The 72,089-nt window shown below is 45.7% G+C and overlaps 2 protein-coding genes and 1 long non-coding RNA gene across 3 annotated transcripts in view; 1 reads left to right on the top strand and 2 right to left on the bottom strand.

Moving 5' to 3' along the window:
• The window catches only part of LOC135392321 (uncharacterized), a 1,167-nt gene extending 780 nt beyond the window's left edge, over positions 1–387 (top strand). Inside the window, exon 1 of the mRNA XM_064623035.1 lies at positions 1–387. This exon is cut by the window's left edge and continues 780 nt beyond it. Coding sequence (XP_064479105.1) covers positions 1–387 — 387 coding nt within the window.
• A 5,895-nt stretch (positions 388–6,282) lies between these two features.
• LOC135392975 (uncharacterized) lies at positions 6,283–10,533 on the bottom strand. The gene is made up of 4 exons (XR_010422349.1): positions 10,379–10,533; positions 9,753–9,834; positions 6,720–6,861; positions 6,283–6,656 (listed from the first exon to the last, which is right to left on the bottom strand). It is a non-coding gene; the product is annotated as an uncharacterized LOC135392975 (long non-coding RNA).
• A 9,648-nt stretch (positions 10,534–20,181) lies between these two features.
• Positions 20,182–66,913, bottom strand: LOC135392974 (E3 ubiquitin-protein ligase MARCHF3-like). Its single transcript, XM_064623592.1, has 4 exons — positions 66,774–66,913; positions 57,929–58,038; positions 29,397–29,614; positions 20,182–20,431 (listed from the first exon to the last, which is right to left on the bottom strand). The coding sequence occupies exons 1-4, from the start codon at positions 66,880–66,882 to the stop codon at positions 20,323–20,325; spliced, it is 546 nt and encodes a 181-aa protein (XP_064479662.1). The 5' UTR covers positions 66,883–66,913; the 3' UTR covers positions 20,182–20,322.
• Positions 66,914–72,089: the final 5,176 nt, after the last annotated feature.

The following is a 72,089-nucleotide window of genomic DNA, read 5'->3' as shown; positions in this document are numbered from 1 at the left end:
AGGAAATCTGTAGAGACCCAGACTTCTGGGTGTCTACCTCAAACTCCCCAACAGAAAGGTGGAGACATGAGAGTGTCTCCGCCTGCTCCTATGTCTCCTGGGAGCACCCTGGCTTGCCAGGCACACACCAAGGAGATAGCCACAGCTTCCAGTGATGTTGATGGCACAGTCTCAGTCTGGGACGGAACCATACCGGAACCATCCCAGACCATATCACAAAGCATGGAATTGGATGACGATGACTGCTTATCCCAGAAATCGTCATCCAGTCTGCCAGGTGTTCTCTCTCAGGGCAAAGAAAAGAGAGAGAAAACATCTGGTCGAGGTAGGGGCAGCAGAACAAAAGACATGCAGAAATTACCTCCACGAAGAATAATCCCTCCTTGAATAAGACATTCATGTACACACAGTCCATAGGGATATGTACTTGCATCCAAGGCACGATGAAGATATTGCTCCTTCTCCTCTCTGTCTTCCTTCTCATGGGTCTAGGTAATATTGTACAATGGAATTGTCGAGGTCTCTTTTCCAACCTTGATGACATTAATAACCTCTTAGAGGAACAAAAGGCAGTTGGCTGTTGCTTACAGGAGACATATCTACATGAGAACAGTATAAATCCCTTCCGCCGACACAATTTGTTTAGAAAAGACCGCACAGACAGCACCCGCGAATCTGGAGGTGTCGCTGTCATTGTCCCCCAGTCCATACCTGCAACCCGCTTTCCTCTTGTCACAGACCTGGAAGCCGTGGCTGTACAAATATGCCTCGACAGAGTCATTACATTATGCTCACTGTACCTTCCACCTTCAATTTCAATCGAACAAAAGGACTTTGAGCATCTTTGTGACCAGCTTCCTCCGCCATTCATGATACTTGGTGACCTAAACGCTCACAATCATTTGTGGGGTAGCACAAGACTGGATGGTCGAGGGAAAATGCTAGAGAGGGTTATGATGTCAAGGCCTGTTTGCCTGCTCTATTCAGGACAGCCTACATACATCAACTCTGCAACACAAAGCTTCTCTTGTCTGGACATTTCACTATGCAGTCCCTCCCTCTTTGATTGTTTTGACTGGGCAGTCCAGCAGAACCCAAGGGGAAGTGACCACTTCCCCATTATCTTGCAACTAAGTGGTCAGACAGATACATTAACTGCGCGCTCACCCCGCTGGAAACTGCGTTTGGCGGACTGGAACTCCTTTGAAAAGAAAGCAGTACTGTCCGAGTCTTCCTTTCGTGGGTTAAGTATTGAAGAAGCCAACGAAACACTTACTACCACAATTATAGAGGCTGCCAGCCAGGCTATTCCGCAAACGTCTACACGTGTTCCTAAGCGCCCCAAGCCTTGGTGGACAGACGATTGTGAAAGGACAAGGAAGGAACAAAACCGCTTTTGGGGAATCTTCCGCAGATACCCAACTTCACAAAACCTCCTTGCTTTTAAGAGAGCCCGTGCAAAGGCTAGGTGGACACGGAAAAAAGCTAAACAGGAATCTTGGAGAAACTTTGTTTCATCACTCAACTATAATACCCCCTCGAAGAAAATCTGGGAAAGGCTCCGAAATATTAGGGGTGAATATTCCAGCCTATGTATTCCACTATTGCAGGTTAATGGAGCACCATGCGAGACCCTTGAAGAACAAGCAAATGTACTGGGCGTACACTTCCAAAACATTTCTAGCTCCGCTCATTACAGTAAAGATTTCCTTAAAGTCAAGACATCTGCCGAAAAGAAGAATATACCGAGTGGCCATGGTGAGAATTATGCATACAACATGCCTTTTCACATAACGGAGTTGTTGAGAGCATTGCCATCATCCAAGGACACGGCCCCGGGGCCAGATAGGATAACATACTCTATGCTAAGGCATCTTTCATCTGAATCACTCAAATGCCTGCTTGATTTCTTCAATCTCGTATGGAGAGAAGGACAGCTCCCTTCTGGTTGGAAAATAGCTACAGTCCTCCCTTTCCTCAAACCAGGGAAAGATGCCTCCATACCCACTAGTTACAGACCTATCGCGCTCACAAGTTGTCTTGGTAAAACTTTTGAGCGTACGGTGAATAACCGTCTTATTCACTACCTGGAGGAGAATGAATGCCTCACTCCATACCAGTGTGGCTTCCGTGTGGGACGTTCCACTGTAGATCACCTCATTCGACTAGAGACCACCATCCGTGAAGCCTTTGTTAGGAGACAGCACTGCCTATCCGTGTTTTTTGACCTTGAAAAGGCTTACGACACAGCATGGCGATACGGCATCCTCCGGGAGCTGCACGATTTTGGAATACGTGGGCGTCTGTTCCGCTGCATTTCTAATTTCCTCCAGGGAAGGACTTTCAGGGTACAGCTGGGTACATCACTCTCTCGTCTGTTCATACAGGAAAATGGTGTCCCACAAGGGTCAGTGCTCAGTGTTACACTTTTCATTATCAAAATCAACTCTATCGCCAATGTAATTCCACCCTCAATTATGTACTCTTTGTACGTAGATGATCTCCAGATAGCATATTCATCTACGAACTTGGCCATGTGTGAGAGACAAATCCAGCTCACAATTAATAAGCTTGTCAAATGGTCATCGCAGAACGGGTTTAAGTTTTCAGCTGAAAAGACAGTCTGTGTGCCTTTTTCTAGAGCAAGAGGTGTATTCCCAGATCGCAAGCTAAGCGTAAATGGACATGAACTGGCAGTACGATCGGAACACACATTCCTTGGTGTCATTTTTGATGCAAAGCTCACGTTTGCAGCTCACATAAAGAACCTGAAAGGGAAATGCTTGAAATCTTCAAATATTCTTAAAGTCCTGTCACACAGATCTTGGGGTGCAGATCGCGAAACACTATATCGCGTGTACACATGTATTGTCCGATCACGACTAGATTATGGATGCATTGTATACGGGTCTGCACGCCAATCTGTGCTGAAGGCTTTGAATCCTATCCACCACCAGGGACTGCGACTTGTACTGGGGGCATTCCGTACGACACCTGTTGAAAGTCTGTATGTGGAAGCAAATGAGTGGTCCTTAGCGAAACGTCGCTTCTATCTTGGGATTTTGTATGCACTGAGGATAAGAGGCCACCCTCAACACCTTTCTTTATCCTGCGTTAAGACCACACGTTTTAAGCAACTCTTCCTAAACAAGCCAACAATTACCTCACCCTTTAGCATGCGAATTTCAAATGATATTCAACTGTATGGCTTCACTGCTTACAGTTACATGATCGCCGAATGCAGTCCGAGGGTACCTCCATGGCAACCACCCCTGAAATATAACTGCTACCTTACAAAGTATAAGAAACATGTAACGCCTTCGTTAGTGCTACAACAGGAATTTGAGCACCTGAAGAGTGGTTTTCGGAACCACACTGAAATATATACAGATGGGTCCAAAACAAGCACAGGTGTTTCTTGTGCCATGGTATCAGGTTCATGTACAAGGTCGCACTGCTTAAAGCGCATCACGTCCATTTTCACTGCAGAGGTTTATGCCATCATTTTAGCACTGAACTTCATTTTAGAAAATAACATCGAATCATCTGTCATATACACAGATTCTTTTAGTGCTTTGCAATCGGTATGTAACATTAAACCACAGAAGAACCACCTCGTGCAGCGAGCACAGTATATAGCCAGCAGAGTAGTGAACAGAGGTCTTTCTCTTATCATCTCCTGGGTGCCTAGCCACAGAGGGATAGCAGGCAACGAGGTTGCCGACAAAGCTGCCGCTGCTGCGCTCTCTGCTGATGTGACGCCGTTTGATGTACCTTTTCAGGACTTGAAGCCCCATCTCAAGAGGACGATAAACAAAAGATGGCAGGAATATTGGGATACACAGATACGCAATAAACTCTACCTGGTTAAAAATAACATAGGACACCCTATACAGAGCTTGGAAAAGAGAGCACATGCAGTAACCCGGACACGGCTAAGACTTGGCCACACTCACCTCACCCATAGTTTCCTTCTTCACAGAGAGGAGCCACCCGAGTGCACACACTGTGGGGAACCCCTTTCTGTTCTGCACATCCTTATTTCTTGTGCGTCGCATGAATCTCTTCGCCATCGTCACTTCCAGGAGTTTTATAGGAATCACCTACCGCTCCACCCAGCCCTACTGCTGGGTGATGACGCTCTTTTACCGTTTAGTAGAGTCTATAATTTTATTAGAGACACTGGTTTTTTAAACGCCTTGTAATTTTAACGATATTTTTCTGAAAACACAGTACTTGAGCTAATTTGTATCATGTACTGGTTTTAACCTTATCATTCCATTTTTAACTAGTGACATTTTTAACAATGTTTTGGCGCATTATAGCCTCCGTTGCTGCTGCGCCATTAAAATACTAATCATCATCACCATCAGCTCTTTTAGGTTTGAGTACCAGGAGCAACCTAAGTCACAGCATTCTTCCCAAGTTCGTAAGACGTAAGCATGACTAATATGTCTGCGCTTAAATTTTCATGTGTACTGCTTTCTTGTCCTGAACAGCTTATTCTATAACATGCATGAGAAAATTTAGCAAGTGTTTTCAATTATCAATGTTTTCCCAGTATTTGAATAATGTTGTACAATACTTATTTCTGTTGCAACAAAATGCTGTTCCACACTGCATAAAGCCTTAGTTTTGTAAACCATTACTGACACTGTACATCCTTTGCACATCATGTTTAATCACTTCATGCTGAAAGTGCACTAGGTCTGCTGTGCATTTCATTTTGTGTTATGTGCATTGCATGTTATCTCATCAATGGCAATTAATATGGTGTACTGTGTTCTAAGTAAATATTTTTTTAAATAGCATGATTGTACTTTCTAGGTCTGCTACAGAACGGATGTTCATTGTAGCAGAGTCTTGCTTACGACAGCTGCTGTCATTCTGTCCGCAATGCCAGAGAAGTGATGTCACAGCAAACCTCACCCTCAAGGGCACATGCGTCAGAGCAACAATGACCTGCAGCTGCCAAAAAGAAAGACTGTGGCAGAGCCAGCCATGGGTGGGAAACAGGCCACTTGGAAATGTCTTGTTGTGCTGCGGAATCCTCTTTTTTGGGACCTTCAGGTAATGGGAGTCCCAGCACTTTCAAGGTCCCAGTACTACAAGGCACAGCAGTGCTACTTGTTTCCTGCAGTGAATGACGTGAGTACTTCTCATTTTTAGGATACGCTGACAGGGTGACTGACAAATGACATCAAGTAGCATTCATAGAATACAAATATTGCCACAAGTATGAAACCCTCATGCTTTATCGTACACTGTAAACTTTTTCACACCTTTAAAGGTGTGCGCTACGAACATTCAACCCGGTTGCGTAACATTCCATCTCAAGGATGATATTTTACGAAATTTGGAAAGCATTACTAAAGATCAAGTGTCGGTGCAAATCTTGCTTTCATTATGTCTTGGATATCGTAGGTACGAGCTAATGCATATATGCATCGCTATCGATAATCGAGCACGCGCAAGTGCCTACAATACTGTTGAACAAGGTTGAGATGTTGCAAGACTGAATTTTTGGAGGACAGACAACACTCGAGTAAAGAAAATTTGTGCGAAACCGTGCTCCATTGTGATGTTACCAAAATTGCACCTAAAAAGGCGTGCGCCATGCACGTTGTTACACCTTTAAAGGTGTGAAAAGATTTAGAGTGTAAGGAGTATGTACAACGAGCCCTCATTAAACGCTATATTTGTCAACCCTGGTCAAAATGTTGAACAACTGACGAGTACGATGAACTATGCAGAACAAAAGCCTGGTTATGAGGATTTATGTTGTGCATAAATCAATAAGCTGTTCAACACTGTCATTGCAGGTGTACGAGATGAAGCAGAACGAGTTATTGGAAAAGCTGCGCCCAGCCCCAATGACACTTGCCGGTGATGGGAGATGTGACTCTCCAGGTCACACAGCTCTCTACGGCACATACACACTGCTAGAAACCAGTGCCAATCGCATTGTGCGCTTTGAGTTAGTCAAGGTAAAAACTGGTTACACCTTTGGGCATTTATGTGAAACGTATTGAGTGCACTAGCTTTAAGGGCTCTTTTATTGCAAATTTTTGGCAAAGTTTTATCTCAAATGTTATTCAATTTATATAGAGCACTTGGTGATAGACTGTTTCCCTTTCACTACTTTTAACTTTACTAGATAACAGAGGTGGCAAGCAGCAATGCAATGGAAAAGCATGGGCTACAGAGGTGTCTGGCATTCCTCGAGGCGCATGATATGGTGGTCGAGACACTCGTCACAGATCGCCAAACGGGAATCAAAGCCATGATGCGAGATCTGTGCCCCCACATAAAGCATCGATTTGATGTCTGGCATGTTGTCAAAGGTGAAATCAGAGTGAACATAAAGCTTGCAGTTTGTTGTTACATTTTTGTTTATATCAGGCATCAAGAAGAAACTTCTTGCTCTCGGTCGCACAGCAAAGCACCAAGTGGTGCAGCTGTGGATCGAAAGTATTGTCCGACGTGCCTACTGGTGCCCCAAAACGAGCGCTGATGATGGGGATCTCTGCCTGGCAAAATGGGTGTCAGTAATGAACCACATTGTTGACATTCATGTACATGAAGACCCTCTTTACCCTGTCTGCTACCACGGTCCACTGTCCTCACCAAGGGAGTGGGTGAAGGAAGGTAAGGAACTGAAAATGTACCAAGAATGGTGTGAGCCTTCATGACAGATAATTCCAGACAGTGAGACCTACATGCGGTTACATGACATCTTGATGGCTCCTACACTGCTCAAGGATGTTCCTAAGCTGTCATCGACAGACCAGACATTCGGCTTGGAAGCGTTTCACAGCGTTCTTCTTCATTTTGTGCCAAAACTAAACAGCTTCTCAGATGCTGGAATGCGTGCAAGGTGATATACTTGAACACTTAGATGATACAGAGAAAGAAGCCCACAAGGTTAAATGACAAGCTATATGCATTCCTTTTTTTATCAGAACTCAACTAGCTGTCTTGCATTACAACGAAAATGCGGACCGCTTGCAGTTGACAGAGAATGGCACAAAGAAGTACCGACTGAAACCTTCCAAGATAAAGAAGACTTGGCTTGCTGTCCCACTGAAGGAAAATGCCACACACAGTAAGATATAGAAGCTCAAAGCATGTACTTATTGCAAAGAACACTGATGCATAGGAAGCATAACCACAAACCTTCTTGTGTTGCACAGACTACACATCGACACTGACTAACTCGGTTATGAGCCGCATACAGAGCTATCCGACGTTTGAACTGGCCAAAAGTTCAGTGCTCTCAGGGGCTCATCCAGCACGTTCAACAACGTATGGTGACAGGCCCTCTCTTGCTGATGCCATTAAGCAACACCGAGCCAGGTATTTATGATGCAAATGATACTCATATGTGAACTCAGAATTTGTGTAATTAGCTAAGTTTATAGCATAATGAAGTAAACCTGACGCAAAAGACAAAAGTACAGAGGAACAGACAGGACGAGCGTCCCTTCGAACTTCATTGACACAAAATGTAGGCCAAAAAGAAAGTAAATCACAAACAGCACCACAGATCTCACAGGTCCAAAGGCACGAGTAACAAAAAAAATTGTATTTCCCACTCATATAACGTAATCGAGGGCCTGCTGACGCAATTTCTCCGTTATCAAATATACAGTAATTTCCTGAGTAGCCTGTAATAAAGATTTTCCCCAAAATGGTGGTGCTTTGAAAGTCAGGTTTACATGCACATCTGCTACAGTGAACCGCTAAGTTTCCAGAAGGCATACCTTTTAAGGTATACTGTTGCTCTCATAATCTAATATTAACAAATATACATCTCTGTCAGAAATACACTTTTTTACATGAGAGTGTGACTGAATATACCGCACCTGTTATACAAGGAATAAACGTCTGAGTATGCTTGATATCACACGCACTAGCCCAATCATTTTTCTTCCTGTAGGCCACCTAGTTTATTTGGGGCTGAAAAGACTCTGGGGACAAAATATCTGTTAACAACCTTTTTAATATTGTGTGTTAAACGGTGAACATATGGCAGCACAGCTGGTCTCCCCAAGGGTCTACCTTCGTTTCTTTTTTCATTTGCAAAGATATATGGCAAGAGCCCCTCTACAATTCCCACAATAAGGTGGTCAGGGTATCCAGCATCAACTAACCGTCTACGTTGCTAGATGAATGAGGAGCAAACCCAATGCTGACATGACGCATCCAGGGCAATCCTCGATTACGTTATCTGAGTGGGAAATACAATTTCTTCGAGGTTGCACGGGTGAACCTTCATAGCTTTTCACATTTTGTTTCTTGTATAAGATTTACGGAAATTAGTTTTGATTACTCCTGCCCTTGAGCCTGTGAGATCTGTGACGCTGTTTGTGTTGTCCTTTCTTTTTGGCCTACTTTTTGTGTCAGTAAAGTCGCCCTGTCTGTTCCCCCGTCGCTTTGTCTTTTGCATCGTGTTCACTTCATAATGCATTCGCACCAACTAGCCCAACTGCTCGATGTGTTGTAAGTTTACAGCATTGTCTGCCAAGATATGACAACAAAATTACTTTTGTTTTTGTAAATTTATAGGTTCAACGTTTGATGTGCAAAGGACAAAGGAAGACAATCCTGAAGTCCGCCCCAGTCTTCATGAAAAGTTTGCCACCACATCTGAAAGAAGACTGGTAGAAGAAACAACTAAAAAACGGCCCTTCTCAGGGCCACCCAAATTTCTACAACAGAGGCCAGCAATGCGTCATGAAACCCTTTCATACAGATTTAGATTTGCAGATCTCATTTTCGTTACTGTGCATGGATTAATGGGATCTTCACTGTCCTTATAAAGTGGCAGCAGAGATCTCACTGTCCTAAAATGTGCCCTCTGGAGGGCGATTAGCAGATGGTGTGTCCAATGCCAGCACAGGCAGTGTGAATAGTTCTGATCATCTGAAGTAATTTTAGTCTCAGTAATGTGTTACTCCAGGCTAGGTGGTGCAAGCTACCGCCCATCCCAAAGGGAAATCCCACCATATCCATCCATCGTCAGGCCACTCCGAAACCTACATAGCTCTATTTTGGCCCCAGCACCAGTGCGTCTATATGTGGTACACAGCCATGCAGGTATTTTATCACTTCCACTTTTCGTCACAGTTGTCCCGTGAAGCGAAGCCACAAATTTCTTATACTTTGACAGCTCCCCCTCTCTCTCTCCTGTATTTTTCACTCAGGGATATGTGTGACTGCATTTAATAGAAGACTGGTATTTCACTACGTATAATTTACATCAACTACTCAAACCACAACAAGCTGCACTTTTCTGGATGCTTGTAAGTAATATAACCTGCAATTTATGGACGAAATGGTTTGAGCTTTACTGCAATCAAATGTGTCTCACACATATATATTGCATTGCAGCTGTCTACGTGCCAAGTACATATGTGGAACCTTGACTGTAGTTTCATCTTGCCTCACATATGCTTACTTTGCAGCAACATCTGGCAAACAATTTGCATTTTCTTCTTCTCATTCCAGCAAAGAACTTGCCGTAAATCAGAGATCTACCATGGCCAGCAACAGGATACCGACAGCAATCTTAGGTATACCACTCAGCATCATGATGAGTGGTAAACCTTTGCGACATTGCAAAATGCTACAGCAGCACAATCTACTTGCATGCCCACCCCATTCTAGGAGGAGCAATCCTTTGTGCCATCCTTTGTGCAATCCTTGACTGCAAAAGCTTCCAAATACTGTAAGGTCTGGAAACTTCATACCTGATTCCTGCAGCAGGTTCATTGAGTTGCATATGACAGTGCCATGCCAATGCATGCCAGTTGTATTTGTTGCATAGCTAACCTGCAAAAACAGTGCATGTGTAGTAGATAAAATGCTAAGAGCTTTAAAGGAGCATGGAAGGCACTTCAAAATTTTACTGTGTCACATGAGCTACCACTCTGAAACTGTCACACAAAATATTTCCTTTGGGAAGTGCTAATTTATTGGAAGAATTGCGATGCAAGAGAGTGTGCAGTGGTAGAGACGTCACCCAGTGGATCCTAATGACTCCTCGCAGAGCACATGTCTTTGGTCATAGAGAGTCATCTGCTAAAGCTAGCAACCAACCAAGACACGGGATGGGTGGCACAAAATCGGATTGCAAAAAGGAAGATGAGGGAAGAAAGCACTCGACTTAGTATTGGCACATAGCATTGCGGATTGGCAGCCGAGGGTAGCAGGTTTTCTGACCCACGAGATTAATAGCTCTCTTGCACTCCAAGATTATGTGCTGCTCTCTTAGTTTTGTGCAAATGTCTTTCCCAGGACTCATAAACCTTTTTTCTCTAACCCTGACATGTTCGTTCTCGAGTCCTTGCATGCTCCTTTCAAAAGAAATATGTACCAATACAGCTGCACAGTGTCCAACAAGGATGAAAACACAGTTGGATGATGAGGCATCTGTGTGCTGACCCAGCAGCTCCTGTCCTGCATTGAGAAAAGTTGAAGAAACGTAATGCCTTTGTCAGGCCTTTCAGGAATGCACGTAAATTAATGAATAATATTTAATATAATTAATAAATATCATCATCATGAATGACGATAAGGGCGTATTCTATGCAGAGGCATGGTCTTTGATGCAGACATGTGGGGTGGCCCTGAGAAGGGCCTTTTTGCCAAAGGCCAAGGATATTTGCAGACTTTGACGTAGATCAGCTTGTCCTTATGTTTGTCATTTGCTCCAGGTTCAATGACAAGGACACTGGGTGGCAGCTACGTTCAGAAGACCATTCAAGTCGTGATGCTTATGACGAAGTGCACAAGCCCTGTAATTTTGTGTAATGTACCATGAAGCACACGTTTTTATATGCAAATAAAAAGCTGTGAAACAAAAACAATACATCACCGTTCAGGGGAAGTAGCCTGTGTACGTGACTGATGGGAACAGGCTCCGGATTGTGCGGACAACACATCCTGGTATCTGGCGCCTATTCCTTGGACCAAGATATCCCCAGATCCAGTTTGTAAAACATGCATATGCTGCATATCTGATGCACCTGTCAAAAGAAATACAGTTGCATGTAAATCCCGCATTTGTTAACGTGACATTCTATAAACCATGGGATGTGCAGTAATTAACTACTTGTAATTAAACTACTGTCAGTATTTAAAAAGTAGTTCGAAACTACTTAAAAAAATTGTAGTTATAACTACTAGTTTACTACAGTAGCCAGGTTACAGTGGGCTACTACTACTTCACATTATTTCACTTCGCCTACCATGTGCTTGTTACCGACAACTATGAGAATTTTGTCGTCTTCTACATCAGACACACAGTGGATCTGACACAACCAGTAAAAGCTTATTCAGCATTGTCATTCAGTGAGAGAACTGCATAATGTGCACTGCAATGTGCAACACCGGTGCACAGAGGCGCATGCTTTGCCTGTCACAAGTGTGCAAAGCCCGTGGGCAAGAATGGGTTTCGACGGGGAGTCACGACAGTATCCAGCATGTTGTAACAGGAGTGTTGGTCAAATGGGTTGCGCTGGACTAGTTAGCTACAGAATGGAGACACTCGTTGTCACGATTGAGTACAGAAATGCTACGGCACTTGAGCAGAAAGTATGTTTCTTGTGTTAATCATGTACATAACAATCGACACACAGATTACATTACAGATTACACACAGAGTACATTCAAAGCACTTACGCCCCATTGTGGCAGGTTGGTGGCGATGACTATCATTGCATGGCATGTCACTACATCAGTATTGTATGGAAGGAGCTCATTGTCTTCTAACTACCCATGCACTTCCTATTTCTATGCCTCAGGGATTATGAATATAACAATGCGCACAAATACCACAAATGTAGTTACACAATTAACTACATCCTAGTAGTTGCATGTGATGCAGTTAAGCTAATAATTAAACTAAAATTGACACAGCAGAGTTAGTATAGTTATAGTTAAACTACTAAAAAAGTAGTTACAGCACATCTCTGTTATAAACAGTAGTGCAAGTTCAGAATCACAACACACCTGTTATCGTTAGGATCCAGCGGCCGTAGCTGACGGCTGTGTCGCCGATACGGAGCGCCGTTGACGATCAACAGTTCCCGACGTGTGCAGAAATCAGGGAACAGCACATGTTGGGTGATGCAACGTACACCGGAGTCAACAGCAACTGCTGCTACCCTGCCTACAGTCATGCAGCATATATACTCGTCAGCCTCCTGCGGCGAGCAGTAGCCGCACATACACCTGCAATGTTTATAAGGGTTTAGAATGGTGTCACAATCAGGCGGAATATATATACGGAAAACGCTGCGCATTATCCATAAGTCTTACCCAAAGTCAGTCGGTTCCGAATCATCCACTACTTCCACTGGCTGACCACGTTGTTGTGGTAAAGGGTCAGCAGCGAAAGGATCATCGACGTCCACGTAATTCAATCGGTCGGCGCCGATGAGCTCATCTTCACCGCTTAGTGACAGGGACCCGTCACTATCGCTAAATTCGCTGTCAGACATTACGACGTCGCGCGTGACAACTTCCAAGCGCAAAGAGCATACAGCTACCCGACTGTCTTGTGCATTGTGCTTCGGTCGCCCAATGGGCGACCTGCCACCATAAATACCATAACCACGTCACATTTGACGTTGCATGAGAGGGAGTTGAATCCAACTTCCGTCGTCTGCTATCACCTCATATTTCTTCGAATTTCTCGAAAACCACTTCGTTGTTCTGGTTGAAACTTCACGACCGTGTTTCTGTAGCACTCTTGAATATAATTTCAGCTAAGTTTCGGAATCGCTCGATCTGTACGAGACCGTCCCTTTAAGTACCTAGGATCCATAAACGACGGAGCCACAACTGTGTATCAGTGTTTGCACTGCAATGAAGAAAAACGTGGCAAGAGGCGAGAGACCTGCAACTTCACCAGACATCTGAACGTACGTCCACTTTCATTCGTAGCTTTTGCGCGCGATACTTACCCGTGATAAATTCCATGATAGGTGACTTCCAGCATTCTTTAAAACATTTCCTTTCCTGCAGCTCCATGACCCCGGATGGCGGAAATCGCTGAGAGGAAAGTGTCGTTGTGTAGTGTCTTGCGCACAAACACATTCAAGGCTAATTCATGGTGCCTTTTGTGAACCTTGCCGAAACAGCGTGACTGGCGCCGCTGTCCAATATGGTCTTCGGTTCGACATGCTGCGACCATGGGAAGGTCCTATAGTCCGATTAACTCTCGGAAGAGACCTTGCGCGAAGTTTCATCATCCTCGACTATAGAAGTGCCCGGAGTGCCCTTATACAGCGTATGTGAAGACATCTGCATTACTGTACTGTGTCGTCCTGGCATCACACCTACCGCAATGGCCTCTTCGTTCTACAGCGCTGACCGTGTGTATTGTGCTGACCACCGCCTCATACACAGGAAAAAAGTGTTTCGAATAAAGGACTTTCGCTTTGCATTGGAGATCGGCGTAGCTGCCGTAAAGAATGTGGTTCAAGCGGATCACACCGAAGGCGTAACAGAAATGGACTAGTTGTGCAGAAGCTGCTTCAAGTACTTCACAGCAAAAGTGGCTGAATCACAGCAAGCAGTTAACAATGTCGCCCACGTCTGAAGGAAGCTCACGGGGTGAGCCGTTTGTGCACCTGCCCGCCGTGGTCGAAGAAATCATTGAGTATATATCATCTGAAGCCATTAACACCACACCGCTGAAGTAAAGAAGGAAGTCGATGGAGGAATATGCACAGCGCAATTACTCCCAAATATGTGAAGGAATGGGCAGAAAGACAGGCCGTAAACTGCATGGGGACCGCTTTCGGTGTTGCCTTGCCAGGTACATCCAGGAGTAACTGCCAGGATTGCAGCGAGTTAGCATGTAACGTGAGAATAGCCTATCAAGAAAATCTGACAAGAACCTGCCATCAAAAGTAACGTTAAGGAAAGTGGCTCCTACAACAACCTAAAGTAGTTCATGACACGAGCACTCTCATCCACCCAGGATGCTCTGCATAACTTACGTTACCTTGTTACCTTGTCTTCTTCGCTGTCAGGTTGTTTTTATTTTGGGTACTGTAAATATGCTTCAATATGATTACCGTGAACAAATATACCTCTTATAAAGAAGCAAAATTATTCTAAAGTATTCTGTTCTTCACGAGCTCCCAGCAGTTGCAATGCATGTGTGACACCCCGCAAAAAATGCGAGCACATCTGGTTGCTCCACAATCTACAACACTGTTATGAACATAAACCCTCAGAATGGCTTCAAACTGTAGCAATTACTTTCATGTGAAGACAGAAGTTGAAAGTCCCTTTGGAAAATTCGATTTTGCAACACGCGGGACAGGGTGCCACCGCTTGAATGCGCTCCGCGTATAGGGGTGGCAAAAAATGCACAGTGCGCCTACCGATCAAGTCCGAATTTTGATTTTTCTTCTGTGCATAGTCTAAGGGACTACCTACCACATAAAATTTTCGAGGAAAGTTTTTGGTGGGGTTTTTTCGATAAAGGCTTCCGAAATTCGTCATTTTTCCGTGGTATGGTGGTATGGAGCATTAAAGTGGTATCTAACATGGCCCAAAACTGCTGTCATCTTGTAAAGCAGTATGTGAAAAGCATTCCCACAAAATATTTCTGTCCAAAGTTGTATCACCACGGTGCAATTAATTTGGAAAATCGCTGCCGCGGTGACAGGCCGGAGCGCTCCAACTGCAGACCACACCCACTCTAGTGTGACGTTCGTGGTAGAGAGCCCCTCATTCGTTCGTAGGAAAAACCGTCTGCTACGAACATTGCTAGCTGCTTCTTGTTGACTTCTATTATTTATATGATTTATATCACGTTTTCTTTAAAAGAAGAAGCATATACGCAGCCTGAGAAAATAAGATTACGGTCACAAGAGTAATATATCCGTGGCTTCTGTGCAATCTGAGAATTCACAGCAGCAGAAAGCTATTGCGAAGCGGTATTGTGGAAGCGGTATTGTGGCGCCATCTGTTAGCCACTGAACCAACTGCGCGGTGAAAACTGTCGGACAGGCTGCACACTGTCGAGAAGCACGGGGTTTTTGCTGTACAAACGCAGTTAATTTCGGGCTGCACCACTCGTTCTTCCCGTGGTGCCTGCGGTCCCAAAAAATCGTGGTTGTGACGTGGACAGCCTTCAAACCCTCCGTTTCGGACATTACGAAGCCGGAGAACGCATGGCGTCTCCGAAGCGGTAGCAGACGCTCCGGCCTGGGCGATGTTGCTCCCCTCGATCATGTGATCCCAAGTCCAATGAGGAGCGTCCTCACCACTTGCGTCACATAGTGACGTGTGTGGTGGCGCTCATCACGTGCCTATCGTGAAGGGGAAGGAGGGTGTTTCGCGCGCGAGAGGTTCGGGGAGCTATTGCAGGCGTCCCAATTTAGCTACGGTTGCACTAATTGTGGGAAAACTGTTTTCGGCCGCCTAACATTCCATACTGACCAAAAACAGAAAAAAAGTTGTGGGCCTCTAGACTGCTCCTTTAAAGAGGTATCGCTCACACTCTAAATCGTTTTCCACCTTAAAGGGTGTAAATCAAAATGTTAATGGCGCACACCTTTTAAGGTGTATTTTAACACCCTCATGGCAATTGGGGTGTAAAGGGTGCAACGCCGAATAAAACTGCTGGGTTTGTGGCAATATGCTGGTAACTGGGTATTCACAATTACCAGCATATTGCGTATAATCACATTGAGGTCCATATATGTATGCACATCAAGGTGATTAAATATGTGTGTAAACATGCACAGCCGATATACAGACAATCATGTATGGCGTGGCAGCTGTGCATGGCAATGAAGCATGGCAGCTGTATATAGCTTTTCGTGAAACTGTAGACCTTCCATGAGCAGGCACCTCCTTCATATGCATGTTCATTACTTAGAACGCTGCATTTATTCGTTTCTTCAAGACTTTGCAGTGCTGTACCCACAAATATCTAACCCCTGTAAAATGCATTACGTTGTTCATTATCCGCGACTCATCAGGATGTCTGGTCCTTTCCTATCTGTATGGTTGTACGCGTTTCGAAGGGAAACACCAGCATTTTAAAGATGTTGCTAGAAAAACTCGACATTTTAAGAACATAACCGTTTCATTAGCAAGAAGACATCAATTTTATCAAATGTATGTGTGGTCGCAGCCCTTCATCAGAAATGCCACATCTACTGATGGTTCCAAGGAGATACTACTTCGACATGCCCCAGAAGCAATTCAGAGTTACATTCATGACCGTGATATTCACTCAGAATCTATATTCTATGTGAAAAGTGCAGTTGATATGATAACACATTTGCTGTTGGCTACGTGTTGTTGTCGTGAATCTTCATTCCCATCTTCCCGTGTTCATTGAGATTGCAGGCATACATGTTATTAACTCTGATACCATTTTTCTCATACAAACATTAACTACAGTTGAGTATGATGAGCACTATCATGTATTTGTTCTGTCTTGCAATGAGGAGCAACGTGTTTTAAGAAATTTAAGCAATGTCTCAACAGATCTTCTAAATCTGCATGCATTACCAGATGGTAGACGTGTTGTAAATCCAGGCCATGCACTTTTGTAATGTAACTTCCTGTTTCCTGTTGTTGTATATATTTACTTTTGTTCATGTGAAGGAAAACAAACATACTCCCTTTCTACACCCAGGCGACACACTATCACCATATTTCACCTGAGGGTGTAGTACACCGTTGTTACACCCTCAGGAACTTCCAAAACAAAGTTGTAGGGTGTGAAAGGGGTGTGATCTTTGTTAATACACCTATTTTACACCTTTAAAGGTGTGAAACGATTTAGAGTGCACGTTCCTGACAGAGTAGAGTAACAAATTATATATAATTCGATAGCACCATGAATGACAAATTAAATGGCATCAAGCTCAATCTTATCCATTTTTTACGTCGCCCGCACAGTTGCAGTGAATATGGTGCTTTTCGGCGCTTTGAGTCAACTTCGATATTTTTTTGCAGACAAACAAAAACCGACACAGCACTGCCAATCCAGGAGCCTATTGTGCCCTAGGTGGTCTAAAGCCAGATCAAGAAATTATTACAATGCGACAATAAATAGCCTAGTAGGGAACGCTCAAACCTGCACGCGACGACATCGTCTTCTGAGAGGCAGTTTTTTGCTCCTCTCCTATTTCCCGAACCGCGCAGCGCAGAGAATTCCGAAAGCGTTTATTTCTCCTAACTCACCGACGGCTTCAACATATATTTTTTTCCCGTTCATTCGGGACATCAAGTGTACCGGATTGTTCGATTTGAGATGGAACTAGCCTATTGGAGTTCCATGTCCTAGTTATTACATATAATAGCTGTTTGAGGCTATTACATATTTATTATGCAAGTTTTGTGCCTGTGAGTTCCTGCAAATGTGCTCTGCGGTGATCATACTGGACAGAGAGCTATGCCTGCATAATAACAGTAACTAATGTTCTCCTGCCCATAAACCTAGGGTACATCCGCACCCTTGAAAGTCACTGGAGAGGCGTGTTAGCTTAGCTCAATTCGTAAGGGCCGTGGATCGGTAATACAGAAGATGTGGTTCAAATCCTACTACTGGCTAACCTTTCCAGTGACTGCTTTCTTTCATCATTCATTTCTTAGGCACTTGGTGCTTTGTATCTATTTGTCTTTCCTATGTGTTCCAGGCTCAGAACATGAACTGCCATGTCCAACAGAACTGGAATATGCCTCTGCAATCTGGAACCCATCCCAACATCTCTTAATCGACAAAGTACAATTTGTACAGAACCACACGGTGTGTTGCTAGTGATTATCATCCTTTTTCCAGCGTCTCAGTCATTAAAGCCCAACTATTTCTTACTCCTTTGACTACCAGATGAAAGGTATCAGGCCTGGCATTCTTTCATAAATTATATTACGGTCACCCTCCTCCCCGCCCCACTTACTGTCAATCCCCTAAAAAGTTACTGCCAAGACTTGATGACCCGCACAAAGTACTTGCTCCACCTACACAAACATATAAATTCCTCTACTCTCCGCACCAGCTGATGGTGCCCCCCCCCCCCCCCCCCCCCGCAGTCGGCGCCTATGGTCGAATCTCAATGCCGTTCACGTGAAGTTCAGCGACGTTCTGAGTCGATGGCTTGTGTTTCAGACATAAATTCCAAGTACAGTATGAATTGCGTGTACTGTGCTGACTGTGCGGTGCTATGGTAGCCATCTCAAGCCCAAAATATCGAAAGAACTACGCTTTTGTTATCAGAAACAAGTTGGGAATGCCGGGCAGAATGATGCCTTGAACCGTGATACCATCAAAGTGTAATAATCGCGCGCAATAAAACAGAACTGTACACTTTTTAAGCATCTAGTCGTCAAGATATGGTTTATTTATATAAAAAAACTCAGAAAAACGATTATACAGATCACGAAGCGTGTAAGGTATAACCTGGCTGGACGCCGCCGTTAATGTTTCTTTTCAGGAGGTTCTCTTGTTGTTCCTTGGAAACACTGGACATCTTGACAGTGGCGCGTCCATCTCCTTTCACATTTTTCGTCCACATGTGGAAAGAGTGAATTTCAACAGTGGTTCGGCGCTGCCTTCCATTCTTCCTTCTTTGAGGCCCGATGCGTCGTTCTTTTGATTTTTTTGTGTTTAAGATGGATACCATAGCACCGCACAGCCAGCACAGTTACACGCGATCCATACTGTACTTGGAGTTCATATCGAAAACACAAGCCAGAAGAACCTCAGAACGCCTCAGAACGTCGCTGAACTTCACTTGAATGGCATTGAGATCCGACTATGGGAAAGACGAGTCAGAATAGACTCAAAATATATTGCTAGGATGGGATTTGCGGTAGGTCTGCATCCTGAGCTCTGTCATTCAAAGCCGGAGACGTCGGCAGTAGCAGACGCCAATAATCCTGTTAACTATCTGGCGTGGTTCTCCCGGTCGCGGTGTACATCGTGTGCTCCGCACTCGACGTTTGTTGCGGGCCATTTCGAGGGAACCTTCCGTTTTGCGAACACATGTAGGTCGTAGCCTGGGTTATATAGCTACCAAATATGAAGGAAATCGGAGTTGGGGTTTTTGAGAAACGAGAGTCCAAAAAACCCCGTTTTTGAAAACATAGCTGTACTCTACACCGTCTTGACGAGAGTGGGCAAGGTACAGAGATGTAAATTTAACAAACAATAACAACAATAAACAACAACTAACAACAAACAGCAAACAAATAAACAACAATTTAAAGAGCATGCTTCGATCTACACAGCGGTACCTCATACATCTCGATGGCGCATATAGCAGGAGTACAGCGTAAATACCTTTACCGTAAATACCGTTGTACCTGACATATTGTGCAAAAAAAATCTATAGTTTGGGACCGTCCGATGGCGAGGAATAAAATGTCAAAGTCGTTCCGTCAGAAAGCTCCGTCGCCGAGTCAATTTCTTTGGGATTTTTTTTCGGGCGGACCACAAAACATAGGGACAAAATATTTGTTGCTCGTGTGTGTATGCGTGTTGTGGTACAACGTATATTTTTTCAAGGGAAATCGGTGATGGTGTCCGGACCACCCTGCCTGAGTTGAGGTGGAATCACCCACCTGTTTTAATGCAGGACACACGTTTTCGTTGAAGAAAATATGCGCCTTTGTTGATTCCCAAGATGGCTCGTTATTTGCTTTTTCCTACATTCATCCAATACAACAACAGCACGTATCTTCTTGCGTGATTGAACTGCATAATATCCATTTTATTGGGAAACTGCTATGCTGTAAGCGGCGTCATGTTGTTCCAACACCGGTTTGTCGAGTGCGTTGCCAGGTTTGGATGGCAAGGGCACCTCAGCTTTTTGTTCACTAGGCGGCACGCCTTTAATTTTGATGTGCCATTGAGCGAGTATTGTTCTTATTTGACATTACCTGCTGCAGCATTACCTCCCGTCGGCTTCTAGGTTGAATTGAACTGGATATTTTCGTAACGTAGCGACCCAGTTGTTCATAGACAAAAGACTGACTAGTAAGAGTAAAGATACGTTCTTACCTGACAGGTCAGCTGCAGCGCAGCTGACACTGCGTATGCTGGGACACACAAATGCGGCCCTGGAAGAATCGAGGCACCAGAATATAGTTGAAGGGGTGCCTCGTTTAATGCCTAATGCAGAATGAACCAGTGCTGGGTAGAGATTGAACACCTTTAATTTGCCATATAATGTACGAAGCATATCCTAAAATACATAAGGGACATTTTTTCAGTGCTGAAGAAGACATTGCAATCTTATGGAGATGCCTCCGACAACGTAACAAAATTATGCGTATAGTTCATGCTGCAATGTGTTGTTCGCGATTTGGACGCTCCAGGTGTTCCGTTCCCGACATGAAAAACGACGCATGCCTCTCCCTCCATTCGGACATCATGCGATAGTAGAACCTGTAATGATAAGGTTTAACCCCTCAAAATACATACGATGGAAATGCGTAACACCCATAAGCAAGAATATTGCTTTCCACTATTTGTCTTCCTACGTATAGGTAGATCAATGTAACAGAGAACGAACGCGTCAATGCCGCTAAGCTCTCTGATCAGCAGTTGTCTGCAACTAATGTGTGGACGCAGTGGTTTTCTTCGCAATTTACCATTTCTCATGTATGGCAATGTAAGGCACAATTTCTCACCTATCACATTGATGTCTCTATAATGAACACATCGCCATAAGTAGAGGTGAGTGCGGGTAAGCAAAGTTGGACTCTCACCCGCACAGTGTCCGCGCATGTATCACCCGCACCCGCATCGGTACCCACAAGAATTTAATCTGCACCCGCAGTGCTGTATGTATACCCGCATTGGGACCCGCAGGGGAAGTGGGCGGTATACACGCGCTCGGCCGCCAGCTCGAACCCCCGTCTTCTTGTTCACCCTCTGGGTGATGAAGATGACGATGCGGGCACGATACACCAGTCTTACCCCAAATCAATGGATGCGTCCCTTCTGTTCCTTATTGAACGTCCACTCGTCCCTTAGTCCACTTTTGCGCTGTTTCGATTTTAAAGCAATGGAAATTCTGAGTGGTGGCTACGTGTCTCGGACGCCTTGAATCGTATGCCAATAAAACTGCAATTCAATAAGGAGTCATATATGTCTGCATGAGACTTGTGCGTAACGCGTTACTAGTAATTGCGCTACTTGTAATCAATTGCTTCTTGAGTAATTTTTCCAGTAATCAGTTACTTTACTGTCAAAGTAAGTTTTGGAGTAATCAATTACGTCTCTGAGTAATAGATCTCTCAGTAATTGATAACTTTTCCTGTGGATATTAACTTATCTTTCAGATGTTCTGCCCCAAGTCACGCCCCTCCTGCCGTCAGCCTTTGTTGGGCTGTTCTAGCAAGCGGAGGTGATTGTAATAACGTTCTGGAATTTCAGGGTCTCTCTCCCTAATCTCTTCCTACACCAGTGTGGTGGTACCCCAAGCTTTGGAGGTTTAGTGAGTCATGGGGAAGTTCCATGCAGTGCTCTTCTACAATCGGGTCAACGTCTTCCCGGGCGATAAATATACAGGAGATGTACAGATCTACTTGTCCTACGCGTTTTTGTTTTTCGTGTTATTTCAGCTGTTCCGCTGTTAACCCCCCCCCCTTTTTTTTTTTCTGAGGCACACAAAGAAGGGTATAATTTGCTTGAATGCAGAGTAACGACCGGAGTAACGCGTTAGTTTTCTACTCGTTACTCGATTACATTTGGAGTCGAGTAATTGGTAACGGTAATCAATTACTTTTTCCGTAGAAGTAACGCTAACGGTAATCAGTTACGTTTTTCGAGTAACGGGCACAAGTCTGGACTCTGCATTAATAATCGAACTCAACAGCCAGCACTTGCCTGCTGCAGTCTGGCACATCGATTTATAAGGCCAACAACATAGGGCACTGCTGAGCTCGGGTGTGACAGAGAAGGAACACTTTGTTGGCCATGGAGTGCAGGTAATGCATTACCTGCGTTCTCATTGTGGGTGCACCCGCATTTTACGCGCAGCGATGGCGAATTCCTACCCGCAAATCGTGACGATGTGCGAGTAACTGCGGGTACCCGCGGGTATACCCGCGCTCAGCTCTAGCCATAAGGTATTTTCAATGCCAGTGCTGTATGACACTGGGACCATCCTACCAACTGCCTACGAAGCCCGAAAATATTGGTCAGTTATTGGACCCATATGGGTTGCCAAGATTGGACCAATATGGGGAGTGCAACCAGGCTCCATATTGGACCAATATGAGATGCCCACAGTGGCAAGCCCATTTTGCGCCAATATTGTCAATATTTCTGTGACAACGCCAAAGGGGAGTCCGAGTAATACAGTAATACGCGTATTAAATCGTCTGGTTGAATATCCACCGCTAATATTATTTCTCTCTTCTTTTTGCTTTTTCATTTCCGCAGATCTCATTAACCCACGTTGCATAGAATTACAAAAACAACACTGCATCGCCGCAAAAAAGAAAAACGGGTGCTACGCCCATCTTGCTGAAGGACATAAGCAGTCCCTCGGAATCGTCAATGCCAAACATCCCTCAGAAGCCTTCAACGGGATCGCAACAGTCTATGAACCAAAAACAGGGGGATGAACGTGTAGTATATTTTTATTGTCGGGAAAACTCACGTGACCTCTAGCGTTGGGCCAACCGTTGGATGAGGGTTGAGTAGCTTTCTCCATTGCTTTTTCTTTTTCTTTTTTTGCTCCCTGGGTGACCTGTGACGCTGGCGCTGCTTTCCCTTTCTCATCCGGTGTCTCCCTCTCTCTCGCTTTGGCGGTTCTGGATGGTTGTGGATTTGCGTTCGCGTCGAGTGAAATAAATAAAATGCGGAAGCGTACAAAAAGTGCCTTATTTTTATTTTATTTTTTTTTGACAGGTTTTTCCAAATCACAAACTGCAGTCTGCTACAGCTGTGCAAAACACGAACATAATCTGAACATTGTTTCTAATGTTCGAGTGATATGCCGAAGCAACTTTGCATTCACTGATAGCTGACGTCTCACGTGGAAGATTTCACAGTTGAACAACCGTATATTGGCTGCACAGGCACACACATTCAGAGATACGGCATGAGAGAGAACATGTTCATATCTCCTTGCTGCTTGTGTAGGCGTCTAGTTGACCCGTCACAAAGGAACTTGTGCAGCTGGTATGCCGAAAGATGATGCTCCAACCACTCTGAGTGGCTTATCCATTCTACTGTATTCACGCAGATGCTTTTCTGAAGCACATATGTTCGTTGAGAGCTTATACCTGAACAAGAAAGACAGGGCTCAGCAACGTGAAAATAAAAAAATTCTACCTGCCAGAATGCTGCGTATATGCCACAGGTGTGGTGCTATGCCATGCTAAGCGGCAGAATGGAATAGGAAGTGACTTGCCTGTCATCGAGTGGGTAGTGGAAAAACGCAGTATTGGTCCTTCTTGAATCGTTGTCGCATCAAGCAAGCGAAGCAGACCTAGCTGCCTTCCACTTATCTGTCGCTGAACTCACTTGCAGAAGTATCCATGAGAGTCGATATCGACAACATGGTAGGGAAGGACACCAAAGACCATCCAAAGCGGTACCGGCATAGATGCTTTGCTTGCGTTCATGCTGCACTCACCATACTGCGAAATAGTGTTGGGAGGTCACTTAGGCACAAATTCGGGAGGTCGGCACCAGGAAATTAAGTAAAATTCAGGAAACTTTATTGCAAGAGAAAAGGGCGAAGCCGACCCTATCATTCGTCTGCAGTGCCGAAGCAAGCCCTTCGCTCCTTCTAAAGCGCTTCGCTTCGTGTGGTACCGGATTTTATCTGATGGTGCTCGTGTACGCCACAACCCTACTTCATCACTTCACCCGCGGTAAATAGTCACCACGAAAAGTAAAAAAGTAAAAAAACAGGAGATTTCTGTTGTCCGCTATACCTTTCCAGTCGTTGGTTTTGTGGCCCAACTTCCTCTTGTTAGATATGTTCAGTTACGGGCATTGACGGTGTCGTACTGTGACCATCTATATGATTATCTTAACGTGATTATGTTAAACTCTAATCTGCGCATCCCTCTGCAATGGAACTACCAGAGGTGTGGGTTTACCGGGTGTCCTGTGGAATATGTCTGTGTCGTCCATGTTTGTAGCACGCCTTTGCTAAAGCTGTCACTGTTTACTGTATATTCGCCTACTTCTTCAATGTATTTGCTGTTGTTTTACTTGGGCAGCTGCTCGCCACATAACACGTCGTCCCCTCACTGTATCAAAAATAATTATCTTGGGGATTTTAGTAGCACTCAAATAGTGCTCCCAGCACGAACGACATGATTTTCCCGCTAGTACGCGAACTATAATGTAATCGGACAGTGTCAGGAAACGTAAATTGGAGTTCGCAAAGTAAAACCATGTTTCAGGCAAAAGAAATCAGTAGATTAAAGCGTATTTTGACCTCTTTTCAGTATTTCAGTAGACCGACCTGAAATCCAGTAGATCTACTGAAATTTCAGTCGACCTGGCAACACTGCTGCGAAACTTACGGTGAGCTGCTCTGCTCTGCTCCGGCACCTCCGACACGGCGTCACCAGCTTGAGCGCGCCAAGGAAACTTCATAATTTCAAACCAACCAATGAGCGCTCTTATACCGAGGAAGCAGCCTCAGGAGCCAATGGGCTCGTGACGGTTGAGAACTCGCGCTTCGATGTAAAAATTCTGACGTTTCACAACGTTCGATGACGCGAAAAGCTCGCAGCGCCTCACTTTACTCTGCAAGGGAACTCACGAGTTTCATCCCCTTGCCAAAAATTTCCAGCCCGCTCCGAGAGTACAAAGGAACGAAACACTTTCTTGACGGTGACGGACATATGCAAGAGCAACTCACATTGCTTGCAGTAACTTGAAAGCACCTAACTTTACAGAAGAGCCATACGTGTCTTTCAAACATTGTGTTTTTTACTTGACCTGCCGCTATTCCGTTATTATTAGAGTAACCAGCGACATTTTAGTCCGTATGAAAGCCCGACCCGACAGTCGCGCATGCGCACTAGCTGTAGGACGCATGATTTCGCTCAAACAACCGCGCTAACTCTCAGTCGGTTCGATCAAGTGGCATTGGCATCGCGAAGCAAGATGGCGGCTGCTACGAGAATGTGGAAATTTGAGTTGTCAAGTTCTACTGAATGTTGCAATGGGATTTGAGATGCAATGCTGTTTCGAACAATGCGTATCATCTGCGGGAAGTTGTTGGATGTAACGACGTATTGAATTGGACATTTCACACGCTTCACCGTCCAATCTTGCCGTGCTGCTTGGGCATTTGTGTAACACGGGTAGGTACCATTTTCTATATTTTCAGTCAATATGGGGTGTACACGGGCAATATGGGTCCCACATTGCCACGATTTTCCCAATATTGGCTCAAACTGCACAATATGGGGAAAATCTTGGCGAAACGGGCCCCATATTGGACCCGTACCGCCAATGACCAGCCAGTATATGGGTCCAATATTTTGTGTTGCTTGTGTGACTACATTCGGTTTCCCGAAAGACGTTTTACTTTCACAAACGAGGCAAGCAATTCATGGCAATCGAGGCATGCTGAGGCAATTCTGTTGACGTAATATGTTGCATTGCACGCAGTCGCCATCGCATCCGCCGTCTCAAACAAGAAAGCTTCCAGCTGGTGCCCATGAGGCTCATGGTGGCCTGTCTTCACGCAAATTACACTGCACTCTTTGTTTTTCATATTTCCCATGTTTCTCCTACTTCTGGAATAACTCACAAACGCGATGTACCGACATTCTCCTTTGAGCTCTCATATGATACGAGGGGTGTTCAAGTCAAACGGGGACATTCTGTTTCCTGGGTGTACAAATGGTTCGCGCTACTTCTTTTTCGTCTTTTTTACACGCGACAGGCCATTGCGTTCACCACGTGGTGACCAAAGTTTGTGCAAAACAGAAGACACGTGCTAGACAAGATGGCCGACAACGAGGTAGCGCGCACATCGAACAGCGAATTGTCATGATATTTCTTGTGAATGAAGGCGAAGTCATCTGAAATTCACAGAAGACTTCAGGCTCAGTATGGCCACGATACACTTAGCCGCAGCAAAGCGTTTGAGTGGTGCAAACGGTTCCGAGACGGCCTTACATCAGTGCAGGACGATCCCGCCCGGGGCGGCTCAGAGCCCAGTGTCAGAGTTCCTGAGAACATCCAACTTGTGGAGCGCCTGATCCTCAAGGACCCACGGATAACATGTCTCGAACTGGCTCTAAACACGGAACTCTCTGTGGTGACATTGAACACTATCATTTATGAATACCTCCAGTTTTGGAATGTTAGTACCCGTTGGGTCCCAAGGCAGCTCTCCGTGTTTGACCGGCAGAAAAGACTGGAAATAAATCAAACAAGAGCTAAGGTACCGTTTCGACACTGAAGGACAGCCGTTCCTTGATCGGATCACCACTTGCGATGAAACGTGGGTGCACCATTTCACTCCAACACTCTAAACTTGGTACCTTCTAGTAAAGGGTAAAAATTTAAAAAAAAATTACCCTCTATTTCAGAAGTTACCTTGTAACCTATGGGCAGTACCCTCTATAAACGTTACACAGATCACCTATAAATAGAGGTTACTGTTTCCTAACTGCCACATCGACGTAAAAGTTAGTTTCGCCAGGCGTGGCTGTCGCTATGACGCTCGCCTCTTCACAGACGCTACAGAACAAATGGTGCTCAAAATGAGCTCTCATCAGTGCAGAACGCATACTGTCATTCGCAACATATAGTTATAATATACGTAATTCATCTAAAGGCATCCAGTGGAGAAAAGCGCGTGATCACTACATGTACAGATTCACATGCACAGCAAATGAAAGAAAGAAATAATTGCAACTGGAGCATATGTATTATTTAATTGGCAAACCTGGAACTACAGCTGAGGCAAGAACACGAGGACGTCACAATACCAACACTTCAGCTGTGGTGAACGACATTCAGTTTCAAGGAGTTACACTCTTTACAGTCCTCGCGTTGTTGCAACTCCCTCTCCAGTACGCCGAAAACATTTCTATTCCTTTCTGATATCAGAATCACACGTCAGCGACGCGGCTATGGTTAATCAGAAGCACACGAAGAAGTAAAACACAAGGACTAAGCAAATAACGGACGTAACACACACACACATGCACACTGTGTTGAACCGTTGAACCGTGTTGACGAGACAGACTGTGCTGTGATTAGTGTTCCTAGACTGTCCAGCAAAAACTGAACTACGAAAACTTTGTAGTGAACATACCGCAAAAATACCCTGATAAAGTTCCGTCACTTCAACCTTGTGCTTTCTTCACAATACTGAACACGATCCGCAGTTCGTACAGACGCAGAGACAATAACGTAACGCACACTGATCCGAAACTCTCGTACTGAATGATTGAATGTGCGGCTTGAACGAGAATACAGTGACTTTTGGGCAGTACCTTTTATACAGGTTACCTTGCAAAGAAACTAGAAAAACAAACGAAGGGAATTCAAACGCGGAATTTGTTTAGAAGTTACAACGTCCCTATAAAGGGTACATTTATAAGTTACGACGATTGGATTTCCGTTGAACTCTGAAGTAACCTTTATTGTTCCTCCAATGTCACATTACAAGTCGTGTTTAACCTCTAAATAGAGGTATCGGACGTGTAACCTCTACGATATTTGGAAATCTACGTCTAAATAACGGTTACACATTGCTAAAAGTTACAATAAATGGTACCGAGTTCAGAGTGTAAGTCTAAACGCCCATCAAAACAGTGGAAGCGTCCGGACTCGCTAGTTCCCGAGAACTTCGGAAGCACCCCGTCTGCGGGTAAGCTCATGGCCACGAGTTTCCAGGACAAGGCTGGCGTTGTTCATGTTGATTTTGTGCCCAGTGGTACCACCATCAATAGTGCATACTGCCAGGTTCTCAGGGATGTGCATAAGGCGCTGAAGCAAAAGCGGCCGGGCTTGATCACCAAAGGAGTCCTCCTTGTACAGGACAATGCACGGCCGCATACCGCGCATCACACGACACGCACCTTAAAGGAACTTGGCTGGGAGTTGCTGCCACATCCCCTTTACAGTCCAGACCTCGCCCCCAACGATTTCCACATCTTCGGGCCACTGAAGGCGTTCATTGGGGGCCGCCACTTCAGCTGCCACGACGAGGTCAATATCATGGCTGCTACACAGTAAATCATTTTACACCTTTATTTGCTCAAAAAAGGTGTATTCTTATAAAGGCACCCTTTTCTATTCTGCAAAGGGTGCAAAAAGAGCATTACTAAAGGTGTAATAACGACATACACCACGTTTTATCCAATGTGGATCATTAAGGGTGTAAAGTGGGGTGTTGAAACAGGTGTTTTCCGTCGAATACAGCTTTTTTACAGCCCATTTGAATTGGGAGTATGGTGTTAAAAATGGTGGCAAGTAATCACAATATAGACGATAACCTGAGTTAAAAACACAGTATTTGACAAGGAGGGATGTTAGAAATTTAGCTTATATCTTTGACTCGTTGCAAGCGTGGGTGTTAATTGCAAACACACATTCCCGCCACCGCTACAAACGTTTCCCGCCCCACCACATGTAACGAACGTGCCCCAACAAATTTGATTTCAGTATATGATACATCCGACACGCCAATATAGGCTACTGAGGGTGCCAGAGGTCTCTTTATACCTCTGCACTCACGTTGACCAAGCTAACGAGGCGTGCCTGCGACACATTGCATTCCGGTTTAGCTTCTACGATGGAACCATGGCTGGAAGTCCACCGTGTTCGCGGTGCTGCTTGCCATAGAAGCAAGAACGTCGAACTGTATGTCTCGGCCAGTGGTCTCGGTATGCTGCCGCGGAAGCTTCCATTACACTATTTGAGAGGGAATATTTGCTAGCAAATAATTCCATCATAAAAGGTGTTTTCAATAGAATACTCCCATTTTAAGGGTGTTTTTGTGTTTAAACACCCATTATAACAGTGTTTTGTTAGGAATACACTTAACTAAAGGCTGTATTAGAAAACACCCATCATTTGAGTGTAAAGGCGACACCAAAAAGGTGTGCGCCATGGGACAAGCCATTTACACCAAAAAAGTGTAAAAAAGTTTACTGTGTACGCGCCGGTAAGGATTTCTACGCTGCTGGCATCGAAGCCCTCGTGAAACGCCGAGACAACTGCATCAGTGCACTGGAAATTACGCTGAAAAATAAAACTAATTTTGTCGTCCGTAAGTTCATTTTACTTTTGCGAAAAATGAAAAGTGCCAGTTTGACTTGAACACCCCTCGTAGAACGTTTTTAGTCGCGCATAAATGTCGGGCAGTTTGATTTACAAGGGAACTAAACAAGTATTAATCAATTACCAGATGCTCATGAAGGCAAAGATAGACCAGCACAGTGTCTGAAACAGGAGCAGAGTGTAGATGATGGCTAGTAGCATCCAGTGCGTTTCCAACACGAACACAGAATAACGCCAGGCGCTACCCAGAACCCAGTATAGGCTCGTGCAGAACACAATGGCTCCAATTAGGTACAACTGGTCCTTGCGAGTTGAAGGGTGTAGAGCATATCGGGAGAAAGGCTGCACAAAAAAACAAAACACATTGGGATACATGTCGGCACACTTGAAACAACATCGGTTGTTCAGGTGTATCACCTGTGGGAATGAAACGCCCATCCATTATCACCAAAATAAAGTGTTGTTCATTCATCGACTGATGTTATACTATAACCATTACGTCCGTAGTACTGAGAATGAAGGTTTGGCTTTCCTCTCCATGTCATGGTCTAAGTACTCCCTAGTGTATTGTATGCGAGATTGTTGGATTACAGATGGTAAATGCGAAAGATGGCATGACATGTGTCGAAAAATTGTGTTTTTCAAGACTGCTTGGCAATCATGTGGCTACCTTCAATACAAAATATCCGTGTGTTTGGTTCGAGCATACATTCGTACTACGGGTACGGTGCGGACACGGTACTACATAACATGAAGACTACAATTTTAGTAAAAAATATTTCCTCGAAGAATAGCATTTTAACGCAGAGGGCGAGTGGATTATGGGAGAATATTATGTGTCCCCCCGTAAGTAAGCAAATACGCGTGTCCCCACTTGTAAGATCCGTTGTCGCGTAAAGACGTCTCGGAAACTTTAGGGGAAGCTCTATTTGATACATATAGCATATATATGGTTTCGCACTTTCAGTTTTTATTTGAGGGCGAAATTCGGCGTATGTTTTTCGGCGGTTTCATGGCGTGTGCAACTGTACGTCTTAGCGGAACCTTAAAATCGAAAACCAATTAACCCCTGTGAGACACCACAAAAGGAACACTTTATTGATCCACAGCGAAGTGGAAGTACTTCAATGGTGAACGCAGAGGCGATTTGGGCATATTCGCAGGGACTAATCCCCTAATTTTTCCACGGACGTTCGTATGTATTCGGTTTTTAGGAGAAAATCGAATGATGAAAAACTGTGCCGATGTATGTTTCTCGGTTAAAACCAGAAACGCGGAACCTTATTCCAAAGCAGCACAACGACGTAGAAGGGCAGTCAATACTCGAGTTGAAAAACACACAAAGAAAGCACTGAAGACGCTCTTAGATTTATTACTGTACAAGCTTTCGTACACGAGGCTGCAGTTCCTCAGCATGTGCAGCCACAGCTTGGAAGCTTGTATACAACAATACATCTACGTATGTGCAGGCACGGTATGTGGCAGGTATGCCTGCACGGTATGTGCAGGCGTCACACATGTATAAATTATAGTATAGCGATGACGTATTCCATTTAACTTATGTTATTCTACTTGTCCCGTACTCAACATTGTCAACATCAACAAATTTAATTTTAGGGGCCTTCCAGTGTTGAAGTGGCGTCAGACTAATTCGTGTGTGTGTGATTCAGGCACTCAAGTTGAAATGACAAATAGCTGAAAGCAGGTATGCAAAGTCCACAGACGGAAGCACTAGATTTGTTACGTGTTGTAGACTTTGTGACATTTTTGGAGTCTTCGGACATGTGCAGAACATTAGTATGACGTCAACAGTAGGAGAAGAAACTGATGAGAACTACTAGCTTGTTTGAAGGGTAGAAGAATGCTTCCTGTTGAAGTATAGTTATGACTAAGGAACGCTAATTAATTTTCTAGAGATGCATCCTCTACACTTGAATGCCCAGTGAAACAGCGAAAGTTAATTGTCTTTAAGGCGGAATCACCCCAATGTAATCTCTATGGGTATCACGGTGCCCAGTTCATCTCGCAAACCACTGCTTTTAGGTAGCCAAACTCTGGGCACAAAATAATGGAAGATACCATGTAGGTATTGACACCTTTTTAATTAATCTTCTGCACACGGTTGAATTTATACATTTTTTTGCTTCCTTGGAAACAAATACATTGAGCCCTATGGAACTAGCATGAAAACGGTCGGTATAACGTCGGTGAAGAAAATTTTCCTTTTCAGAATGGTGTCCAGCAGTGCAAATGTTGATTCTGATCACCTTTCAATTGAAGTTTCGTGTCAAGGTACTCAAGTTTCCGCGGTGAAGTGGACATAAATTTGGCTGTTTGTCGTCTGCTCGCCGGGGCTGCACTGTGCTGCCACCACATCCAGCTTCCGCTTTGGGAGAGGGACCTCGGCTTTCGCACCTAGCTGGGAGAGGGGACGGGAGAAGGTGCGCGAGCAAGCGCGTGCAGGGCAAACTGTCTGATAATCAAACTACATTACAAATTCCGACTTCGTTTTTCTTTGCAAACATATCCTCTATGTCACTCAAGGGCTCGTGACTGAAACAGTTAGTTGAACCTCTGGCTCACGAAACGTATTAGGGATCGTATAGTGTCTCAACTAAATAAAAAAGCTGCCGTTGTTGGTGCTAGCAAGTTTTACTCTTAAGAAAGTTCCCCAGTTGCGTACGATCCGCCTATCCACAAATGACTAGATCAAGAAAACGTCCATCAAAGGCAAGGAAGCGAACGAAAAGAGCAAGGAGCATTGCCACAGCTCGCAAGAGGATGCGGCTTGTTGCCACATCATTGGCGGAAAACTCTGACAGGTAGGCGTCGCATGACAATTTATAGCTGTCCGATCCCTAAAGTGGAAACATCCCCAAAGGAGTGCAAAACTGGTTCGTAAGTAAAGCACGAGATGCACCGCAAAAAAGAAAAAAAAAGCAAACTATAAAATAAAATAAAAGTTCACTTCGTGTTTCCTTTTTAGCTTGGAAAGTGAGTAATGACCAGATGCAGCATTTGCGCTTGCAGCGCGTTGTTGCTGACCCATGTTGGGTATACTATTCCTTACTTTATTAGAGGAAACGCGTGAGCGTCACCTACTCTCACATACGCTTACAGGTCTTTGTTTGTAATTTCACCTCTAGGGATCAGTCCTGTGCATTTGATGCAGACGTGATGGACACTGAAGCACAATGGGTGTCTACCCCAAAACGTCCAAACACGGGAAAGCCACAGGAATGTACTTTTATGCCACGTCACGTCTGCGATAACAACGACGCAGGCAGTGATAACCGGCAGCAGTCGCAGAGAAGTGATCTGGAACTACCAGCATCCGCGTCGAGTGTTCACGGCAGATCGGGAAACGACGACAACCGGCACCCGCCTCGTACGGCATCGTTGTCCGCAACCTCTGTGTGCGACTTTCCAGAAACCCCTGTCAACACAAGCCAGTCGATGGTGTCACAAACCGCAGATGGTGAACGAGCCACCCTAGTCATCAACTTTCAACAAGTGATTGAGGAATATGGAAAAGCTGCTGTTACTCATTCACAAGAATGCGTGTTTTGTGGCCGGCTACGGTTCTACAAAGAAGTTAGAGTGGGGCTGAGTGTCACATTGGAATATCGCTGCACCAAATCACCTCTCTGCACCTTTAGCCATTTTGTGCGCACACAACCTCCACTGGATTCGAAAAACAGCATCAATGCCGATATTGTTCTAGGATGTCTCGCGGTCGGAATTGGGTTCACTCAAGCCCGAGAACTTACAGCGTCAGTTGGCCTTCCCTTCCTTTCTTACAAATTGTATCAGAAGTGCGAGGACAAAGTTGGCGAGATTTTGCACGCTGCAACGTTGGACTCTATGAAGGCTGCCGCTCAAGAGGAAATCGAATTGGCGAAGCAACGTAAAGAATGTCCTGATCCTGACGGCTTTTGGCAGATTCCGGTCATAGTGGACGGAGGATGGAGTAAGAGGTCTTTTGGGCGCAGCTACAATGCAAACAGCGGTGTCGCGGTTATCGTCGGCAAATATTCACGAAAGATACTGTACATTGGCGTCAGGAACAAGTATTGCACTCTTTGTCAACGTGCGGAGGCTGAAGGGAAAGATCCTTTTCCACACACCTGTGCACGCAACTGGTCTTCATCTTCGACCTCAATGGAGCGCGACATTATCGTCCAGGGTTTCCAAGAAAGTGAACGAATGTACGGAATCAGATATACGACACTAATTGGCGATGGAGATAGCAGCGTTTTCGTTGCTGTTCAAACACAAGTTTCATACGGTCGATTGGTAAAGAAAGTTGAATGCGTGAATCACCTGGTCAAAAATTACACTAAAAGACTGTACATCGCTGCAAAAGACACCAAAGCATTCACATCACCAGATGGAAGTGAAGCCAGGAAGATTTTGTCGTGAGCGAATATCCGTATTCTAAAGGGTCTCGCGAGGTCCACGGTTAGACGACATGCCCAAAACACCCACGCTGTGACGCCTGAAGCGATACGGAGGCTACGTCACCAACTGAAAAACGGCCCGTATCATGCTTTCGGCATCCACAGCGGCTGTCCCTCTGAGCATTGTCCCATCAAGAGAGGTGATGCGGTTGAACACGAACGACGGACCGAAAAGGGCAGGCTTCTAATACGATCCGGCATGATGGTAGAAATTCAAAAGGCCATTGATATACTCGCTGACAGGAGTGACATGCTCCTTCTGGACGCAACAAGCAATGCGGCTGAGACATACATGAGCATGGTTGCTTGTACAGTAGGCGGAAAGCGTGTGGACTTTGCGAAAGGCAGGGAGTATGGAAATAGGTGTCGCCTTGCAGCCATTGCATACAACATGAGAATCGCAAAGTGGCACGCATTCTACCTGCAGAAGTCATCCGGGAAGAGGCCGGCGTCTTCGTTGATCAAGATAATAGAAGAAAGAAAGAGACGAGACGAACGCAAGGCACGCAGAAAAGCGGTGCGTCGTGACAATCCCTGCAGGATGCCAAAATTTTCAAGCGTCGCCGGAGACAAGGACTATGGGCCAGATTCACAAAGGCCGGACCTCGAGAACACCATCTTTCTGCAGAAAGCTAAAGAGCTAGCTGACAAAATAAGACTTACAGCCCACGAAGCGAACACCCTCCAGGAATCTACGCTGGAACAAAGTCAGTGCTCACTTTGGCGTGCAGAAAGAAAGCAGAGGATACCTTCCACCTCGATTTACAGCATATGTCGGCCGCATCGAGCGACTTTCAACTACTCGTCAATTGTGAAGCAGATATTGTATCCCAGGTCATTCCAGAGCAGGGATTGCCAATACGGTATGGACCACGAGAATGAGGCAGCTTCGGTATTCCAAGCCAGAAATCCAGCCTGTGTGGTGAAGCGGTGTGGTCCTCTTGTGAATCCTGACACGCCGTACGTGGCCACGAGCCCCGATCGCCTTATTGATGACGATGGCATCCTTGAGATCAAATGCCCTGCAAGCGCTCAAAACTACCCGTCCATCTTGGAGACTGCTAAAAGACATGCCATTGGTGTCAAAGTTTCCAAAGAAGGTTTACTGTACCTGCCGCGATCACATAAATACTTTTATCAGATCCAAGCGCAATTAAATATAACTAAGAGAAGTTATTGCAAGCTTGGGATCTGGTCACCCACGGACATGCAGGTACTTACAATAAGAAAAGACCCATCGTTGTGGGAATGCCTGTTGCCCCAGCTCAAAAAGTTCTACCTCAATACCTGATGCCAGAAATAATCGATCCCCGTGTAACAAGGCATATGAAATTGAGAGAAGATGCTGTGGAAATGAGTGATCTTCAGGACCTGCTGTAGCTGTTGTCCACGTTTGTCCTTACTACTCCGTCGCAGGTTGTAAGCAGGGATCGGAACCGAAACTGAACCCGAACCGAAAACCGGAAAAAACCGTTATTTTCTGACGAACCCGAACCGAACCGAACCCGAACGATTTTTTTGCTTGTCCTGAGCCGAACCGGAACTGAACCGAAAAAAATTGATACGGTTACCGGTTCGGGAATCGGTTCAGAGGTGAATTAATTGTACTACTGACCGACCTTTTTTTTTTTTTGCTCACCTGAACGGTTATCTCACACCTTTCTCTTACAATCGTGTACGGTGAGCGTAAGCTTGCTTGCATGTAGCAAAATTACTACCCGTGGACCGGTTAAACCGATGCCGAAAAAAGTAACTGTTCCAATCCCTGTAAATGCCCCGACCGCTGACAGATTTTTTTTTTGTCTGTATGTGCGGGGGTGGGGGGGTTCTCCCTGAGCCGAACCCGAACCGAACCGATATACCTGAACCGGTTCAAGCTGATAATTTCGGTTCAGCGGAGCTAAACCCGAACCGAACCAATATGCCTGAACCCGAACCCGAACCGGACCGAAAAAAATACCGGTTCCGATCCCTGGTTGTAAGGTGAAGGCATACCGAACTACGGAATGTACGAAGCAGGATTTCATTATTTGAAGAATGCACTGCAAGAGGGACAGCCTTGACTCTGCTTGGCTTGGATGTAACATGTGTTTAGCAAGACACAGCTGATCCACGTCAAAGTCAGCGTGTCGAGAACAATTTCTTTGCAATATTTCTTGCATGGCAGTAGACAATGATAACTGTGTGACATTTTATAGGCAATCCGCCACTAAGCTGTGTTTCTTTGGCTTTTTTAATGATAATTTTGGTTGCCGGAGCATGACAGGTATTGTGTATGTGTGTGCGCAGATAATTTCGAAACAGTTCACAAAACAGAAGAGATAAAATGTTAGAAAATGTTGGCTACTTAGTTGATCGTTAGAAGCCTTGGCTGCCTTGGCCTCGTCTGATGCCGACTAATCAGAAAAGAAAAAAGAGAAAATGGGGCGCTCTTTACTGCAATCCGCTTCACTTATCGGTGGTGGTGGGCAAGAGGATCGCTTAGACATTGTAGCGTGGTGAGAAATCATGCGCAGTAAACAGTGGGACTCGCGAACGTGTCATCTCCACAATTTGATAAAGGAGAATAATCAGGTGTAGTCACTCGCCCTTTAATTTGAGGAAAGAAAAATTACAAAAGGTTACGATAAATACACTTATATTTCGACAGCTTTTATTTTCGGCATCATACACAAGTGCATTACGCCACACATTTCGAAGCAGTGGGTAGGGTTCCTTAAAAGCCATCATGGCTGCCGCCTGTCGCGCAATTAATATGTTCGAACGAAAGAAAAGTAAGTCATCGGAAGGACAGGTATGGTGAACTATAGTTCACCATAGTACAGGTCATGGTAAGCTATTACAGCCATTGTGTCGTAACGACGGAAGAAAAAGACCGTGTGGGTTTCGTCAACATGTAGAATGCAAGCTCTCTGAATCCCTCTTCCAAAGCAATTTTCTGATATAAACAGGTAAATGGCGCACATTCCAAAGAGTAATATATGTCTTTTCGTGTACACAATTTCCTTTACAAGGTGTTTACTATTGATCTCTTTCTTCTCTACACCCTGAAAAGAAGAAGCAGCAGCCAGCGGGCTCCTCGTGCCGTCAGTACCCAAAGTCAGACAACGTATAGACACGCAAACGCGCGTGCATTCGTCATTTCCGATTTTCGTACAGAAATATCACGTGGCTCAACAGTGCGTGGCGCCATCCATCGCGAGGAGATGACATGAGCGGGTTGGGTGATTCGGCCTTAAAGCCACACTACTGGACTTGTTCAGTCTGTGTCACAGCTGCAGTGAGCCATGCAAGGTTACCACATCATATTGGTCCTAAATTTGCAGAGTTCCCCTATGTCGGAACAAACTGTCATTTATCTTTATTGCTCTCCCGATCTTACCTTCTCAGAGATTAATGTGGTTCTCCGTGCTTTGCATGGGCATTGCCTTTTTCTACTCATGCTTTCGGTTTCTTGTTCTGTTGAATAAATCTTCACTTGGAAGTTTGCAGCCATCACTCTGTCTACTGTGTTTACCCCTCATCAACAGGGTATCCCAGAAAACGTGTAATTGAATTATGATTAAAAGGCTACACCACCTAGAGTCATGCGGTCAACGGCATTTGTTCTTTCTACGTTTTTGCCACTTCTTGATGTGAATGTCGTGTCACGTAAGTTTAATTATGTAAATTTTTGTGAACTGAAGTTGGCAATTTGCCAAGTAAAGGTCACTTTTTTACCCCGCCAATGGGAAGAGCGTGCCTAATTTACTCAAATTAATGATAATTGACGGGGATATTCAGGGTCTATCCCATCAGAAAAAATAGCCGAACATCACGCTCTATGGAGCTAGCGCGCGACAAACTTTTCAGCGGAATCCTTGTCAGTCCGACGAAAGGAGGTTGGAAACCCATCCCATTCCCGCAACGCAGAAAGAGATAACACAGGTATTGCTCATCGCGTCCGACTTTCGCTGTGATAATGCTTTCCCTCTCCCAATTTAAGGAATTGTCACTTTTTCTAATATCACTCTGTGGGCTGGCTTGGGAACCTCCTTTCGTCGAACTCAGAGCGATTGCGCTCAAAAAGCCGTCGCGCGGTATGGTTCGGTGCTACGAAAAGAATGATGTTCGGCTATTTTTTCCAATGGGATAGCTCTTCAATATCAGTGTCAATTATCATGAACTTGAGTGAATTCGGCACGCTCTTCATATTGATGGGATGAAAAAGTGATCTTTACTTGGCAAATTTCCGAGTTCCGTTCGCAAATACTTACATAATTAAACTTACGGTACATGACATTCACATCAGCAGGTGGCAAAAACCTAGTTAAGAACAAATGCCGTTGACCGCGTAATTCTAGGTGGCGTAGTTTTTTTATTATAATTCAATGACACGTTTTCCGGGACACCCTGTATACTGATGTGGTATAACGGTATAGCACATCATATGCCAACAACCTACCAACAACAACCAAACAACCTTGCAGAGTCCTACTTTTGGATGGAAACTACACGATGTGGCAACATCCACATATATAAAATTTTAGTCTACGGAGATTTGCTGTTTTTGTACAACCTTCGTTGTACATTTCTTTTGTCTCACTTAGCATGCCTGAAGAAAAGTTCTCATCTTCATCAAGATGACAGGTCATTGTTGGATATGCAGCATTATTGTTCCCGTAATCTTTTCATCAACAGAGAAAACAAAAGTGAACAAATTGTAAAATATAACTAGCTTGTTTATACTTCTCTTGTTTATTTTGTTGCAGGTTTTACAACTCTATCAAGTACGTCAAAACATCAGAGGGCAGGAATTCCTACTCTGTTTCCTAAATCCCTAGACAATAAAAAAGAACGATATAGTTTTAGTTGTTACAAAACGTTGCATCTGCTCTTATATTATATTTCAATTAAATGTTACGAAGCGTTTGTCGTGTACACTGAAGCCAATTTCAATTTACAGGGCTTTCAAAAGTACTTTACAGAAGTACATCTCAATTACAGTAACAATGAACATATGCAATCAATTATTTAGCCATTTTGAAGTACTATATTGCCCACATCTATGCGGCGTGGTTAACTTTAAACCCAGATCAAGGGTTGCTAATACTTGAAGTCAGACCTCAAGTCCTTCTCTACAAATGTTAGTTGCTGACATGATAATGAATCAGTTACAAGTACTCCTTTTAGCAGAACAGAGTTAATTAAGTGTTAAATCTCAATCTGGTTCAAATATTAATTGGCATTAGGAAACCTGGTCAATAAGAAGTATTTTAAAAGCTTATGAACACAGTTCAGCTGAATGACACGGATGCAAATTACCATATTTACTCATATATACAAGACATGAGTATAATCTACAAATACAGATATGCCCCCATGTTACTTAACCCTCCAGGAACAAACTAATAACAACATGCTGTGACTACAAAGAAAAAGTAATCAGAAAAACTTGCAGCAAGCAAGAAATGAAAAGTTGCTGACATCAATATATACATTTCTACAAGTCTGCACACTGATGAGGAAAGCGTCCCTAATAGCCAGTGATGGGCAGTAACTACTCATGAGGTAGTTTAACTACAACTACTAACTACTTCCCTTAAAAGTAATTGGAATTACTAATTAACTACATCTTGCAAAAAGTAATTAAACTATATTTGTAACTACTACAAAGTAGTTTCAATTACTTTTCCAACTACTTTGTGGAAAATGGCTGTAAGAACAATAAAGGTGTCACTAATAAGTAATAATAGACAGCAATATCGGTTGAAGTAATAATTTAATTCGATGTACATTCGTAATGCGTTCACACCATCCTGGTGCCCCTGAGTCCCAAAGCGCTCACCTGTCTGCGGTCATAAATTGGTACAGAGCAGATACAAAACTCTTCTAGTGCTCCAGTGAGCTTCAAATTTTTCCAGAAGGCAATTCAACAAAACAAAGGAAAATATTTTCAGGCCTTCCTGTTCCTTTGGGCAAGTTGACTAACGAGGTGTTAACATAGTGAACTATTAAGAAAAATTGGCTGTTCAGCCCAAAGTCGCATTACAGTTTAAGCGAAGCCATCACCTTTGTAATGCCACATTACTATTCATCTGACATAACACTAGTCCAGTGCTCTAACTGAACTGGCATCGGTGACTCTGCACACAGCTTCCAAATTATATCACAAAAGCACCAATGCCTTGTGCTGGCTGTGCTTACGCTTGAATCAGATTCTTAGCGGACGAAGCCAGTGATCTCAGCACCACCATCTTTTCGAACAGTGTGTCCGAAATTCTGCACCTTCTCGGTGTCAATATCTGGCCAGCTAAGCTAAACAACCTTTCAACAACTGCACTACTGGGCAGTGAAGCGTTCAACTTGACAAAACATGCTTTCAAACAAGGGTAGGTGTGCAAAATTTTCGTATCTGTTCGCTTGTCCAAGAGGTACGACTCAAACTCTGACACAATCTTGTCATGCGTGGTTGATGCAACACGCATATCTTGCATGCATGTGTTGTCCACAAAACTGAACAAATTGTCATCGTCCTGGCTGTCCAATGTTGAGCTCTGACTCACTGTGTCCAATCCAAGGTCCATGCCCTCATTGTCATTCATTTGTTCACTCTTCCGGAGGACCTCTTCGATTGCTGCAATGACCTTTTCCTTTGTAGTAAGTTCGCCAGACTGCGAAATGCACGACATCTTGAACCTTGGTACCAACACGGTAGCAATTTTGTATTCATCACTTTGCAGGATGTCTCGGAATCTCTCATCGAGACTCACTTGCAGAACATTTATGAGGGGAACAACGATTTTGTACTTTACTTTACAGATGGCACTTAGCTTGGTTTTGATTCCGAGGACCATTGGGATCACATGCCCCAGGAAGCAGTCCTTTTCCCCTTGAAGCAATTTCATTGCAGCAGCCACTGGAGCCATCACCTTTACGTACGCTTCGAGAAAACAGAAATCGGACTCGGTCATTGAATCACCTTTCAGTTTCATTTCTGAGCTGCACTGTTTAACTTTGTCGATCCCAATGTCCAGCACGCGTTTTACAGCTTCAAAATCCGAAGACCACCTTGTAGATGTGGGGTTGATGAATGTTGTTCCTGTTACCCTGTGGACAATATCGGACATCTTTGTGCTCCGATGTACCGCATTTGACAAGGCCTGCACTTTTCCCATCGCTCTGTCATGTGCGCTCTTGTACGCCGGATTTGACCTTGCTTTGGGAGCATCCACCGAGGCGACTAAGTTGAGTAAATGATTTGCACACCTCTTTTGCGGAGGAAGCAGTGAAGTCAAACCAGCATCGTCGTCAGTAACACTGTTCAGCAATCCAAAAATTTCTTCGCATTCCACTGATTCAGACATGTCGGTGATATCTTCTTCATCCTCGTCACTTTCCTCAACAGTGGCTTCAGAAGTTGCAGAGTCTCTGCTGAACATACGAAATGCCTTTGCAAAATTTGCTGCGTTGTCAGTGACGCAGTCCTTGACCTTTTCCATGATACTGAATTCATTGTAGATGTCGATAAGCATTTCAGCAATCCTTTCAGCAGTGTGCTCATACTTAAATCGTCGGCATGCTATCACGAAACCCTTTCTCTCGAGGGAAGCTGCATCAACATAGTGAACTGTTACTCCCATATATGCCCGATGATGAGAGCTCCATAGATCGGCTGTTGAAGACACCCACAGTGCGTTTGAGATTTCCTCAATTATCTCCGTTTTCTTTTCATAGAACATTGCTGTTATGCGCCGCACCACTGTTCTTCGACTTGGAATTGACAACCTAGGAGCCACTGTTCTGCAGAAGTTCTCAAATCCTGTTCTCTCAACTGTTGCAGTTGGCATCATGTCAGTGACTATCAGTTCTGTAACAGCTTTGTCAAATGCTTCTTGTGTTATCTTCTTGTCGCACGCATTTTCCACAATCTGGCACAGGCTCGCTTGTTTGCTGCCATGGGGACCCTGGTTCGAGTCAGCACTCCTTTGCGCACCGTCGACGTCCCCTTTCTTTTTTCGTCTCTTGCTGTTCTTTTGTCTCTCGTAGTCCGTGAACTGGACAGGATGTTGCTCCTGAGGATGAAGAGGAATAAAAATAATGGTCATATCGGAGCTCGTTGGGAAATTTGTCGGGCGAGAAACTGAAATCTTCCTCACAACGGGAACGTCAAGAGACCGTCACACAACCTAGTATGACTACTGGCGACAGACGCGTAGGAACAAAAAAGAAAAAGAGAAGAAAACGTCCTGCGAGCAGGTACGAACAACATCTCACCACATACAGGCGTGCGCGCCATTTGCTACATCAACACAGGGTATGCATCGTCCAACGCCATTCAGAAACAAAGGAGCCGGGACATTTTTTATGGTTGACGCCTTGTAGATCACGACAACCAAATGTCTCAGCAAAGGTGCACGCGATGTAGTGAAAGAGGGTATTTGCAATGCGAACAGAAAATGGTAATCCTAAACGAATGTGCACTGCCGCGTTGCCATTAAAATAGGAGTTGCCGTTAATCGGTGGAAATTGTCTATAGCAAAGCACTTGAATACACAGATCATTTATTAACGCAAGTGAATTTACTCACCCGCACGTGTTTCAAGAAGTTACTGGAACTTCTCACGCTGCCGGACAACGTACGACAGGGGCAAAACCGGCACTCTGCAGTGAAGTTTGCGCTTCCCTCCTTGACCTTAACATTCTTGTAGCAGTACTCAATCACGAAGGAGTCCATCCCGACAGTGACACAGGCAATAACGCCGACAAGAAGAAGAACGTGAAACATGCTGCAACAACAACGAACGCATGCTCGCTGCAACCCAGAACGCTAATACTTGGATTGGATTGCCTCCGGCCGCGACCAAGCGGGTGCCTCGGGCTAAGGCGTCTGCTACGGCTTCGCGCGATCACCACGAGGTCGCGGGCGCGGCTTCGTAGTTAAACTACAGTAGTTAACTACAAAAAATGTAATTTAACTACCAACCTGCAACTACATATGACAGAGTAGTTATAATTACCAAGTAACTACTCGAAAAGTAATTTAACTAGTAATTCAACTACATGTAATTGAACTACTGCCCATCACTGCTAATAGCATGCACGACTAAGGCAGGAAGAATACTTTCTATTGTACTTTCTTAGAGCACCCCATATCCGCCTTGTGAATACCCGACAGGTGATATAACGGAATTTCGTGCAGAAATAAGCAGGTCCCCCAAACTCACCTCGGAAAAGCGTGCAACGAAGAAGGCCGCCACTAGATACCCCACTGTTGCTGTTCCGGATCACTTCAGCGCGCTAAGTTTAGCGGCAAAATGTTCTTGTTGTTTCTGCGAATGAATCTAGTCTTTATATGTCCAAATACAACGCGTATAATAACTTTCTGTGTCGTGTTTCACTTTTTGGTCCCGTTTTTGAACGTATTGAGCGATCGGAAGGATCTAGTGCACGGCTGCATGCATCACATAGTGTACCTGTCGTACACCAGGCGCCGCAGGCGCAGTCGTCCATTTCTCCTTCGGTGACTTGGCCTGGCTTGGATTGTGCTTCAACTGGATCTTTAGCGCGCTACAATCAAACGCAAGCCAACGTCTGGTAACAATGGGGTATCTAAGGGCGGCCTCCGGCATTGCACGCATCGGGATAGGAACAAATACATGGGAAAATGGCGACCTTGGGGGACCTGGAAATAAGGGTTTTCCGTCCAGTTTGCCGTCCAAGTAGCGCGTAAAGACCACAGCGCGCTGCGAGTTTGTTTCCATGCCCTTCGGTTTCTCGGATGTATGTAAAAGACACTCGCAGTACTTTGGTGTCAAGGCATAGTATTTCGAAATGTTCGTTAGTTGTGATGCGATTGTCTGTCTGCTTTTCACACGCATTCTCTACCTCTCGGCAGCAAAAAGTCTGGTCCATAGTATCCATCGGTTTGCATTTCCCACATGAACACCTGCACGATGAAAAAACAGCGCTTGTTTCGGCTTACACAAGTGCTTCTCCCTGATACATGTAAATTTCACAAAGCGGTCCGTGTTCACGGCACGGTGAAGGACTGGCGAAGACGAATGTGCCTCCGGTATATCTCTGGACGAGGAATGTTCTGCTGCGAAGCACACACATTCCACCACGCTATCGCACCAACAGAAGTTCTGTGTGAGCGATGTGTCCTCGAATGCCGAATTCCAGCGCACTCATGTTCCAGAGGTTCGACATTCTAGACATAGAAAGTGGTCACAAATGCCTTTTGCCATTTTCGTTTTCGCCAGATTATCGACCAGAAGCGCGCGTATTACATGCGTCCTCGACAGATGGCGCGGGGTGATGCAATTGTTGACAGACTGCTCGGTTTCCTACTAGGTCCAGGGACCTAGTAGGAAATTCAAAATTCGATGCGATCGAAAATTCGATTACAGAAAAACTACAGCGATTTCAGCGGAGTTCTTTGATATTTGAGCTTTTGAAGGCTGAAGCTTTTCGCTGAACATAAAGTTTCGATAGGTTTATATTCACTTTTCGGTCCCTTTAACGGTACATGCATTCTGAAAACGGTGACACTTGACAGTGACACATTAATCTGGTATGAATCTTATGAGACCGCCCAAACTGGAATTCGAAAAGCGTCACACAGAGAAACCGAAAACGTATTTACCGTTGTTTATTACTTCACTGGCTTTGCGCTGGGCTTTTAGAGGTGAGTCCCTCACCCTGACGGGAGGGCATAACGTTCAACGTGACGTTCCAAAGCAACTCGCTCAAACGTCGCCCACCTGCGCGCTGCTGACGATGGCCCAATAAGGCCGAAACAACTGTCCAGTGCTGGTGTGGCGACATTTGGGACGTATAAACATGTGTTCTGCGCACAGCGAAAGAGCTTCAGCTAGTTTTCTTCCCTTATTACTTCATTGGCTTTGCACCGATTTCAGGCACCGATGTAAAAAGGTATCGCGATCCGCGCTATATGATACCAAAGAGTATCGATTACGGTAACGGGGTAAGACTATCGATTACGGTTACGCACAACACTGCAGTAATGCACAGTAACGTTACTCTGTGTGGCAGCACAGTGTTCAGTGCGATAGCATTATATTGATTGTTCTCGGTGTAATGCTGTACAGATTGTAATGGTGATCATTACATAATTCATTGACATTTGACATTTGTTTGATTTAGATGTGCACATAACGGCATCGAGCCTTGTAATGGGACACATTGTAAACAAGAAGCATCCGAGTCTCAAAACAACATCCGACATTAGAATCACTCTAATAGCTTAAAAGAACTCCTGAATCGAGAAAATGTGTTAAAAATATCAACATCGTGTGGCATATGGTTGTAAGCAATTTGCAACCTGGATGATCGTAAAAGCTTCAATTGATTTAGTGGATAAAATAGCGACACCTGTCGGGAACGTCTAGACGGCACCTGAAATGCTAGAGCAGCAAAGAAGTCCTTAAAAAATAAGACACCATTAACAACTTTAAACAAAAAGAATATCACGTTCGTGTCTGCGGCTTGCCCAACAAAGTTTCATAATTATAACAACATGTACGCCCCAAATATCTGTCGTAAACAAAGCGGACAACGCGTCTCTGAACATTTTCAATTTTTCACGAACACGTGTTGGGGAGACAGTTCCATACAACCGAAGCAAGCTCTAATCTTCAGCGAACAATAATCCAGAACAGGTATATAAGACAATCAAAATTTCTAAAGTGTCGAGTTATACGAGATTCTACTCCAAGTAATTTCATTGCCGCATTTGTAGTTAAGCATGCATGATCTCTGAACGACAACAAATAATCTATATATACACCCAAGTCGCGGATTCCTGACACGCGGCAAATGATGTCGTCCTCAATGACAAAATTTTATAATATCTCTCTTTCGGGACAATGTTAAGAGCCTTTCGTCTTAGTAGCATTAAAGAAAAGATCATTGTGACGGCACCAAATACCTATACTTCCAACATCATCTTGAAGAAACTTACAGTCATCAATAGTACACACAGAGCGAAAGAGATTAATGTCGAGATTTGAACCCTGCGGTACACCGGACGAGGAGATATATTCATCAGAGTAACTGCTAAATACTCGCACAACATTTTTCCGCGAGTCCAAATATGACCTAACCCAAAGCCAAAGGCTGGCACACACTCCATACTTGAGCAGCTTGTCGAGTAGTAGTACATGATTGACACGGTCAAAAGCTTTTGTTAGGTCAAAATACACAATGTCAACCTGGCCACAATTCATTACATAGCTAGGGGGCACAGTACTCTACAAATTCAACTAAATTTGTTTACACCGATTTGCTTGACATAAAGCCATGTTGAGCATCATCTATCGTTGTTTAAAATAAATAACCACTCTTGAGTAAATTATTATTTCGAATACCTTTGAAAAGTTACATAACGGTACCGTAACGGTAATTATTTGTCGCAGTAACAGAACCAGATTTATGAACCAGTACTATCACAGCCTTTTTCCACAGACTAGGAAACACACCAGATCGCGACGATAAATTAAAAAGATGAAGGAGTACCGGTACTAAGAGTTCATAACCACCCTTGACAAGAAAAGCAGGAATGCGACCCAAGCATCACAATGTACACATCGGTGCTCGAACCGCAACCAGCACTTCCCCGCCAAAACGTTGACACAGTGACACACAGTGACGCATTGACACACTGACTGTTGAGTACAGTGTACCGCTGCGCAGTGTGCGTACCGTTATCATTTCGTTCATATCCGCAAGCACGTTAATACATTGAATTTTCTGTGCATTTGTGGAGTTAATTTCGTGGCGATATGCACCAGCTTTACTCTCACCCCACATCAGTTCGTTGTGAATCTGAGTGTGTGCTCCCATTTCCCTTCGTTTCCTCTGTCTCTCCTGCGGTGACTGTTGCAATCAAAATATTTGTTTAGAAGATTTACGAATATGTGACCTTATTCTTTAGGAACTTTGAATTAATCATGTCTGAGTCAACACTGAATGACATGGTAGTGAGTCAATTAGTTGGGCCTCCTAGAGTGTATCAATAGTAATGGGGTTCATTCCCATGTAGCGCGACATTAGCGGAATATTGCTGTAAAGATTATTGAAAACACACGTCAGCGAAGGTTTAGTTCAAAGTACGAGCACACTGATGATCGGGAAGAAAGTTATTATGACAGCTGCTCAAGGAGATCCCGGATCGTTCATTGCCATCAACGATATTTCGGAATTTCTTCGGATTCTGCCTGGGATTTTCGTCTCTCGTGCAGCACGTTTATATGCAGAAGTAGCATCGCCGTATTGTTCCCATCTAAGGAGAGAAGCCATCGACCGTGCTTGTAGGGACAACATTTTTTTCCTAGTTGTTCAATCGTTTTAAGGTATGGCTGTACCATGAAGTTAACAGACATGGAAAGCGAACTGTGTAACACTGCACCACAAGCTCCCTAGCTTCTGGTTTCTGTTATATTGGCCAGACAAAACGTTGCTTAAATGATCGCTTGAGAGAGCACTTATTAAAAGTAAAAAAAATAAAGGTTCAAACTCCGAAATTGCCAAGCATTTGGAAGAATGCTCACATTGCTTCCCTCTATGGGATGAAACAATTGTAAAGCCTTCTGAAGTGGACCAACACAGAAGGCTTTTGAGAGAGACCCTCTGCATAACCTCTTGGTGGGAACTGTGTCAACAACCCATGCGTATTCGTCGGTCCGGCCTTGAGCAGACTGCTCGTCCTCCTGAACTGACCTCTTATTTTGTCCTCAACTGTTTCTTTCTCTTCCCTCTGTTGTGTATATATTTCTTGTATGTGAAGTAAGATTTTCAGCTGTGTTCCCTAGTGTCGGGGTTTTACTTTATGCATCATCTTCACCGGCTCGCTTGCTTCCTAGCCATTTTTCCATAGCCATATATGTCAGACTGGGACTGTTCAAACTGCATCCCACTAAAAGCGCTAAAATGATGGCAACAAGCTGGACGCTCGATGCGCTAATCCGAAGTGATGCGCTGTAGCCGCAGATAAGGACGTCTACAAAAGCGCGGTAACTTACGGGAAAAGGGGATGTGCGGTTAGGAACCCGGCTGGCGGGAGCTCTCTTCGAGGTATGCAATAAATCTTTGTTGTTGCTGATTGCATTTTGTCGTTGGTGTGTTTTCTGGGCAGGTACGGCGGACGGGCTGACGCCTCGAGGTTGTGGAAACACGGGGTTCCCACAACTGGCGCCCAATGTTTTGGGGTCACAGCTCGTCCTCCCGGCCACTGGGGAAAGCGTGATATTCTCTTGTTTTCCGCCGTTGTACTGTTGCGGGGCCTTCGGCTTTATTTTTAGTTTCTTTTCCAGCTCCCGGCCGTATTGGCCACATCGTCGGAGGAGATGAACCACGTACCGCCTCCGTTAAGTAAGTCGGCTCCGGTACCTGCAGTGCCGCAGTCTGACTGCACTATGACGGCTGAACTCCTGTCACGCATGACAGAGTTATACACGATGATGGCACAACGCCTTGATGCCGGGTCCGCCTTGCCGCCGCAGGCACAAGCGGCCCTGCGACTCAAGTTACCGGTCCCAACCTTCTCACGGTACACGGATAAAAAGCCGGTCGCAGCTTTCTTGTATGACCTAACAGCCTATCACACTGGTATGGGAATCTCAGATACAACAAGTCCTGATACAACGCATCCTGCAGGTTGCCTTGATCGGAGACACCGCTCGCTCGCTTCGGCTGAACCTACTGCTAGAGAGGAGCAGCGTGTGGCACGGGCTACACGTCAGTGTCATCCTCGCTATCGGCCCCATCTTCGAGCCCATCGCTTTAAAAGCCTTGAAGCGCTGGCGCAAGAGGCTCCCACAATTGAAGGCGACCTCTTAGCAGAACTCGAGTATCGACCCCCGCCGCCGCCTGAATTTGCGTTAGAACTGCGCTGTGCGTTGTCAGCGGGAGCAGCCTCGGTTGAGCGCCTACCTGCAGTGGGACTGGATGAGCACAGCCGCAAATATTATGCGGAGCCATCACGCCGAGCGCCTGATCCATTCCGTTATGAACAGAGTGCGACCCCCGCTGGAACGAGCCTTGGCAGACCCGTCCTGTCCCATAATCATGGTCAACCCAGCTATTTAGCTTGCGAAACCGCTAGTAGGCCGCAGGAGCAGCGGCATGTTCCGCGGCAGCAACACAGAATGCCCGCCGGGTGTTGGAGATGCGGCAATCCCGACCACTTTCGTCGGGACTGCCCGCAGCAAAGACCAAACTCCCGTAAAGGGCAAACGGGAAACGGTCGCAGCCGACGCCGGTAAAAAATCGCTCAACGACGTCGGCTACTTGCCGAAAGAGCGAACGAACGGTTACAATCCGTGACCCTGATAATTCAGAAGCTGGCTTTGCAAGCAGCAAAATAAGAGGAGACGCCTTAGCTCCTTTTGCCTTTTCCGTCCGAGATAACATCGAGGACAAGAAACCAAACATCGCTGTTCGAATTTTGGGGAGAGATTACATCGCCCTTATCGACACGGGAGCTACAGTCTCCCATATTGGCGATTGTGTTTACGAGCACTGCGTATCGCAGAATGTGGAAATGCAATCCACAGATGTCACACTACGTCTTGCTTCCAATGACGTGATTCCAGCACAAACTGTAGTTGTGCTCTGGCTTCGCTTTGATCGGCGACTACGAAAGCAGCGCTTAGTCCATCTTCCTGGCCTGGCAGTGCCCGTTATCCTGAGCAGAGACTTCATCATCCGCCACCAATTTGTGATGGACCTGCCTAATGGAGGATACGTTTACTACGGATCGTCAGGATTTTTGTCCTTTCGCCGTGCCACAGGACAGCAGTTCAGTTAAGCAAGCTGCAGCGACGTCTGTCGAACCGTCCCCGCTCCCGACTGTCTTGGGGTCATACCATGGTCCCGAGGAGGAGCGCCGTCAGCTTGAACAAGTACTGCGGCAGTTTGACGGTGTCTTCACGGAGAAACCCGGTAAGTCGTCTGTGTTACAACATAGCATGGACACGGGTAACGGTAGGCCCTGGTGTTGTAATCAGAGACCATTGAGTGTGCATAAGCGCGCTCAAAAAAATGAAATGAAATGCTCCAAATCGGTGCAGTTCAAAGGTCCGAGAGCCCTTGGGCATTTCCTGTCGTCCTGGCCCCGAAACGTGATGGTACGGCTAAGTTATGCTTACTGCGGACTTATGCTTATGCTAGGACTTACTGCGTTAAGTCGACTTAACGCAGTAACTGTAAGGCGGCAACCGCATGGAGCACTTTTGCCAACTGAATAGCAGCAGAACTTGAAAGGAACGGCGACCTACTAAGCGAACAATAGACGACAGACGGATGAGCCGCTTTCTGCCAAGGATAGATATTTAGTCTGACACCACCCGACGGAACCGTGTGCGCCAATGAAAACACGCTTCACAGGAAATGCCACAAGCACGTCACAAAGTCACCTGTGTCCATGCCTATGACCGTTTCTGTTTTCTTTTTTTTTCTTTTTTTTTGCGGGCTTTGTTTTCTTCGCTTTGCCTCCTAGAAGGGCACGCAGATGGCCCGTCGCCCGAACTTCGACGTGGATGTATTAATATCGGAGGTTTCAAGGAGGCCACCCCCTTGGAACGTCAAACTTGTTCAGTATGGACATCAACTTAAAATATATCCTTTGGCAGCAGGTGGCAATAAGGTGTGTGCACGGCGAAGGTGACTAAATGAAACATCAAAATATTATTTGTGGCACATGGGAAATCGGAAATGTGTGAGGAGATAGCGGTAACAAAAATGCAGTCTGATATTTCTTTAGTGAGCATTGCTAGAAACACTCATAAGCCAACATTCTCTTCGTATCCCAAAATTTCTTGTACACACCTGATTTCTAGGTGTTATTAGCACCGTACTTTTTCAAGAACCGCTAAAATATCATTTATGTTACTAAACAATGCGTACAGCAATTTACTACAATAAGCATTGCCATATCCTCCTTTTTCCTTTTCGTCTAATAAATATACCCCCCCCCCCGCCCCCGTTGCCACATCGCGTGCAACAAGCGGTGGTAAACGCTAGGCCGACGCTTCCCCATGACAACCTGAACGTGGACATTCTGCTCCATGCGGTTGCATAGCTCCGATACCGTTCCGTTCACGCTGAGTTGGCGCTCCGTTGGCCCGATTCAGTTGGCAAAAGTTGCTCCATGCGGTTGCCGCCTAAGAGACTCTTACCCCTTTCCGTCCATCGAGTCTATTATGTATTCCCTGGGCAACGCTACAGTGTTTTCAATGCTAGATTGTAGTAGAGGGTTTTTGCAAATCCAAGTTGCCCCGGAGGATGTCCCTAAAACAGCCTTTACCTGTCATAGAGGTTTATTTAAGTTTGTACGGATGTCTTTCGGTCTGTCTAACTCTCCCGCCAGTTTCCAACGGCTAATGGATACCGTATTGGGAGATGCGAAGTATAACTTCGCGATGGCGTACATGGATGATGTCGTAGTGTTTTCCATAAACTTTCACGAACACTTGGAACACCTGTTAAACGTCCTTGCAAGAATGAAGCAGGCGGGGCTAACCATCAACCCCCGCAAGGTGCAGCTGGCATCGCCTAGGATCACCCTTCTCGGCATCATGGTGGACGGAGGAACCATCAATCCAAGCAATGACAAGCTAAAGGCGATCATGGAGTATCCGGTTCCCGGTTCCCGGAGACGTAAAAGCCTTGCAGCGTTTCTTAGGTATGGTTCGTTTCTACAGACAATTCATTCCTAATTGTGCTGAGTTAGCGCGGCCGCTTAACCAGTTGTTGCGCAACGATACACCCTTGCAGTGGGGAGAGGAGCAGGAACGATCATTTCGAGCTCTTTCTCACGCAATCGCTAATGCGGCCAGGCTATATTTGCCTGACCTGAACAAACTGTTTGTTGTGCAAACGGATGCTAACGATTATGGTGTTGGCGCAGTTCTCTTGCTGGAGCATAACGCTATTCTCTATCCGGTTGCACTAGGTCACAGAAAATGAATGCTTGGCGATCATCTTCGCTCTCAGGAAGTTTGATCTCTACCTGGGCGGCACCACTCTCACCGTCCGGACTGACCTCCAGGCACTTTCTTGGCTGCAGCGGCTTCGCAACCCATCTGGACGTCTTGCCAGGTGGGCCCTGACGCTACAAAGCTACTCCTTCATCGTGGAGTACAAGCGGAGCTCAACGAACGGGGCAGCAGACGCGCTCTCCCGTGCGCCTCTACCGGAGGGGGCAGAGGAAGGCACCGAGGCGCCTTCTTAACTCCTGGCAGGAGCACAAGTGGCATGAGACGTATCTTCGTGTTGGGGCACGGTCGTGAGCAGAGAGCAGCTCCTAGACGCTAAGAGAGCGGACGGCCTTTGTCAGCGGGTGTCTCAATGGATAGCTGAGCAGGACTCGGCAGGCACCGGAACGACTAACGGACTGCACGACTCCTATCTGCTGTGCGAGGATGGCATCCTGTTCAGATACACACCCCAAGCAGATGACGATGACGCCTCATCCCCATTCAGAGTCGTGGTGCCACTGAAGTTGCGTAAGTCTTTCATACTTTACTTTCACGATTCGGCCTTGGCAGGTCACAGCAGGGGCAGGAAAACTCATGAAAAGTTGTGTCGTGTTGCGACATGGCCAGGAATGAGGCAGGATGTAACTCAGTATGTTCCACTTGTCCCGCATGCCAGAGAGCAAAACCTCATGGTGGTTTACCCCCTGGACGCTTACAGCCTGTTCAGAGCAATAGGCCCTGGCAAATAGTTGATTGGGATGTGATGGGACCTCTTCCTCGTAGTCCTACAGGTAACCAGTATTTGTTTGTGGTTACTCATCATTTCACGAAATGGGTTGAGCTGTTTCCTCTCAGGACGCTGACTTCCCAGAGAGTGTGGGAAAGGCTACTCGATACCTTTTGCCGGTTCGGGTTTCCTGCTCAGCTCATCACAGATAACGCTACCTACTTTACAAGTAAGGTGTACTCAGATTATTGCGCTGTCTGATGCATTCAGCACAAGAAGACTTCCCCGTATCACCGTCAGGCTAACATTACCGAACGTGTTAATCGGAACCTGAAAATGATGTTGGTTGCTTTTACTAGTCAGCACCACCGTGATTGGGATCTTCGCCTGGCTGAACTGGCGTTCGCTACACGGACAACAGTAAACAGATCTACAGGCTTCATCCCGGCGTTCCTGAATTTGGGATGAGAGGCACCTTTTCCTGTGGAGAATGTTCTACGCCTCCGGGATCCCTGGTCCCAGCCTCCTTATTCAAGGTTCGCCGATAAACTCCGGAGTCGACTGGACGATGCAGCTCGGACGATGCAGCTCGGACGGCTCGGGAGAATCTGGACGTCGCACGGTTGGACCAGGCTCACCAGTACAACCGAGGACGACGCAATCTCACCTACAGCGTCGGTGACCTCGTCCTTCGACGGACTCACCCGCTAAGTGATGCCGGACGCGGCTTTGCTGCTTCACTCGCAGATAGGTGGGATGTCCCCTTCGAGGTAAGTGCGTGCTCCTCCGGCCTCACTTGCAGGCTTCGTCGCTGTGACACGGGCGAGGAAACTGGACCAGTACATATCTCGGACCTGAAGGCTTACCACCTCCGAGACCCCGAGGGCGAAGAAGCAGATGGTCAGCTTCCTCCTCAAGACCTGGACCAGGATCCCGTCCCCGGACCTTCCAGTTGCTACAGTTTGCGTCCCCGCAGGCGGCGCACGTAGCTGCCACTATCTCCATCGCTAGAACCTAGCGCTTGTGATGTAGTTGGGAATTTCCTTGGGTGATTTCGAGTATCATTTACTTGTTCCACGGTCTCCAAGGTAGTTTAGAGGGCCTTGCCGACCTCGACGGCTGGGAGTTTCCTCCTGACCCTTTTCTCGTTTTCTGATTTTAGTATGTCTCAGCAAGCAAAGAGGTCAAGGAGTCGGACAGTTCCTGCGGCCCGTTCCGAACCACCAGGCCCACCTATGACAAGCCAGCGGCGTTCCCATTCGGTCGCGACGTGGACCGTAGTCTCCGAAAACAAGCTGATCTCCTGGGTCCACGGTCGAAGTGGTCCTCTCAAGCCAGACCTCTTCGCGGCACTGACCAGAACCTCGTCGCACCTCCGGTCCGCGGGCTCACGCTTGAGGATCGGCACCCGGCGGATCCTCCCCTGCCCCTTTCGGATGAAGGACGACGTCTCTTGTGCCCAGTGTGTTCTGTTCCCGAAATCAACCGGAAAACGCATTGCCGAGGATCTCTTCATCGTACAAAGTCAGAGGCTGCAAGGGCTATCAGTACCACAGGACCGCGCTGCCCCATCAGCATCTGATGATGTCATCCTGGACATGATGGACTTTTGAACTTCGTTATGTTGGACGGTTTGGGGACGGGGGAATGTGGAAAACTTTAGTTTTGTAACAAGAGATCGCGCTGGATGCGCTAATCCGGAAGTGATGTGTTGTAGCCGCAGATAAGGACGTCTACAAAAGCACGGTAACTCACGGAAAAGGGGGTGTGCGGTTAGGAACCCGGCTGTTGGGAGCTCTTTTCGAGGTATGCAATAAATCTTTGGTCCATGTCTGGTTTAGCGGCGCCACTCGATTTGAGCCTTGAAATTTACAACTTTTTACCTGAATAAATTATCCAAGGTGATAATAAATAAGCGGCGTTCGGTTTCGGAAATTCGTCCACAGATCAGTTCGGGAAAGTTTCGGCAGCGGCGACCATTTTATCTCCATGCGCCCATTGTTTACCTATGACAGCTTACGCACACCTCGCACTCTTCCCAGCATGCCTTTCGCCTGTTCGTTGCTAAGAAGCACAGCAACTCCGCTATCGGACGACAGTCGGCCCCCTCGATCCTCACGCAATTGACCCGCGTCAAAATTGGCACTCTCTTCTGCCAGTACAGTCTCGAACAACTGCGGGGGGGGGACTACCGCCCCCGGACCCCCCCCCCCTCCCCTTGCGTGTAATATGCCCTGACCTAACCTCACTACACGAAGTGTAGTGATGAAAACCATGCTCTCTGGCTCATGCGTAGGAGTACCACAAATGATACACGTCGAGATCTAGTGCTTTCGTTGTGCATTCTTCGCAACGAGCGAGAGGGAACAGACGAAATGCATGCTGGGAGGTGTGCGTAAGCTGTCATAGGTAAACAATGGGCGCATGGAGATGACATGGGCGCCGATGCCTAAACTTTCCCGGGGAAACTGGTCTCTGGAGGAATGTGTGGAACCGACCGCTACTTGATTATTCTGGATTACGATGCACCATGCAAAATTCCATCCAGGTATGTAGATCAGAAGTTTCAAATCGAGTGGCGGCGCTAAACTAGACATGGACAAAATCTTTGTTGTTGCTGATTGAATTTTGTCGCTGCTGTGTTTTCCTGGCAGGTGCGGCGGACGGGCTGACGCTCCGGTGTTGTGGAAACACGGGGTTCCCACAAAAGATAGCCCTATCTGTGTGTTTTCGTTTTCTTGTTGTTATTTTAACGTTTTAGTTGGGTGCATTTCTGACTTTTTTTTTTGCGTTTTCTTTTTCTGTCTGGAGTTCAAGTTTGGGTGCATGAGTACTTGACCACTGAAGTGCTTCAGGTATTGGGAAAAAGTACTTTAAGTAGAGTACAAAGTATTCGTTTTGAAGTACACGTACCACTACTCAGACATGTACTTAAAATACTACTTAATTATCTCGTATTTCAAGTACTTCCCATTACTGCTGCTTCTACATCGTTTATTGGCCTGGTTTGCCCTGAAGTACAACACTACTGACACTAACTGAGTGTTTTTATGTTAACGAATGACTCACATATTCGTTGCAAACAAATTAACCACCAAATCAAAGCCACCCACTGTGTTTGATGAGCAAGCCCCAGTAACCGCCTTCCGGAAACCCTCCTAGAGGCAGAGAAAGCTGATGAAGCCCTGTTGCACTTTGTGGAATTCCACCAAGGCTAACAAGTGAAAACTAAGGGGAACGCGGTTAGATATCTGCTTAGCAGGGTGTGTATGGCGCAAAGATGCAGCAGAACGTCTTGTAAACTGCGAGGAAAGGTCTAGCCACGACCAAATTTTAATTTAGGAGACGTCTTCAAACTGATCAACATGACGTCTTTTATACCCGTGATTGGTTGGCGCTTTCCCGAGTCTTAAAGACCTGTTTGTGGTCGTCTTGAGAGATGTCTAAAAAAATTAAATTCAGCTCTCTGGATATCCATCGGGTATAGTTTTGTAGTGATCTGCCGGGTTTTTTTTTGTTTTTTCCTTTTCCCGTCACCGTCACCACACGTTTCGTTTTTTCTTTCTCCAAGCAGTACTGCAAGCAACACTGCCACGCAACCTTTCGGCCGTAATCGAAGACACGGTTCACCAAGGCAGACAGCGTTAACAAAGGTGCTCTCACCCTTAGAGCAGCCACCCTTTTTGCCCATCACGTACGCGTAGAGAGACCATAGCATGGAGGTGGTCTATTCCCTTGCGAAGGGAAAACGGATACTACACATTACTTGTCGAACTCCCGCAAACCCGATAATCCTGCTCGCCTCTGAGTCAAAATGCAGGGTGAGGTGTCTAAGTGTAATTCAATTACGCACAGAAACAACACTGAAGTGGGGAATTAATGGGAGTATTAACTCACCATCAACACAACGTCTATCTATCTTACCGCTTTCGGTTTGAGACAGTTAGTAGGTCCACCCAAAGTAAACTTACTGAGTGCACACAAATCGTCCTCATTTAAGACACCTCTTGAACAGAGATAGTGAAGGCGTATTATTACTGGAAAGTCGGTACGATTTGCTAACGTGAACGGAAGGGGTCTTCCTTTAGGATACGTCTTCAACAGAGATAGCGAAGACGTATTATAAATGGAAAACCGGTATGTCTTATAAACGTATTGTAGAGGACGATGGTATTCCTTTACATTTGGTGACCCGAACGATGAACATCAAGTTCGGAGCAATTCGGCCCTTCACCATCCAAAATTTCTGACAACACCATCGACTAGCACTACCACGGCACTCTCTCCCTGGAAGCCCCCGCCATTACTCATCTCATCACGACGACATCACGACCGCTGCTCGCCTCTCGATCAACACACCGACCGCTCCCGTCCCACTTCCGTCCACGCTTCCGATCCGCTACCGACCCGACCGACCACGCAACGACCCGACAGCTCGCTGTTCATCGCATCCGCCCACGGCCCATCGCATCACGGTTCCAGGGACCGACCTGCGCTGTCCACGGCCCCCGGCACTCGCCACCCTCTTCTTCATTTCTGCATCTCAACTCGCACCCACTGCCGGCCGCGACACCTGAGCAACGTGCTCGTCTGCCGACGCCACGGCACGCATCAGCCGGCGTCTCGGCAGTCCTCACGGCTACGCAGCCTCAGTTCCTGGGACCCTACGAGCTCTCGCTCCCGTGCCGGTTGCGGCACCCCAGGCCACGATTCCAATGCCAGACCACGACTTCGACGACGTCAACGTTCATCTCTTGCAAACCTTATCTCGGCCGCTCTCGCCCCACTCATCGACCTCTGCCTGCAACGTGTGGTGTGTCGCCCGTGAACATGTCCAGCAGTGCGCGTCCATCCACGGTCACTCTTACTCTCTCCCTCCGGTATAGACGTGATTCTTCAATCTTTCTTATCGCCGCTCCGCGTCTGAGGGGGGAGCGCTGTAGCGGGCCGTGGACAACAACGAAGATGGCCACGCGCCTGGAGCACCTGTCCCAGTTCCACCGGCGCGGCCATGGAGATAGGCCACCGTCATCGCCTCTCCGTGGCATACCATCATCGCCGGTCGGGACTCATGTAGAGGGACAACACCTCCTCTACAGTATTATAAATTACGGCTTCAAGATGTCGCGTTGACGTCCTATTCGTCTTCTATCCCAATTTGGCCAAATAAATACGTTTTTTTTTTTTTTTTTTTTGCGACGTTCTGTGCTAGTTGCCGAGGCAAAGTGAACTTTAAGACAGCCCTCAAACACACCTAAGCAATGATCTGAAGGACGGCATTTCAACAAAATTCAGGGAGTGCCGCTGCAGCAAATCGGATACACTCCTTCTTCAGTACCGAACAGGACTCCTGTCATTACACCGCCACGACGTCGTGCTCTCGTTAACATATTCACACTCGCTTATTAATCGTCACCTGCCGTCCCTCTGATGCATGATGGGTAAATATGCTTAGTGCACTGCTAGGTCTGTTCAGTGCAATGCTTACGACGAGCTTCTTGCGAACCGGAAAGCGACGATTGCAGATGGTGCAGCGCTCCACCCGATACATGCTAACGTATCCCAGCAGGCAGTTGTCGTGAGCCCATCGAAAGGATGCTGCACAAAGTAACATCATTAGTTTACGAAAGTGATGTGCCTGCTTTAAAGCTCTGCGCAGGCCGAATTTTGCCGGCCCGACCAGGACCGGGGGTGTTGAAAGAAAGCCTGCTTCAGCCGGGCACAGCCCTTCCTGCTTGTATACAGCTCGGCCCGGCCCCGTGACTCACCGAAGAGGGCTTAGCCTGGCATCTCCAGCTGACTTATGCTTTTGTAGCGCTAACCAAACAAATTTAATAGATTTATAAGAAAGGAACATACTAGAACTGGCGGTTTAACACCGCAACAGCGCGGGACCAAGGTCGAGAACTGGTTCGCGGTAGGAGCTATCGACTTCTCGTTCGCCTCGCTCGGATTCTATGTATACTTCGTCTGTATGCTACTTATACTTCCTTCGTAAACTATGCCTCCTCCAATGTCGTTATATTCAATAAGAGCCGAAAGTAGCATATTTACTCAAGGAACATGAAATATTGTCTGCAAATGAATGAAAATACGCAATGTTTACCACAATTTTTGTCAGTCAAATACGAAAGTTCTCTAACATGCGACTTCGTACAGCTACCACTATATACCACACCGATCCCTTCGGAGCCTGTAGCGCCACAAGAGACAAACACCGAATGCCACATATCCGAAATTGTCATTTTTGTACTTTTAGTGCCCATAAAACAATGAAATATGCAAGAAGCTAACGAAATACAGCATCCATATACCGGAAATTGTGTTCATAAATTGACGCCCTTGCGCGACCCCAACGCAAGGCGATTTCCCTTCCCCCACCGCTGTTGTACTTCTGTTTTGACGAGCTCATTATATCTTTTCCCTTGAAAAAGAACGGTCCACCGTTCGAAACGTCGTGTCGGTGTAATTTTCTATGTGTCTATGTAATGAATCAAATGAAGTCATCTCAAAATATTCCTTTGGTGGTGCTCTGTGTGAACTGATTTCTTCTGTGTATTAATACAACGTCGTCTGAATCTTCAAGACCTTCGGGAATATGTGTATATAAATATATATATAATGAGGGAAAAAAGTGTATATCGCTCACTGGGCGACCCCTGGTTTGCCAATTCCGAACGATGCGCAGCTACTCAGAGCTGACGAGCCGCAAACACGTCGAAACACGTGTCCTCTGGTGCTGTCGCATCGTCCCATGAGTACCTATAAATATATATATATATATATAGTTGTGCAAGGAAAAAGACGCGAACGACAGATTTTAGGAAAGTTAGAAACACAAGTTCATTTAATGGTTATATTTAATGGTTAACTAGTTCAGAAATGTCGAAGACAGTGCCACTGTCGAAACGTCGACCCCTTTTTCTTCATTTCTGCTCATTAAAGGAACTTGTGACGAAGGAACGAATAACCGAGAGACACGGGACACGAAGACAAGCACAAAAGTGTCCCGTGTCTCTCGGTTATTCGTTCCTTCATCATCATGCACCAGTTAGTCTGCGCCTTTTTCTTTTTAAAGGAACTAGTGTTTCTAACTTCCCTAAAACATGTTGTCAGCGTCTTTTTCCTTCCACAACTGTAAAACTTCGTGGCCGTTTGATTTTTCTACTTCCTTCGACCTATATATATATATAGGTCGAACACTATATATATATATATATATATATATATACAGTGTGTCCCAGAAAACGTGTCATTGAATTATAATAAAACTACAACTACACCACGTAGAGTCATGCGGTCAACGGCATTTGTTCTTACTAGATTTTTGCCACCTCCTGACGTGAATGTCGTGTAACGTAAATTTAATTATGTAAATTTTTGCGAGCTTAAGTCAGAAATTTCCCAAGTAAAGGTCACTGCTTTACCCCACCACTGTGAAGAGCGTGTCTAATTTAGTCAAATTAATGTTAACTGACAGGGATATTCAGGAGCTATCCCATCGGAAAAAATAGCCGAACATCATGCTCTACGGAGGTCGCGCAGAATAGCGCACGATGAATTTTTCAGCGCAATCTTTGTCAGTCCGACGAAAGGAGGTTGGAAACCCAGCCCTCCCCGACATCGCAGAAAGAGATAAAACAGGAACGGCTTATCACGTCCGACTTTTGCTGGGATAATGCTTTCCCTCTCCCAATTTTAGGAACTGTTACTTTTTCTACTATCACTCTGTGGGCTGGCTTCGGAACCTCCTTTCGTCGCATTGAGAGCGATTGCGCTCAAAAAGTCATCGCGCACTATGGTCCGGTGCTCCAAAAGCATGATATTCGGCTATTTTTTCCGATGAGATAGCTCGTGAATACCACAGTGAATTATCATGAATTTGAGTGAATTCGGCACGCTCTTCATATTGGTGGGGTAAAAAAGTGACCTTTACTTGGCAAATTTCCGAGTTCAGTTCGCAAATATTTACATAATTAAACTTGGAGTACATGACATTCACATTAGGTGATGGCAAAAACCTAATAAGAACAAATGCTGTTGATCGCATGATTTTAGGTGGCGTAGTTTTTTTTATTATAATTCAATGACACGTTTTCTGGGACACCCTGTATATATTGTTAGCGGTTTCCCTGGGGTGACCAGCGTTACATTTTTACAGATGGTTTTATTTAACTGAGATTACAAACGATGACAAAACAGACTCATGCCGGAGGGAGTACACCCATTGTTTTGATCGGGCCGGAAGTTCTTCTTGATGTCTCTGACACTGCGGCTGGCTGTGTCGTTTTTTTTATGACTGTTGCGCTGGCGCTGACACGGCCGGGTGGGTAAATTTGATTTGCCCTCAAATCATTTCGACGTCGTAGTCCTGAAGGTGCTGAGGTGGATGACGCTGTCGTACTGGTCGGCCGCTTGCCGAGGGACTTGGTATGGGGTCGTCGTCATCTGAGAGGAAGTTGTTTGCGGGAGGCTCTTGAGACACAAGAGTGCCATCATCGTCCAACGATACGGTCCCCTCGGTGATTCCATAGCTGGAGGGTTCTGACGACAGAAGACGCCCAATAATGCTGTCGCAAAACTCCGGGACGTCGTCCTTGCGTGGATAATGGCGTCGAAGTTGTTCAATATTAGCAATTCTAAATTTTGTTTTGCCTATTATGGGCTGCACACTCTCGAGTTCCACTGTGTTCGAGCTCTTGAAAGATTTTATGTAGAATGGTCCCTCGTAGAACGGGTCGAGAGAGGACGATCGGGCACCAATTGTGCAGTAGACTGAATCGCCTGTCTTGAAGTGGGGTTCTTTTCTTGCTGAGTCGTACCTTTGCTTCTGATACGTCTGACTTTTCTCGAGGTATTCTTTGGCTCGTCTTTTTGCCAGCTCGTGGAGTCTCTGTGCTTCGTCGAGCTGCTCTGAGACGGCTCCAATGTTAAGTTGGCTCGGAAGTGTCGGTTCATACCCGTGCATCAGAAAGAAGGGACACTTCTTTGTCGCCTTTTGCTATGAAGCATTGATTGCGAGCGTTGCCTCCTGCAGTGTCTCATCCCAGTTATGCCAGTCTATGAGTTTTTTGATGACGGTCTTCATGGTTTGGACTGTTCGATCAGAGTGTTGGCTTGGGGCCAATAGGGCGGTGTGGTTAAGTGGGAGACACCTAGCCTCCGGTGCACGGCTGCTGTATGCTTGTTGACAAACCCTCGAGCCTGATCGGTGATGACGACGTGAGGAACGCCGAACCTAGGTATCCAACGGTTGCACAGAAAGTCTATGTAAAACTTCGATGAAGTTGAAGGCACGGCTGATGCGTCTACATATCTGGTGGCATGGTCGATACACACCAGAACGTGAGAGTTGCCGTTTCTGTCAGGCAGGGGCCCGAAATGATCGAGAGAGATGACGGCATTGGGAGCCTCTGGAATTTTTCTTGGAATAAGCTGACGTTCGTTCGTAGTTGTCCTGTGGTTTATCCGTCTGCAGGTGTCACAACTGCGGTGATCTCAGACGACATTTGAGGCCACCAAAACTTTTTCTGTATTTGGTCCTTCGTTCTTGATACATTCATGTGTCCAGTCTGGTCATAGCACACTTTCATTACAGTTTCTCGAAGTGTTTCGGGGACGACGACTGCCTGACGACTGAAATTGTCACGGACGATGGTTTTTACTATGATGCCGTTGTTCAACTGATATCCTGTACCCTGGCTGATCTTAGGCATGATGGATCGACAAAATGGGTCGTTGGACTGGTGATCGCGCAGACAAGGTCCAGGGCTGGATATGAATTCGTGACACATGGCGTCCTCTGCACTCTGTGAGGTTTTGAGATTCTCCGAAGTCTCATGGAATCTGGGTAGTGTGTCAGCTGCTGCATTTGACTTTCCTGGACTGTGTCTGATGATGAAGTCGTACTCCGCGAGGTCGAGTGCCAAGCGTGCGAATCTGCGGTTTTTGAGGCCGTTTTGGACAAGATAAGTGAGACACATGCTGTCTGTGACTACGGTGAATCTTGGTCCGCCCCTGAGGTATATGCTGAATTTCTCTGTTACTGCCCAGTGGAGGGCCATGCATTCCAGCATATTTGCGTGCGTGAGGGAGTTGCGAGCGTTGACTGTTCTGCTTGCAAATTCGACGACTCTTTCTATCTTGCTGTGTATTTGGGCGAGGATGGCACCGAGACCAGCCTGAGAAGCGTCAACGTACACGGTGGTGGGGCGTTGAAGCTGGAACGCAGCTAGCGTGGGCGGATTTTTCAGCTTGGGTTTGAGGTTGTCAACTATTTGTTGGCACTCATCTGACGAGCAGAACTTGGAGTCCTTCTGCAGGATTTCTCGTAGAGGTCGTGTGATTGCGGAGAAATCCTTTATGAATCTTCTGTAGTAGCTGAAGGAATGAGAGGAGTCGTCTCGGGTCTTCGTGCGGTCTAAATTTGTCTACGTCGGCTGTGCGCGCGAGGCCGGGAGTGCGTTCTTCGGCGTTGATTACATAACCAAGAAATGTCACTTTGGATCGTATGAGCTGGCATTTCTTTGTGTTGATTCGGAGACCGTTTTGCACTGCTCTGATGAGTGCTGCTTCTAGTATCTCGACCACTTCTTGTATCGTTCTGGAGCCTTGTCCTACGTCGTCCGTGTAGGTGGTTGTGTTTGGAAGTCCTTCGAATGTCCTGCGCATGACTGTTTGCATTGTCTGGGGAGCCTTGCAGAAACCAAACGCCATTCTTAGGTACTCGTACTCCCCATCCTGCGTTATGAATGCTGTCTTGTGGACATCTTCTGGCTTTATGCGAATTGTTAGGAAGGCAGTCTTGATGTCCATTGTTGTGAAGTAGCGAGTCTCGTTCCTCATGATATCATCCAGAGAATCTTCGATTATGGGCATCGGGTAAGGTGGGTTTATAGTATTTTCATTAAGTTTGCGGTAGTCATGGACCATTCGTCTTGGGGTCGTAGGATGGTGTGGTTGATCCACCACTATTGTTGGAGCGGCGTATTCGCTGTTGCTTCTCCTGATGATTCCTTGACGCAAGTACTTGCGGACTTCATCCTGTATGAATTGTCGATCTGCAGGTGAACAGCGATACGGTCGAGACGACACTGGGATATCATCCCGTAGTTCGATTGAGTGCTCTGCGTATGTGCACGTGCCTAGGGGATGACGGCTGGTCGAGAAGGCTTGGTGATGTTTAGCAAGAATTTCTCTTAGTTGTTTACGCTCTTCTGGAGATGCATCTGGGGTCATCATCTTGGCTGCTTCGTCAATGTCCTGTAGAAGATCTGCTTCGGGATCTTCGGCTTTCTGGTGTAATGCGACGATGGAGCATGGGGTGGTGTCCTGGACTCTGCGGCCCCGTGACTGGCGAAAGATGCAATAAGTGCTTCTACTGACTTTGGTAATACTGTGGAACTCGATTTTATGTCTGTCAGTGGGATGACCGTGACATCATTTGATGGGTGGAAGGTGACATCGACGTTGGCTGCATGTCTCCAGTCTGAACCAAGAAGTAAATCAATAGGAGACGGCAAGGCCGTGATGGCCACTTTCGGAAGAGTCACTTGAGTTTCGCCAACCGTGACTGTTATGGCGGTGTACTCCTTTGGTTGAATTTGTCGATCCAGAACCGTGATGGGTTCCGATGCTGACCAAGGAGTTGTATTCGTATTTGGAGGCGAAGCTTTGCTGTCAACTACTAATTTGGCTCCGGAGTCGATGCACGCTTTGATTGACGTGTCTTCGTTTAGAGTGGCATCAATGAGTGGTAATGTTTTCGAGCTTGAGTGAAGGAAACAGTGTGCACTCTTTGATAGGTGAGGCCGCTGGTAGCGTTGAGCGGTTTCCTTTTCTTTGGCTGCGCGTCTCTGTTCGGCTCGTGTTGTCGCTGCGGTTTTCGGTTCGGGACAGTCTCGAGCAAGATGCCCTGGGCTGTTGCAGTTGAAGCATACGTTGCCTACAGTCTTTCGAGGCGTCTTGTCCGTATGCCCAGGTGTGTAGGCGTTGTCATCTTCTTTGGATGTTCTGTCATCTTCCTGGTTGCCACATTGAGATGATGGCTGAGGGACGACATATCGACGAGTGTCGAGCATGGCAGCACAGTCGACAAGTTCGAGCACTGATTTGCAGCATTGCGTGGTGAGAGGGTTGGCCCATCTGTCGTCCTCGATCCCGTGAAGGATGAGAGAAATGCGTTCCACAGCGTCCAGTCGATGTGGGGCCTTTTCCAGCATGGCGTTTTTGGCGTATATGTACTGGGCTATGGTTTCGTTTCGTCGCAACTTTCGCTCCTTTTGATAATCAAGAAAAGCTTGGTGCGTCATTTTTCGTTGAAAGCGTTCTGTAATCGCGCTTTTCCACGTGTCCCAGTCGTGTATGAGACAACCGTACGATCGTTGCCAATGGCGGGCTGCGTCACGAAAACGTGTCATTGCGTTGAGCATAGTCAGGTTTGGCTTCCAGTTCGCCAGTGATGCGATTAGTTCGACCTCCAAGATCCAGTCCTTGAGACTTTCCTTTTCGTCGCCAGCGAAGGTTGGACAGCGGCGCACGTGTCACCCGTGGAATGGACTTGGAACGGCTGCGAGGGACGTTGTAAGGTGTTCACTAAAGCTTCGATGATGCCCGTATTTTCTGTTACGTTCGGTGAACCTGACGTGTGGGATGCGGAGGTTGACGTTGCTTGTGCCGATTCGTCGTTGCGTTGTTCGTTATTCGGCAGAGCTTCGTGTTGCGTTCCGCTCGTTTTTGTTGCGTTCGTCAAGGCATTCAATGCCTCCGTGATGGCACGTCTTTGCTCCTTGATTTCCAGTATTTCGTTGCGGAAGTCATCGTTCGAGCTGTTTCGGCGTTCTTGGGCCTCATCAGCAGTACGCAGGCAGGCAACGTTTGAGCTGAGGACGTCAGAAGGTCACGTAACACGTGATTCCTCCCGTCAGGGTGAGCTAGCTCACTAGTATACTAGGGAAAAAAACCTTTTGACGCCATCCGCTCAAACGTTGCCTGCCTGCGTACTGCTGATGAGGCCCAAGAAAGCCGAAACAGCTGTCCAGTACTGGCATGGCGACGTTTGACTTACAAACATATGCTATACGTGCAGTCAAAGAGCTCCGTCTATTTTTCCCCTAGTATATATATACATATATATGCTAGGAAGTCCAACCGTAGTTTAAACCGTATTGGGGGCGAAGGAAAGACGCGTCTCCAGAGATGCGCAATGAATAAAATAAAGAAAAAAATGACGTTCCTTCACGAATTTTTTGCGGACGATTTATCGAACGGATTTTTGTTCTGAAAACGGCTTGGGTATCTGGTGACCGAAGAGATCAGATGTTCTCATTGGAGCAACTTCGTAGCTTTTATAATTAAAAAGTTAATTATTGAAAGTTAATTAAGACATTGCCTTAGGAGTCTGTTAATGCCCCCCTAGGGAGTGCCCTTCAGCATTTGCTATATTGCAATTGATTGCATCTCGGAAAAAGTGATTGATATGTTTCTAAAAAATCTGTTCACACTTAGCGTTGACACCCTGTATATATGTTTGTAAGTCAAACGTCGCCATGCCAGTACTGGACAGCTGTTTCGGCCTTCTTGGGCCTCATCAGCAGTACGCAGGCAGGCAACATTTGAGCGGATGGTGTCAGAAGGTCACGTAACACGTGACACATGCCATACGTACAGCGAAAGAGATCCTGCTATTTTTTTTTCTTCCTAGTATATATATATAAATATATATATATACATATATAGGTTGAGGTAAAAAGGTTATCAAACGGCCACGAAGTTTTCAGAAGCTGCAAAAAAAAAAAAGAAGACGCGGAAATAGATTTTAGGGAAGTTAGAAACACTAGTTTATTACATAGGGAGACTTTAAAAAGGAAAACGGGGAAGGTGTCGAAGTTTCGACAGTGCTCCTATGTAATAAACTAGTGTGTGTAACTTCCCTAAAATCTGTTTCCGCGTCTTTTTTGCAACTTCTATATATCTATATATATGTGTGTGCGTGTGTGTGTGTGTGTGCGCGCGTAGCTCCACACATGAGGGGAGACGGTTTGCAGTTGGGAAAAATACGGTCCGTGACATATATTCGCCCTTGCATTGCACTGATGAGCTCCAACTAGAGCAAAACAGTCACCAACAGCATGCCTATGAGGTAGACAAAACTAACCACCCCCTTTTCCACACAGACCGGATACGCCGCGTACATCCACTAAGAGGGAATAGTTATAACCCAACCAGAACAAACCTCTCACACAGACCGGATGCCCCGCCTACATCCACTCAAAGGGAATACGTAATAACACAACCTAAAATGTTGAATATTGGAAATAAACAACTTCGCTTACGTTCTGTACAGGAACACGGGGCCAGCATAAGGTCGACGTTCCCTTTCGTATTGCAAAAGCGGCAGACTGGATCTCGTAATGACGCCTTATTAGTGCCTTGTCGTTCCATGAAATGCGCTTTGTGATAAATCACACGAAGGGTGACGCACAACTAGTGCACGTGAACGTTTTCTCTTTTTTGCTGCTATGGCCGTTCGTGCTCAATCACAGGCGGGCAGCCAAAGTTTGTCCGACTGTAAGTGTTGATGCTATACGCCAAATTTCATTCACGGAAGACCGATGGTTCAGAAACCTCGAAGCACTTTTGACCGTTTTGGACACTATAGGAATTCGATGCTTATTGTGAAGGGGCTCATTATTTCATTGCACCCCTGTACGCATGCGAAGCAGAAAATAGGTTATTATATATATCGCTATTATATCGTCATAATAAGCATAATGTCCTAAGTAGTATATTCTCATGCATGACGCACACGTTATACCTTGGAAAAAGAGTCACGAAGAGCCACTCCGCGTTGTCTACCAGCATACATCTGAAGGCCGCTTGCATGCTGCGTGTTTCTGTGAATGTCGCGCCGCGTAAAACTCTGCATGGCCACGCACCGTGAAAAACTACTCCTGTCAAACAGCATGGGGCGCAAACCTGGCTGCTGCATGCACAGCGGGTTTGGCGACGTGCTTTACGAAGTGTTGGCAACACTCTCCGAACAGCACGAACAGCAATCCTTAACGTGACGTGATTTCACAAGCAGGAGTTGGCATTGCACTAGTTCTAGTTTTAGTCTTAGCTTGTTGCGATAGTTATATGGGAGCCAGTCCCTGTGAATGGTCTTCCGCCTCGATGCCAATACACACACTCTCCTCTCTTTCCTCTTCCGTCCTGAAATTGTTGTTTTTGTGTGCGCTCCTTGTAATTGATTTGCATTTGGCTGAATGGACTCTAACGAGCGAAAGTTGTTGTACTTGGATATGTCCTTTTCCAGTTTATGCGTCAGAGCGGCCATTGCTAAAAAAAGAAGTAGGACGCTGCATCGGGACCAGAAGTGATTTGAGCGCGGTGATTGGTTGCGATGGATGCCGATGAACTGATGCCCGACTGATGGGTGAAATATCAAACCTGCTCTGATGTAGTGAATCACGTGCTACGAGCAGCTGCGACGTACAAAATTTCGTGCTGGGCGTGAAATATCAGCTTTTACGCAAGAAAAACACACCATGCGGGCTGGCCTTAAGCACGACGTGGTGCGCGTTTCGCATCGGGGCTCGTTATGAACCGAACGTTTTTCAGTTTTTGCTAATTTTAGGGGGTGCGCGCTGTACATCAGTGAATGTTATGCACCGGCAAGTACAGTAACTCATGCCCTGCGCATGACAAATCCCATATGCCAAGAGTAAGCAGCTGTCGGCGGAGCATTGGTTATAGAAGAACAGTTATGAATAGGATTACGGATGTACGGTGCATATGCGGGAGTGTGTTTTTTGGAGTTCATTATTTTCCGAGACGTTTAAGTTTTGCGTCGCTTATTTTTTTATAACCGAGATCATGGGGAGGTTTAGCAAACCGGTGATAGCGGGGTTCGCGTAGAACCGTATCAACCGGAACCAATCAGTGAATAAGGTTAGAGTCGTAGTACATCGTAAGCTATCGCCTTTGCGTACGTATGGGATAGCGTTGATGTTTCTGCACAGGCTCATAACAGAAAGAGAGAGCTTCGCCCAGTTTGCAGAACCACTAACGTTATCCATTACGTACGCAGAGGTGATAGCATACGATGTACTAAAACTCTCTATTCTGAGTTACGAACGGCTACAGTTGGTTCCGATAGGCACGTTAAGCTTAACAACGGTTTGCTAAGACTGCCTTTTACCCAAAAATCCGAAAAAAAAGCGACGCGTGTAGAATGACATACAAAAAGAATGATTGACTAATGTTAAGACACAGAACTTCACGACAACGACGACAGTATCACGATCACCTGGTACGTGAACGTCTGGAAATCCCCACACTTCGCAATGCGACCTTCACATACGTCCCACTTTACCGTCGTTCATGCAACAGCCAGGGTCACCAGATGCCAACCCGCAAAAGCCAGGAGGCTATTTTCTCTATTTTTCTTTTTGTAGTTGGTTATTTGTCAGCTACTTTTCTCCTGGCTTTTGTGGGCTTACGGTTTGGCATTTGGTAACCATGGCTGATGCATGGCATACAGTAAACTGGGAAGTATGTGAAGGTCGCCTGTCATGCGACAGCCAGGATTACTAGATTTTAAACCCAGGAGGAGAGTAGCACAAAAATAGCCAACTACAAAAAGAAGAAAAATAGCCAAAAACGCAAAATGACATTTCGTTGCGGAAAATGAACTCTATTGCTTTACTTACATCTTATTTCGCATTAGTTGCTTTACTGAGATGTAATATCGCTTTTAAAGTTCTCAAGGAACATATCTGAGGTCACCAAACCTGGGCGCAACATCTGCCAGCTCTCCGTATCCCGCACGTGACGTGTGGCGCTTGACATTTACCTTCTGTAGCGTGTTTTCGAGTGTGTCATGGGACATCCTGATCCTGAGCTCGTCTAACGAGGTACTCTACGGTATCAGGGAGGCCGCGGCGGTGCGAATGGCAGAAGACGCAAAGGAATGTGCAAGTAAAGTTACCAACGACAACAAGATTATGCACAGTTTATTGAGAATCTTGCTGTATCCTCTAAATGTCCAGCTAGCCTTTTTCAAGGTTACCAGAGAGCACTTTGAGGACCTTCTTTCGTCTTTCGTGAAAACGTGTCATTCCTATCTAGACTACGCTCTTGGCATCGAAGAATGTTGTACAAATAGGAAAAGTGAGGAAAAGTGAAAGTAACTGACGACTAGCTCCTCATGCGATCCTTAAAACAATGAAGTAGCCCAAAACTGGCCAAATAGCCATATTTCCCGACAACCATACCAGAAAGTAGCCTACATTAGCGGTTTATAGTCTAGGACCTTTAAGGCTCAATGAAATGATACCTACATCCCCATATGGCTGTTGCCGACACCTACATCAACAACCTGATATGAGATGACGCCAACAGCTAGATGCCGCTGTATCATTTCCTGGAGCCTGAGGGAGAACACACACACATACAAAACAGACAGGACGACACCAGGCTCGTCTGGCGTATTTTTATTAGTAGCTGTGTGTGCTTACCTTTAGGCTGAGGGGAATCATACTTACATTAAATATACAACAGCTGACCTGCACTCTAGTTCTCTGTTCAAGCTAGATGCCCTTTCAAGAAAACTACTTGCACCACGACTGTGACCCAATGTCCACTTTGTTGGAGGGGGGGGGGGTGAGGAGAACCTTGATTCACACAAAGGGGGAGTCAACAGCACTAAGTGCTGGGCGTTTTAGAAGTAGTCCTGCTTATTATGGGAAAAAAGTAGTCCGGGAGAGTGACAACAACAACTTTATTGTGACAACAACCCTTTTTTCCGTCGACTACTTCGCCCTGTCCTCTCCTCTCTTCCTGTCCCACCGATTTGTCTCCACCGTCACCTGTTCGGGGAGAAGACGTTCGCAAGGGGCGCATTGATGGTGTCGAACTCACTTTTTTTTTCGACACGAGGTAGTGTGTCTTTCACAAAAATTCGGCATATTTCTAACAGTAACTCAGACGCTCAAAGAATACAAAATATACTGATATTTTGCAATCTATTTAACGTGCCAAATAATAGAAAAACATCTGGTATAGTTTATTTTATTCCTTATATAATTATATAAAGAAGTAGTTGCGAACATATCTTTGTAAGGATACTTCTTGTAATCATGTAAACCACCATCTTGTAAACCACCATTCCAGTTGCTTAAAATTGAATCCACCATTTCGGGAAACTATAGATCCTAGGTTTTTTTTTTTTTTTTTTTTTCAATTGCCAGCATGCTTTCCTGTTACTGACTTATATTCGCGGGCATTGCTCACCCAAAGTAGTTATCGTAATCGAAACTTGCTCCTATGGCATCTATTACAAATTTTGTGTTCCATGTGCTATTGCGAGAAAACGTCCTCAAAGCCGCTGTCGTTCAACCACTGCATACCCCCAGTCTGTTCCCTGCATATGCTAGACAACAGGATGTACCTTCAGCGGGAGAGAGGTGTAGTGACGCAACGCTATTTTTCGCGGTTAAGTAGCCTCTCGGTGTGTGTCATGCTCCCTGTTTTGATGCTCCGAAAGTGCGGCGTCTAGTTCACGCTACCAATGGAGCACGTTGCAGCAGCTCGGACAAGTGGACGCCCTGGACACCTTTGGAATGCCCTATAAGTTTTGGACATAAGTAGCGTTGTTTCTTGGTGTAACAAGCATGGTATGGACTTAAACAATAAATGCAAACCAATGAATGTTACAAGAAAAATGAGTAAGAATCCGTTCTGTTATAAGTTGTGCTCTTCCAACCAAGAAATAGTTTCGGAGTATAAGTATCTAGGTGTTATTTTTAGAAATGACATCAGATGGATCTCACACGTAAACTATGTTTCAGCGAAAGCTATAAAAATGCTTCATTTCGTTTTCGCAACATAAGGCAGGATAATTTCGAGGCTAAACGCGATTCTTATATTACAGTGGTCAGGCCGATTTTAGATTATGCCCGTACAGTATGGGACCCTCACGGACTTACATTCATTCAAAAACTTGAAAGGGTTCAAAACTTTCCTGAATGATTGGTGTTCAACTGTATGGGTTTCCCGATATAGTGACACTCTATTAAAGGCAACCTTATCATTGAGAAGAAGGCAACACGCGAAACGATCCAGCGGACCTGATCTTCCCTCAGAAAGCTATCGCAAATTTTTCCGAAAATTGCTTATCAGTCCCTAATAGCGCAAAACGACATACCAAGAAACGTTTCTTCCTAGCTCTCAATCTGGCGGGTGCTAGACGCGAGCAAAGCTCGCAGCGCTGGCGAAAACCGTGCCGACGTGAACGGCAGCTGTGTGTCACAGAAAGCACCCGGAATTGCTCGGTTTTCTTTTGCGTATAGAGGAAGCCATGCTCCACACAGCGTCGCAAATACCGGTTGTCATGCTGTAGTCGGTGCTGGTATACACAGGCCGGAAGTTTCGCAATTTTCGCTCCTATTTCGCGTTTTTGTGTTTTTTTTTTTTTTTGTTCGAGGTTTTTTCTTTTCTAGATAATCAAACCATTAAATTTCAATGAATATTTTGTGTCTTCTAAGGTCTCATGGAATACTTCAACAGAAAAAATCGCAAGACACGTAACTTTCGTAGTCATTGCAGGAAAAATACGTGAAGTATGCGCTTTTCTAAACATTCACTAC

The sequence above is a fragment of the Ornithodoros turicata genome, chromosome 4 (assembly GCF_037126465.1).
Source record: "Ornithodoros turicata isolate Travis chromosome 4, ASM3712646v1, whole genome shotgun sequence".
NCBI lineage: Eukaryota > Metazoa > Arthropoda > Arachnida > Ixodida > Argasidae > Ornithodoros > Ornithodoros turicata.
Note: the sequence above shows the minus strand (reverse complement) of the source record. Positions and strands in the feature narration are given on the sequence as shown.

Excerpts from the sequence above, each read along its gene's own strand:
- LOC135392974 (XM_064623592.1), bottom strand. The coding sequence starts at position 66,882 with ATGGAACGACAAGGCACTAATAAGGCGTCATTACGAGATCCAGTCTGC. Across the intron at positions 58,039-66,773 it reads CCCGTGTTCCTGTACAGAAC|CATCCTTTCGATGGGCTCAC; the intron begins GTAAGCGAAGTT and ends TACTTTGTGCAG. Across the intron at positions 29,615-57,928 it reads CGGTTCGCAAGAAGCTCGTC|CCTTTCTCCCGATATGCTCT; the intron begins GTAAGCATTGCA and ends TTTTTTGTGCAG.